General features: G+C 40.0%; 2 protein-coding genes across 13 annotated transcripts; one reads left to right on the forward strand and one right to left on the reverse strand.

The window, feature by feature from the left end:
* The first annotated feature begins 744 nt into the window (after positions 1-744).
* On the forward strand, positions 745-31,429 carry LOC115502661 (zinc finger protein 850-like). Of its 12 annotated transcripts, XM_032591520.1 has the most exons (4): positions 745-890; positions 3,634-3,760; positions 4,262-4,364; positions 29,320-31,429. In XM_032591520.1, the coding sequence occupies exons 1-4, from the start codon at positions 876-878 to the stop codon at positions 31,184-31,186; spliced, it is 2,112 nt and encodes a 703-aa protein (XP_032447411.1). In that variant the 5' UTR covers positions 745-875; the 3' UTR covers positions 31,187-31,429. The 12 variants fall into 12 exon arrangements, with proteins under 12 accessions (XP_032447411.1, XP_030154127.1, XP_030154122.1 ...); XM_030298267.1 differs by lacking the exons at positions 745-890; positions 3,634-3,760; positions 4,262-4,364 and having other exon boundaries at positions 28,905-29,436; positions 29,521-30,719; positions 30,801-31,429; XM_030298262.1 differs by lacking the exons at positions 745-890; positions 3,634-3,760; positions 4,262-4,364 and having other exon boundaries at positions 28,905-30,719; positions 30,801-31,429.
* A 34,103-nt stretch (positions 31,430-65,532) lies between these two features.
* LOC115502687 (phospholipid scramblase 1-like) lies at positions 65,533-66,588 on the reverse strand. The gene has a single exon (XM_032591524.1). The coding sequence runs from the start codon at positions 66,544-66,546 to the stop codon at positions 65,581-65,583; it is 966 nt and encodes a 321-aa protein (XP_032447415.1). The 5' UTR covers positions 66,547-66,588; the 3' UTR covers positions 65,533-65,580.
* Between the last annotated feature and the right edge of the window lie 5,501 nt (positions 66,589-72,089).

A 72,089-nucleotide genomic window follows, 5' to 3' on the forward strand; every position in this document is an offset into this window, starting at 1 on the left:
GAGGCAGGGGCTGCTGGTAGCATTGGGTTGGAATACTAAGAGTGTAGCTCAGATGTCAATAAGGACAGAGACAAGTTTATTCCCAGGGAACAGAGTAGTTTCTCCAAGCCAATTGACAGGGAGGACTAGGAAGATGCCTGTGGTTTTTGGAGCCCTGTCATTGGGAATTAGGAAGACATGGAAAAGGTTGGCTAAAGAGCTCAAGGTGTGTTTGGCTCTTAAATTTGTCACTCTCATTTTTCCAATATCCAGAAACTCTGATCAGAGAAGAAGAAATGGGTTTAAATCTGAATAATAACCATAGCCTTCCTTACTTCCTAAAATGGTTCCCAAGGGATCCTGTGTGGATTTTCAAACCGACCATTGCTGTTGCCCCCCTCCTCAGATTCTGTCAATTGTTGTGGTTGGAAACAACAGTGTTGACTTAATTAAGTGCTCCAGGTGATTCTACCTGAGGCTAGAGTCAGTTGGCAAGGCTTCCCATTAATTTATGAGATTTGAGTGCAGGCTTTTGCTCAAGGAGAGGTAATCGGGTCTCGTCTACATGAGTGTCAGAGCATTAGGTCTGCGCAGCACACTCTTCCTATGCTGTAGCAGAATTTGTGGGTGTCTGAGGGAGTGGAAGCCACTGGAACTATAGAAGGAAAACTCAGAGATTGCGCACCAAATACGTAGTCTCCGTTTCTGAAAAGCTCCTGACACAAAAAACTAGGAAGTTTTGTCCTTCTGCATTTCACAGTCCCGCCTGCCAGTGAGCACTTTTCTTTTGAAGACGTTCTGTTGGTGCCTTTAAGGGCATTTTCTCCTGATGCATGTGTGATTTCTCCACCAATACCTTCTGAGAAAGAAATCTAGAGGACGAGGGGAAAGAAGAAATGGCCAGCTCTCAGGTAAGCCTGGTGTTCCAGGTCAGAGGCCGTGTCATCTTTTCCCCTTAAAATTCCATGCATTTAGAAATCGCATATGTTGGTTTCTCTGTGTTTGGTGTTTCTGCCTTATGTTTTCACCAAAGCTTTACAACCTTCTCAGGAACGATACTCAAGGTTAGGTCTTTAGAACTCTTCCCCCCTATAAGCAGGAATCTTCTCTGTATTCTCAAACAAGGCTTTAACTAGGATGTCAACCCTTGTCACTTTGAGGTAAAGTCCTGCAAATATTGCAAATAATCCCTTTAGGACAGACCCAAAGGGGAAGGTGTTGAGTCCAAGATTCCTGTTGCTGATGGGGTCTGGTGGTGGGATTTCAGTCGAGGAGAACTGTTCCCCTTTAGTTCCCCATTTAGTACCTCTCTGTAGAGCAGGATTAAGAAAATGGAAAATACAAGGCCCCCAGTATCTTAGGAGTCCTCTTAAGCATATGGGAATCCTTCTGGAGACCTCCCTTTTACCTTTCCCTCCCCCGGCTGCATAATCACTCTTCACAACCCCACTGTGGATCTTGGTGCCCACAGGTCCTCTCTTTGTGTTATAATAAAACGACCTTTTTGTACCAAATAATAAATGCAAAAAAACACAGGATGGATATGAGGCCTGAATAACTTGAAAGTTAAAAAATTGGGGGGGGGGACAGTCTTGGTGTAAAATGTGGAAAAGATAATCTGTTTAAAATATACTAGACATTACAGGACAGGGAAACAGCCATCTAAAAGTGGTGTTTCTCCTATTCAGATGGGGCTCCCAAATACGGGTCGATGATCCTGTGGAAGCTGAGGGCATCAGTGGTGAAAATAATTCACGTGTGGCAGAATAAGACATTAGATTTATGAACACACCTCAAGGGAGTGGTGGGAAGGACAGCAGAGGAGAGGCTCCTGCCTTGAGGCAGTGACTTGGGGCTAATTTTGCAGGGGGAAGATGTGTATGTATGGTAACTTATGGAATTTGCCCTCATGTGGTAATTCTGCCTGGGTTGTAATGGATTACAAATGGGTTGTAAGTACCCATTTGTTACTTCGTTAGGGTCTATAGATATTTTAAGGCAGGTCACCTGTTGGGCCTGCCTCTCTTCAGCCAGGTGGGCCCTGTGGACTCCTCTACAATCTGGTGCTCAAGCCTGTTTGCCTCAAAGCAGCCTCTACTGAAAGTATATGTGATTGAAGTTTGTATAAAGCCACTGTATTCTCTCATAATTAGACTGACAATCAGATTTACTGTTTGGGGGCCAACAGAACACACCAGGGATCATGTGTCCTTTGGTATGTCTTAGGCACTGATAGCAATTTGTTTCCTTACACTTCGTGTTCACTTCTTTAACTGGCCTGTTTCACTCTGCCAGATTTCTCCCCTATAACGTTGATCTTTCCCCCCTGTCTTTGCTAAGGATCTTAGATTTACTGAGTGATGTGCAGAAGCATCACATTTCAGCTGGAAACTTCTTTCTTCTGGGTTTCTCTTTGCTTGTAGTTTCTGGTGAGGAGAACCAAGCCAAAACAAATGTAGCTTCAATTACATTTCCTTACACTTACCTTGAAGCCCATTAATAAAGGAATGTCATACTCTGCCTGTTTCAAGTATTTAATAAAAATTAAACATTGAGGCGTGATAGCAGCTATGATTCCTTGAGGAAGGGCATATCCTGCATGTCTCAGGTGCCTATCATTGGCTCCAAGGTGTAAGGAAATTTAATTGAAGCTACATTTCCCCACGTGAACGAATTACACCCTTACATCTTTAAGGTTGTTAAAGATGGAAGGTCTCCTCTTCAGGAGCTTCTTCCTGCTGAATCAGTTCCTACCGATGAGTGGAGGTTGGCCAGTTGAGAATTTAGTAGGAGTTGGAAAGGCAAGGCAGCTGTCTTTAGAGTTGATGACATGTGGGAGTTTCTATGAGTAGAAAGAGTCATCTGTCCCCTTGATGTTCTGCCACCAAAAGGGTCTCATCACCAGGTGGTTATGCTTTATATTTTCAGAAAATGAAAACAAGATTCACATACTTGACATGTTTGTGTGTTAACGTCCTCAAATATAATAGAGTCGTAGATAGAAAGTGCAGCACGTGAGGTCGTCACACACAGGAACCTTGATTTGCAGCCAATAAGCAGATCAGAGGGAATAACTTCCAAAGGAGAGTTGCACAGAGCAAGAGGGAGGGACGTGATTATTTCCTTTTATTTAAGATTTGGGTGGACACTTAGGAAGTGGAGCTATGTCATTTTCTCCGAACTGGGCATAAGGTGGCACACATGCCTTAGGAAAACACTTCCGTACATACGCTATGTGTTATGTAAATGAGGTTTGTGCTCCCCCTTGGGTGGAGATTTTGGTATTACACGGGGGTCAAGGTAACTGTCCTCACTCCATGAGTTAATCCAGTCGTCCATCTGCATTGGTATGAGTCAGGGGTTAAGCGCAAAGTTGGCCTGCCCAAGCTCTTCCTTAGGGCGGTTGTTACATTTTGCTGTATGTTTTCTGTTTCCATGACAGGAGACTCTGCCCATAGGAGGTTTTGCCAGAAGTAAAAGACAAGGTAGAAAAGAGGTGAAGTAAAATGATGGAGTATGGTCCGTGGGTACAAGTAGGTAAGCGGTGAAGAACAACTCTTGGAGTCTAGCTGGTGACATTAACTCCCTCTTGCATCTTAGGTACCATTATGAACTCTGCCAATGGCCACTTCATAACTGTGGTTTTTATTGCAGACGCTGCTGACCTTCAGCGATGTGGCCATCGAATTCTCTCAGGAGGAGTGGGGATGCCTGAATCACAGTCAGAGGGAACTGTACAGAGATGTGATGTTAGAGACCTGTGGACACCTCCTCTTCTTGGGTGAGGATATCTCCTTCTAGATTTCCCAAACCCCACTCGGGTTTTGTTCCTTCCCTTGAAGAGTCTCTCTTGGAAGCTCCCCCTTTATATGACTGGGATTCAGATCCCTGCAGCAAGGGATAGAAATGGGGATTTGTAGACATAGAGAAATATCTTCATGATATTTCCCTTTCAGCTTTAGCCTCCTATCTTTTAAAGGTACCATCATCATTTTTGTAGATAAATGGCAATTCTAAACATTGAGTGGCATAAGACGGTATGGCCCACATCTTAAACTCCAACTTTTACTCCTTATTGTATTGGTAGCACTTGGAAGGCAGGTCATGATGTGAATGTTTGAAAGTCCTCCTGCATGTTGTAAAGGGGCTTTTTCTTGTGCAACGGTGTTTGGGAAATCATTTTTTAGAATTCTCCCATGTCCCTTGTTGTCTGCTGAGTACATTACCAGGTCGAAAGGTAGAAACTCCAGCAATAATTATATTCCTTCGTTCTGATAAACAGGTCTTGTGTCAAAACCAGACCTGGTCATCGTTCTGGAGCAAAAGAAGGAGCTGTGGGGTGTGAAGAGAAAAGAGATAGTAGCCTCACACCCAGGTAGGTGGGAGTGAAGCACACGACACAGGTGAGGTCCAAATGTGAAGGAGGAAGATGGATCTTACAATGTTGTTCAGGTAGCTCTCCTTGAATGGAAATTCATTTGCAAAGCCAAGTTTTATGTCTTTCCCTCTCACAGAGGGACATCTGCTCTCTAACGCATCATGTCTTTGATTCTCCGAAGAGTCTCCTTCAGCTCCAGGGAAGGTCCACCATATCCATGGTGAGGACCTCCATAATCTGAGAGCTTCTCCATTGCTGTGAGAGCCCTAGAAGATCTCTCTGTATTTCTGAGGAACTCTATGCTAAGTCATTTCTAAATTCTGTTTTGCTGCTTGCAATAAGTGTGTGAGGGTAGTGGTGGGCCCACTGGGTTTGAGGCAGAAGTCTTGAGAACAATGGAGACAGAGATCTCATGTTTTCTGGTTTAGGATTTCCAAAGTTACAGAGGATTTAATCTTAAGTGTGGAAAATTGAGGCTCAGCAGTTTCATAAGATCACAGAACACGTCCCTCAAATGAGAAAATCTAATCCTTTATTTCACATCAAAAGTTTATGTGTCTTTGTAGTAATTAAAATTTGAAAAATGCACTCTGTGTTCCACTGCTCAATGGTGAAATAATTTAATGTATCTATGTGTTTCATAATTACCTATATATTAATGCCATAAGGGAGCTAGAACATTTACAAGTTAGAACCCACAGCCTATAATAAAGTTTCCATCATTACCTTTATTTCCTAGTAATTGCATTATTTTTATAATTTTGTATACTTGGAAGTTCCTGTGCTTTTTCATATGTGTCTTCACTTTCTAAAAACTTGTATATGAGATGCATCTCTGATTTTTTAAATCAAAAGTTCTCTATGACCTGGGTATGTGCCTTATAGGAAATGAGGTAGAGGGTGCCTGAGTGGCTCAGTCAATTGAACATTGGACTTGGGCTCAGTTCATGATCTCACAGTTGGGGAATTGGAGCCTAGCATGGGGCTGTCTGCTGTCCATGTGGAGCCTGCTTAGATTATCTGTCCCCTCTCCCTTTGCCCCTTCACTGTTTGCATGATCTCTCTCTCAGTAATACATAAACTTTAAAAACAAAAGGAATTGATGTAAATAAATACTTAAGTCCATATTAAAGAAATAAAAAAGGATTGTTCATAAATGTAATCTTACCTCAGGAAAAGTTAATCATGAGATTATTCTCCCACTTTCCTCAGCATGTATCTGAAGTTCATCCCAAATATTTATTTGATTATGAAGTGATTGTCACTATATATTCCAACTTTGGCAGTGTTTGTTGATTTAGAAAGGTTTTTTTTAGTCAGCTTAGTTCTAAAGAATGGATTATACCCTACACTCTGTGTAAGAAGAGGAATATCTTAAGAAAATAATTCCTTTTTAATGTCTTTTACGTGCTTATTTGTAAAATTTTTCAGTAGTTGATTTTAATGGATATCATTCCTGTGAACTGCCAATGAAGACATGACAATTCAAAAGCTTCTTTTTCATGGGTCCGTAGTTGCAGTTTAAAATTATAGTTACATAGTACATTTCCTTTAAAAGGATTAATCTATTTCTTTTATGTAGGCTGGTTGGAGTTAAATTTTGTCTGATTCTGGCTTTGCATTCTATAAATATGTGCTTTCTTTTGTATGCAACATTCCACACATGAGTTCGTTGTAGTTTCATTTACTTGTATATCTTGTTACAGGATGTCAGTGTTCATCGAGTACATTTTAAGACCATGTGAGTTGAAGTCAAGTATGAATCAGCCATGCTCTTACCAGTAAAATTATGTATGTACTTCTTTGTATAAATATGACCCATACATGATTTGGGACTCATCTTATTTCTCTCTTTCCTTGGTTAGTGGTCAGTGAATGTTTTATCATGTCTCGGTGAATTGTCATAATAACAGACAACTAATGTCTTGGTCAGTTGTCATAATAGATCATTAATTTCATCTTATATTTATTGGTGACTTTATATTCTCCTTGCATGAGAGAATCTCTTTTATGAATTGAAAGTAATTGTCCAACATTCTATATCTCCAGAGTACCTGGGTGACTGAGTCTGTTAAATGTCTGAGTCTTGAATTGGGTTCAGGTCATGAACTCAGGGTCATGAGATTGAGTCCCATGACAGGCTATGAGCTGAGAATGGAACCTGCTGGGATTCTCTCTCCCTCTCCTCCTGCCCTTCCCCTGCTCTCTCTCTCTCTCAAAAAATTAATTAATTAACAAGTAATAATAATAATAGTAATTCTCTACCACTGTATCAAGTTTAGTTTTTTTTTTATTATATCTTTTCCGTAAATTTTATTATGAGGATTTTTTCTTATAGTTTATTTGAATTTTATTTTTTTTTTACTTACATCCAAATTAGTTAGTGTATATTGCAACAATGATTTCACGAGTAGATTCCTTAATGCCCCTTACCCATTTAGCCCACCCCCCTCAACACTCCCTCCAGTAACCCTCTGTCTGTTCTCCATATTTATGAGTCTCTTATGCTTTGTCCCCCTCTCTGTTTTTATATTATTTTTGTTTCCCTTCCTTTATGTTCATCTGTTTTGTCTCTTAAAGTCCTTATATGAGTGACGTCATTTGATATTTGTCTTTCTCTGACTAATTTCGCTTAGTGTAATACCCTCCAGTTTATCCACGTAGTTGCAAATGGCAAGATTTCATTCTTTTTGATTGCCGAGTAATACTCCATTGTATAGATATACCACTTCTTCTTTATCCATTCATCCATCAATGGACATTGGGCTCTTTCCATACTTTGGCTATTGTTGATAGTGCTGCTGTAAACATTGGGGTGCATGTATCCCTTTGAAACAGCACACCTGTATCCTGTGGATAAATGCCTAGTAGCACGATTGCTGGGTCATAGGGTAGTTCTATTTTTAGTTTTTTGAGGAACCTCCATGCTATTTTCCAGAGTGGCTGCACCAGCTTGCATTCCCACCAACAGTGCAAAAGAGATCCTCTTTCTCTGCATCCTTGCCAACATCTGATGTTGCCTGAGTTGTTAATATTAGCCATTCTGACCAGTGTAAGGTGGTATCTCATGGTGGTTTTCATTCATATTTCCCTGATGATGAGTGATGTTGAGCATTTTTTCATGTGTCTGTGACATCTTGATGTCTTCTTTGGAGAAGTGTCTATTCATGTCTTTGCCCATTTCTTCACTGGGTTATTTGTTTTTTTCGGTGTTGAGTTTGATAAGTTCTTTGTAGATTTTGGATTCTAACCCTTTATCTGATATGTCGTTTGCAAATATCATCTCCCATTCTGTCGGTTGCCTTTTAGTTTTGCTGATTGTTTCTTTCGCTGTGCAGAAGGTTTTTATTTTCACGGGGTCCCAGTAGTTCATTTTTGCTTTTGTTTCCCTTACCTCTGGAGACTTGTTGAGTAAGAAGTTACTGCGGCCAAGATCAAAGAGGTTTTTGCCTTCTTTCTTCTCGAGGATTTTGATGGCTTCCTGTCTTACATTGAGGCCTTTCATCCGTTTGAGTTTATTTTTGTGTATGGTGTAAGAAAATGGTCCAGGTTCATTCTTCTGCACGTCGCTGTCCAGTTTTCCCAGCACCACTTGCTGAAGAGAAAGTCTTTATTCCATTGGATGTTCTTTCCTGCTTTGTCAAAGATTAGTTGGCCACACATTTCTGGGTCCATTTCTGGGTTCTCTATTCTGTTCCACTGACCTGCGTGTCTGTTCTTGTGCCAGTACCAAACTGTCTTCAGGATTACAGCTTTGTAGTATAGCTTGAAGCTCTGGGATTCTGATGCCTCCTGCTTTGGTTTACTTTTCAAGATTGCTTTAGCTCTTTGGGGTCTTTTCTGGTTCCATACAAATTTTAGGATTGTTTGTTCTCGCTCTGTGAAGAATGCTGGTGTTATTTTGATACAGATTGCATTGAATATGTAGGTTGCTTTGGGTACTATTGACATTTTAACAATATTTGTTCTTCCATCCAGGAGCATAAATCTTTTTCCATTTTTTTGTGTTGTCTTCAATTTTTTTCATAAGCTTTCTATAGTGATTTTCAGTGTACAACTTTTTCACCTCTTTGGTTAGATTTATTCCTAGGTATTTTATTTTTTTTGGTGCAAATGTAAATGAGATTAATTCCTTGATTACTCTTCCTGTTGCTTCATTGTTGGTGTATAAGAATGCAACCGATTTCTGTGCATTGATTTTATATCCTGCAACTTTGCTGAATTCATGAACCAGTACTAGCAATTTTTGGTGGAATCTTTAGGGTTTTCCATATAGAGTGTCATGTCATCTGCAAAGAGTGAAAGTTTGACCTCCTCCTGGTCGATTTGGATGCCTTTTATTTCTTTCTGTTGTCTGATTGCAGAGGCTAAGTCTTCCAATACTATGTTGAATAACAGTGCTGAGAGTGGACATCCCTGTCTCATTCCTGACCTTTGGGGGAAAGCTCTCAGTTTTTCCCCATTGAGGATAATATTAGCATTGGGTCATTCATACATGGTTTTTATGATCTCGAGGTGTGATCCTTCTATCCCTACTTTCCTGAGGGTTTTTTATCAAAAAAGTATGCTGTATTTTGTCAAATGCTTTCTCTGCATTTATTGAGAGGATCGCATGGTTCTTGTCCTTTCTTTTATTGATGTGATGAATCACGTGTTTGTTTTGCAGATATTGAACCAGCCCTGCATCCCAGGTGTAAATCCCAGTTGGTTGTGGTGAATAATTTTTCTAATGTATTGTTGGAGCTGGATGGCTAATAACTTCTTGAGGATTTTTGCATCCATGTTCATCAGGGAAATTGGTCTACAGTTCTCCTTTTTAGTAGGGTCTCTCTCTGATTTTGGAATCAAGGTAATGCTGGCTTCATAGAATGAGTTTGGAAGTTTTCCTTACATATCTATCTTTTGGAGCAGCTTCAAGAGAATAGGTGTTAACTCTTGCTTAAATGGTAGAATTCCCCTGGAAAGCCATCTGGCCATGGATTCTTGGTTTTGGGGAGATTTTTGATTACCAGTTTGATTCCCTTAGTAGTTATGTGTGTGGTTCAAATTTTCTATTTCTTCCTGTTTCAGTTTTGGTAGTGTATATGTTTCTAGGAATTTGTCCATTTCTTCCACATTGCCCATCTTATTGGCATATTGTTGCTCATAATATTCTCTTATGATTGTTCCTATTTGTGCTGTGTTGGTTGTGATCTTTCCTCTTCATTCTTGATTTTATTTATTGGGGTCCCTTCCTTTTTCTTTTTGATCAAACTGGCTGATTTATCAATTTTGTTAATTCTTTCCAAGAACCAGCTTCTGGTTTCATTGATCTGTTCTACTTGTTTTTTGGTTCTGGTAGCATTAATTTCTGCTCTAATCTTTATTATTTCCTGTCTTCTGCTGGTTTGGGGTTTTATTTGCTGTTCTTTTTCCAGCTCCTTAAGGCATAAGGCTACGTTGTGTATCTGAGATCTTTCTTCTTTCTTTAGGAGGACCTGGATTGCTATAAACTTTCCTCTTATGACCACCTTTGCTATGCCCCAGAGGTTTTGGGTTGTGGTGTTATCATTTTCTTGGCTTCTATATACTTTTTAATTTCCTCCTTAACTTTTTGGTTAGCCCATTCATTCTTTAGTAAGATGTTCTTCAGTCTCCAAGTATTTGTTACCTTTCCAAATGTTTTCTTGTGGTTGATTTGGATCAAATTTAGAATTTTTATCCTTAATTGTGGTGCTATTCCCATGACATGATTTGGTACCATTCTCATTAACTTGTGTGTCCTCTGTAGTATTTGTGGCTTAATAAAGATTACTTAAAACAACTTCAAGGTATAAAAACTCATTTTAAACTGATACTCTAATTGCATACACAGTCATTCTACTTTTCATCTCCACCCCTGTGCCCACCTTAACTTACTGATGCCACAAATTCTATCTTTTCATATGTACTTTATTACCTACATTTATGATGTTTTATACTCTTTTTTTAAAGTTTGTTTCTTTTTTTATTTATTTAGAGCAAAGGATCAGGGAAGGGTCAGAGAGAGAGTGGGACAGAGGATTGAAAGAAGGCTCTGATAGCACAGAGCCCGATATGGGGCTCAAACTCATGAGCGGCGAGATCATGATCTGAGCTGCAGTTTGATGCTTAACTGACTGAGCCACCCAGGCACCCCTGATTTTTTTATACTCTTACTGAAAAAAGTATTGTAGCAGAAATTAAAATGACTTGTTCTACCTCATTACAATGCAACAGGTTTCTATAATTGTGTAGTTTTTTTAGATTTTGTAATGTGTTTTTATTTTTGAGAGAGAGACAGAGACAGAGAGTGCAAATGGGGGAAAGGTAGAGAGAGACAGACACACAGAATCTGAAGAAGACTCCAGGTTCTGACTGCAGCACAGAGCCCGACATGGGGGTAGAACTCATGGACCTCGAGATCATGACCTGAGCAGAAGTCAGTCACTTAGTCAGCTGAGTCACCCAGGGACTCCAATTGTGTATTTTTTATATTTAGCAGAGAGCTTTATGTTCTCATGTGGTTTTAGTTACTGGTTACAATCCTCTTATTTCAACCAGAAGGATTTGCTTAATATTTCCTGTAAGACAGGTCTACTTGGAAACTTACACTGGTTTTTACTTGGGAAAGTCTCCATTTCTACATTCATGGAAAACAGTTTGGCCAGGCAGGGTATTCTTAGTGGACATGTTTTGAACTTTCAATACTTAAATACACTGGCACTTTTTCCTATAAGATCTACTAATCATCCCACTACTAATCGTATAGGAGCTCTCTTGGACGAAACAAGTTGCTTTTGTGATGCTGGTTCAACATTCTCTTCTTGCCTGTGAGTTTGATAGGGTTAAATATAAGGTGTCACTGTGTTCACGTCTTGATATTTATCCTACTGTGAATTGACTGAGCTTGTTGCAATTGTCTCTTCTTTCCACATACAAGACTTCAGCTCTTCATGTCAATGCTCTACCCCCTTTCCCTCCCCGCTCCTAAGGGGTTCCCATAATGTACATATTGGATCACTTGTTGGTGTTCCATGAGTCCATAGACCCTGCCCTTTGATTCTTAGCAGGTATTGAACACAAGAGTACTTTAGGTTGTCTGATTCTTTATTCTACTTGACCAAGTCTGGTGTTGGCCCCTTAGTGTATTTTTAAATTCAGCAATTGTACTCTTCATCTCCCAATTTCTTGTTCATTATTGGTGATATGTTCTGTTTCCTTGGCTTTACATTTTGGTCATGAAAAGTTTTCGTGCTATCATTTAGTTAGCTATCTATTTTTCTTCTTCCTGCATGAGCATCTTTATGGTGGTTATTTTGAATTCCTTGTCAGGCAATTAATACTACTTTATTAATTTAGGACCAGTTTTGGAGATATATTTTGTTCCTGTAATTGGAACGTGATTTCCTCTTTCTTTGCATCCCTTGATATCTTTGGGTGACGTTTGGTAATTAACAAACAAACAAAAACAACCCAAACAAACCATAAAAACATAACAAAACAAAACAAACGAAGCCTCTGGGCCCTGGATGATGGACTTGATTTGTAAAGAGGAACACAAAATGTAGTAATTCTTGGGGCAGTGACACACGTTCTGGGCATTTGTCATGTCTGACTTTCTGTAACTGCCAAGTTTAGAAATGCGGTTACTTTTTAGAGCCCGTGATACCTTCCTGTCTCGGTTTGTCTTCAGCTCTGTAGTCTCTCCCGTGTTTGAACAAATGCTCACCTTCTGTCTGAGCAGCCAACACAGAGTATCCAGAGGATGCTCTCATTCCTTCTGATTTCCATGTCATGAGTGACAGAAGGGAGCCCCTCAGGACAGCGAAGAAGCCAGATCGTCGAACATACATTTGTTTCTGTCCTCAACAGAGGGAACACTTTTCTCACTGTGTTGCCATGGAGTGTCAGGGAGGGTGAGCAGCTGTTGTAGGCAAGTGTCCATGTGACTCTTCTTCATTTGTACTTGACTGTGTGTGCTGTATTCTCCTAATGGGCTTCTGGAGCCCTCAGAAAGGTCCTTTGGTCTATTTTTGTCTCCATGGAGGAGCAAAGTCCTGGTCTTCCTATTTCTCCATGCTGGTCGTATCCTATCATGGGTATTTTGCACATTACCGTACTTACATATGTGCATGTCAGTGTAGTAAGTGTGATGACTGCTTTTGCATCTGTTAGTTGTATCTTTCCATAACACCCTAGGCTTGTTGGTAGACAAACCAACAAGAGTCCTTTGGTACAGTGATATGGGAAGAAGTGGACACTGTGGTCCTGACTATTTATACTTAAGGGATGATGGGCAAGGTGATGGGGTGCAGGGAAGTGCAGAGTGTTTACTATGATAGGTATAACCAAACAGGAACAATTATCTGTAATGAAATGCTACTGCTAGAAGAGATCAAGGATAGAAAACCTTCTGGGGAAAACCCCACCTTAAGTCAGTTATTTGCAGAACAGTGTCTTAGAAGCAGTAGTCAAAAATCCATTTTTAAACAAACATATTCTCTGGAAGGACGTTTCAAAATGCTGAAAATTCTTCTTGTCCATACTGAAAATAGTCACTGGAAGTATTTCAAATATAAAGTTGGATTAGCCATTCCCTGAAATATTCTGAGAGTTAGGCATTTGGAAAGGAAGATAAAAATTCTAAATGTGATTGATTTGAGAAGCCCTGTTTGGAGGGTTCATTATACTTCCACCAACACATAATCCCCCTGTTCCCAAGGCTCTGATTTTGATAAACACAGGAGGGTTTAATCCATACATCACTGTTCAATAGTTACAATATAAGACTTAATTTGGAGCAAGTATTTATGTGCTGTGATCTTAGGAAGGCCTTGAGTTGAGCCCTCTAGCTTCTGTAATTACTGTGTGTTTATAGTGGAGATAGAGGGTACCAAGGCACTGAGTGTGGGAGAAACATGAATCCAGGGTGAAGTGTTAATAGACATGAGAGAACTCCATTTCCAGAGAACAAGTATGAGGTTAAGAAATGTGGAAAAGTCTTCTCTGTAACCTCAAATCTGATTGTACATGATTGTATCCACACTGGGTAGAAGAGTTACAAATGTAATCACTCTGGACAGCTTTTAGCTAGTCTTCAAAACTCAGTCAACAGCAGAGATGTATTTCATAATGGGAAGAAATCTAACAAATTTATACAATGAGGCAAAGTCTTTACCACTCAATACGCTTCTACCTAAGGAGGTACATACTGGGGAGAATGTTAAATAAATGTATTTAAATATGTATAAACACACACACACACACCCGGCATAGTTGTTAAGCCCAACTACAAACTTTCTGAACATCAGCAAGAGTACACTGAATGAAACCCTACAAATGTAGAGAATGTGATGAAGCACTTAGTTTGTAAGCAAAACTGTTCAAAATGAGATAATACATCCTGGGGAGGTAATTTACAAATGTCAAGAATATTGGCAACCTCTTTCCCTGGAACTGAACCCTTCCTCAGCATCAGAGAAAACATACTGGATAGAAACCTTAGATATGTAGAGGCGCCTGGGTGGCGCAGTCGGTTAAGCGTCCGACTTCAGCCAGGTCACGATCTCGCGATACGTGAGTTCGAGCCCCGCGTCGGGCTCTGGGCTGATGGCTCAGAGCCTGGAGCCTGTTTCCAATTCTGTGTCTCCCTCTCTCTCTGCCCCTCCCCCGTTCATGCTCTGTCTCTCTCTGTCTCAAAAATAAATAAACGTTGAAAAAATTAAAAAAAAAAAAAAGAAATGTAATGAACGAGGAAGTATTTTGGGTTTTAATATACACTTCAGGAAAAACCAAAGCCTTTATAAAGGATAAAAACTTTACTAAGATGTAGACATTTGGCAAAGTATGGAATGAAAGGCAAATCTAAATAAAATGAGAGAATTCACCCCAGGAAGCAGTAAGTCAATACCACTTTTCAGACATGATTCTAAATCAGAGTGTTTGTGGAGAGGAAAATCCAAAGTTGAAACCTGGATATCACTTCCATCAGTGTAGGCATAAGGGGCACTAACCCCCCCCATCGTGGAAAATCTGAGTATCTCTTGAGTCCTTGGAACTTAAAACCATACCTACCATTCCATGGAAATAGCCTATTGTTGACCCCAAGGCTTACCTACAACATTACCAGTCAATCATCCCATTCTTAGTTGTCTGTGGTATAAATGGTATTGTTAGGATTAAGGAAGTTTGAGAAAACAAAAGATTAAGAAAACTATAATGAAAACACATTTACAGTAGTGAATGGGTTTATATTTTTTGAAAACCTGTGTATAAATGGACAGACACAGTTTAGATGCATGCTATCGAATGGTCAGGTGTAGTTTTAAGATGTCTGAAAGGATCAAGGCAGAATGGATGTCTGGAGAAGGACAATTATTCTCAGTCTGTCTCCTTTTTTCTATTGTCCATATTTGAGGGTTTATTTAACATGGCATATATTATTAATTTTACCCATAAATCATCTCATGCTATGGCTTTTTGCTTCTGTGCATGGAAAATCATTTGATTTTTGTTGTCTCACAGACATGAGGGACTCTTTTATGATAGGAAATTCATGTTTACCTATTTTTTCCTGGGAAGATTAAGGACTCTGGTATGTCCTACATAGGAAGGAATCTTACATGAGGATGCTGTTTGTGATGGATATATAAGAGTGACATCAGCCACCAAGAAGTGTTCAAGGCATCATGTTTTGCAAAAAAATGCTTGACAGAGAAACGTTCTGAATTTAAATGTTTTGCCAATTCGTGTGTAGAAAAAATACGGTGGTAGCTCATAAACACCTGAGTATATCGTCATAATAGCAATTGTTACAAGTCAAGAATATTAGTTATGTATCTGAAATCAAGAGATTTTCACGGATATCTGAGGAAAGTATAGCTAACTCTTTTCTAAAGGGGTGAAAGATGATTATCAATCTACTTATACTCAATAATTAGCCTTAGTTTGAACGACATGGAAAGTACAACTCACAAATCAATACATTAGAGGAAAAAGAGTGGTTCTTGAAAGATTTTAATGTGTATTTTGACCAAGGATCACACAGTGATTTTGGAGTGGTTTTTAAGAGTCTATTTGAAATTTATATATATTCATTAATCATCCTGAATGGATTTGAATATGTTAACACGGATTTATACTGAAAGAAGTGGTATCCTAATGCAACCTTAGCCTGCCCCATCTTCATCAAGGTTGCAGGTAAACAGGAACACAAAGTACGCTTGACTCTTGTACAAGATGAGTTTGAGCTGTGTGGGTCCAACTTATAGGCAGATTTATTTATAGTACAGTACTGTAAATATAATTTCTCTTCCTTTGCATTGTCTTAATATTTTCTTTTCTTGGGCTTCCTTGGTAGTAGGAATACCATAATAAACACCTATAAAATATCAAGTATATATTGATTGACTGCTTTTCTTGTCAGTAGTAGGCTATTAAAATGACATGTTGGGGAGTCAAACTTGTACACAGATTTTTCAACTGCATGGGTGGTGGTTACACCAAACCCCTGCCTTATTCAAGGGTCACTTGTACTTGTTTAAGCAGTGTGGTGCTATCACTAATAATTTTTTTTCCCCAGTGGCCTTAAACCTCAAATTATTTGAATTTAATTTTCCCTAAGTTTACATACTATATCTTTTCTTCCTTTTTTAAGTGCTGGGGCATTAGGTGCTTTTAATAAGGATGATATAGGAGTATTATTGAGAATGTACCTGAACAATTTCCTGATACTCCTGCCTTGGAATCCATTTTGTATAACCAGGCTGACTGCAGGGGGTTTGAACTGACTCCAGCTCCACCCAATAGCAAAGTCACTAGATAACAGCCCCACAGTCACAAACAAACAGAAGTTCCTGATAGGAGTTCCCAATCATCATTTGTGTAAGAGTGCCCACTCTCAGTATATTTACCTTGCACACCCTTTAGAGAAGACCCCTGCAGAGAGCGTCTGCCATTCTCCACTCATTTTGATGTGAATTGTGCATTCTAGACTTAGCCCAGGAGCTCCACAGCTGTCCAACCATGCACCCCAAAAAAGACATCTGTCCCAATTCCTGCCATTCCCTCTGCCTGTGCTCATCCTTGACCTCTACATCTTGTTCCCCATGACATATTATATACATACCCCATGGTCTATCAGTAGTCAATTATTTCTCTTTTGTTTATTGATACTTGGCTCACAAAATGATTCACAGTTTCTACTTAACAAGGGCTAATTGAACAAAGTTACTACAAATATAAGACCTCTCTACAGAACTCAATCACTATTTAAAGTCTTAACCTATATGTTTAGTTTAGTTTAGTTTAGTTTAGTTTTTTCCTTCTGTGGTTTCTGTGAGCATATGGAATGCAGATGTTTATGGTTTTGATATGCACAGAAGGCAATATTTTATATTAAGTTAAAGAATGATTTTGGAATAACAGTCCTAATTAGGAAGAATTAAGCGTGTGTATATGTGTGTATGCAAACCTAGATCTTCAGAAGGAATGGGAATATTTGTTCAAATGAGGATATTCCAAATCTCAAAATTGATGATTTCCTCACAACCAAAAATGTTACGGATTTTTAAAAATTGGGAATACTTCTCTACATTGTTTTTATTGACTGTATGTGTCCTATATCTCTGTGCATCTTGGTTTGAGAATTTCCCCATGCAAATCCTGTCTTGCCTACCTGGCTATTACTCATGTAGGATGTACTCTGTTTCCAAGTTCCAGAGTTTATAAACTATTGCTTCTATGACTTTTGCAGTGATTTTAAGATTAGTTTGCATGAAATGACATGGTGTTCAAATGTTATTTGAATATGGCAGTAATTCTACAGGGAGTATATTAAATTCCATGTAATTTATTTGATACATTTCCTTCCTTCTCAATTGGAGAAGAACACTGAGTAAAACTTCTTTAGATACTGTTGTTTTCCCTTCTCAGGAGTGACCTCATCCAAGTTACTCCCTTTAGGGGAACAATTTGATGAGGTGAAAACTTGGAGAACCGTGAGTCATGGGTCGTTTTCACATTTATTTTAAGGAAAGATGGACAGTGCTGAGAGTTTAGTAGATGTTCTAACTGTAGGAAGAAAACAGTATTCCATTAAGAGTGATGATGTCGCTCAAGATAAGAGATAAAAAAAAATCTAGGCTGAAGCATTGGCATGAATTCTTCATGTGGGGAAGGACATTTGTCCTAGGCTGCACGAGTGACTCTGAATTATAGAAGGGTAAATTTTACTCGTTTTCTTTCCAAATCCTCTCTAGTTCTTCTGTCTCCTCATCTCCATTCCAGTGATGTAGCCATCACAGTTGTTCTTTCCTGTGTTAGGGAGACTGCCCCCTCCCACAAAACCATGCTGCCACTTCTTTGTTCTTAATGGCTTACAATTTTTAAGTTTTTAAAAAGTATATTTAATTATCAGAGAGAGAGAATTGGGAAGGGACAGAGAGAGTGAAAGAGGGAGAACCTCAAGCAGGATCTGCACTGTCAGCACAGAGCCTGATGCACAGGGCTCAAGCTCATAAACCATGAGATCATGACCTGAGCTCAAGTCAGATGCTCAACAGACTGTGCCACCCAGGTGTCCCTAGAATTTTTTAATATAATGGAAAACGGTTGGTAATTGAATCAACTGAGCCATCTCTAGTATTGCAATACATTGTTGACACCACTTCAATGGAAGGAACAGGAAAATACCATCAATTGTACACAGGATTCCTTCAGGCACTTGGTATGGAGAGAATTATGAGGACAGATAAAACATGAGGATAGTATGCTTTGAGAGGAAGATAGGTCTTACTAAAAGCAAATATGAAAAACTTCTGAAATGTGATGAAATCTCTGACAAGAAGCTCCCTTTGGTCACTGCAAGGTCTTTGAAAACTTCTTGTGACGAACAAATGTGACAGAGATGGGGACTTGTGAATCAACGTGGTGTTTTTCTGGGATCGAGGGAAGCCTGATTTTTTCCTCATGATTTATTGAATTCTGTAGTGGTACTGTGGACCAAATGCTATGGAATGCCATAGACAACTGTATTTTCCCAGGCCAAGATTTGTGGATATTAATGGAGAGGAGAACATTGTGGGCATACCTTAAAGATGTCACATGCCAGAGTTGGTTCTGAAGAGGAAGATGGCTGCTGGACACTAATAATCAGAACCAGCAAGACCTGTGGGTAGTTCCTCAAAGCACTGGCATCGCAGGAATAAGCCCAACATAGGTCTGATCCAGTGTTGATGGGTGTTCTTCCAAGGATCCTGACCCACAGCTGGCAGAGACTTCCCTCCAATCCACTCAACCCTGTGTTGAGTCGAGTCTGTGCTCCGAACTGTGTGCAGAGCACTGATTCCTTGGGAAGCTGGTCAACAGTCACCAGCACTGAGCATATTTCTGCTCTAAACAGCCTACCCAGTTTTTGGTTAGATGTCCCTATGATGTTTCACAGCCTATGCTGTCCTTATACCCATTTGGGCCTGAGTGGGAAGAGGATTTCTATCAGTTGTAGAAACCAATAAAATAAAGTAGGGTAGCATGTTCTACCCACATTTCAACTGGTTCAATGGAAGGAGAAGAATTCATTTTTCAATACCTGTTATTTTGGGGTATTGAGATTTCCCCAGTGATGTCTAATGTGAATCGTTGCCAGCTGAGCCTTCTATGAGAATTACTGAGTGGGAACTACCTCTGTCACCATTTTTATGATGTCACTCCTTTGTGATGAATGTTCTTATCTCTCATGGGCTAAGAAAGGTTTCCCTATACACATGTATTTATATTTGTATACTTAATACAAATGTGTGTGTGTATAACTATGCACACACACACTAAGATTTTTCGTCATCCAAGGAGTATAATATTGAAATACTGTAACTTGATATTGAAAAATAACACTATTAATACAGTGACAAAGTCCTTTCTTTTTTTTTTCTTTAATTTTTTTTTACACTTATTTATTTTTGAGAGACAGTGAGAGATAGAGCACAAGTGGGGGAGGGGCAGAGAGAGAAGGAGACACAGAATCTGAAGCAGGCTCAAGGCTCCAAGCTGTCAGCACAGAGCCCAATGCGGGGCTCGAGGCCACGAACCACGAGATCATGACCTGAGACGAAGTCGGACGCTCAACTGACTGAGCCACCCAGGAGCCCCCAAAGCCCTTCTTTTTAAAGATTATTCCATATGATATATTGCGTTGTTGCTTGTTTGATTGGTTATGACTACATGGTTGTTGTCTTTTGCTTCTTTTCCTATTTTTATCGTCTTCTTGTAGGTATAGTTCTAGGAAAGTTCCAATGTACTATCTTTAAGCAAAGTTTTGTGCTACCAGGAACATATTGTTTACTTGGGTGACTTCTACATCATTCAGATTAGTCTCACGGACTCTGGTTTGAAGGAGCTTAAACTGAAAGCTTTCAAATAAATTCAGTTTTTAATTTTCCTCTGTATGTCACTGTCAAATGCACAACAAAACATCATGAAGGAAACATATTTTGGGTACTGTTGTGGATATCCAAACACAACCATACATTTGCTTTATTCAGAATTGTTCCTATTTCTTGAGATTGTGTTGTCAGCTTATGATGTGGGCCAACATTTCCATGATTTTCATCAAGTACAAGCCCAAGGAAAATGTCAAGTGCGTTCATAAGATCAATGTTTCCTCCATATCTTCACGAAAATTCAGAGCCATCTGAAGTATTTTTGTCCTGTGATCACTCCACTGTTTCATTTTATATACTCTCCTCCATCTATTATCTCCGAGTTGCTCTTCCAAATATGCCCTGTTGATGGTTTGTGAACACCTGCGAATTCCTACCCTTTTCTCAATTAGCAGCTCTTTCATTACAATGAGTTGTGATTTCATGGTATCCAGGACCTGCTTTGCCTGGGTAAGGAGAACAAAATCCTCTCATCTTCTCTGATACATGTATATCATATGCTTTTGCACAGTTCAGGTGTGTCTTCACCCATCTCCCTTAGAAAGTTCACTACAGAAATTTAAGGTAGATCATCATGGATATTAGGATTTCTTTACCTGGTTGAATATAAGGACACCCCCCTCCCCATCCCCCACCCCTGGCTGGGACAGGACAGAAATGAATGCTACAGGCCACCTAATTTTTCTTCATTGAATCATGTTAATCACAGTCTTGGAATATATTTCCTGACATGAATTGAATAGATTTTATCCCATTTCCTGTGTTCGATTCATCAGTGTTTGATGAGATGTTGGACACGAGGGAAAATTAGGCTGGAGCGAAATTTAGCCAAGGTCAAAGTGATTGGAAAATATTGTTAGGAGATGGTTCTCTATGGGTTTAAGCTTTTTCATGAGTCATGGATACAAGCATTGAAAGTTCTTATTCTATGCCATTCCACTTATGTTTGTGTATAAAAAAGCTTTGGAATATAATGATAGTATCTGGCTCTTAGCGGACAGGTTTGTTTCTTGGACACGAAAACACGTGTCTGCTTCATTGGCAAAGGTTTGAGCAGATATGCTAGATATTCTTTGAAGATACTGAGTTTCCTATGTCCAGGGTCTCACAAACCCACTGTATGTGGAGCATCTACCTGTAGGAGTTGGGGGTGGGGGCTGACAAGTGATATTAGAATGATCAAGAAGTTTGTGGTGTTAGGTGTGTCATGAGCCATAAGATCCTTGGGGGTTGATCTAGGCGTCTCCTATCTTCAGCCGGGATTGGAAAATTGTTACAGACTAGCTGGTTACATTATGGAATGTGTAGAATCATGGAATTTTATAGTTCTAGAGATTCTCCATGGATTTTATCAAACCAAAGTAGATATTCATGGGTCGGTTTCTCCTCTTGTTTGTGCATTTGTTTTGTTATTTATTTGTACATTATGTGAAACAACATAATATTCTTTCTTTGACTTATGTCACATAGCATAATACTTTCTAGGTCTATCCATGTTGTCACAAATGGCAATAAAGGACAGCAAACCAGAAATACCTGGTTACCAGAGTGGAACAGGGAGGGAGCTTGGGCAAAATGGATAAATGGGATAGTGAAGGACAGGCTTCCAGTTAGGGAATTAATAAGTCATGGTGATAAAAGACACAACATAGGGAATACATTCGATGTTATTATAACAGCACTGTATGGTGACAGATGGTAGCTCGCTTGTGGTGAGCATAACTAACCCTGTAGAGTTGTCAAGTGATGAAGCTGTACATCTGAACTGCTGTAACATTGTGTGTCAAGTATACTTGAAGGGAACAGAGAGAAAACAAAGTAGTTACCAATCCACCTGTACATGTATAGGTTAAACCATTTTGTTAAGAAGTTGTCTGTAATGAAAGCTAACCTACTCTCCAAATCATGCCCATCCTAGGTGTTCATAGTAAGATGCAGACTTAGGAAAGCTAATTTATCTTTATCAAAATGGAGATAAAGGTAAATTGCTGGAGGACAGGCAGGCCATGGGAGAGAGGAGAGTGTGTCCCGCTGAGTGGAAACGTGAATAGGAGCATCTAGAGGAGTCTGGAGTCCTCACTGGCTGAGCATCCCAGGAGATACATGAAGAACAGTCATTTCTGTGAGAGCTTCTCAAACTGCTTGCCCTGCCATGTGCTCTGTCTCATCTCTCCTCTCCTAAAGTGCCTGTCATAATGGGCACATGTCTTCTGAAGGCTTTTCTGTGTAAGTGAATTCTTTTGGGAAAACGCCAAATTGCAACTACACTTTATGTCCATGCTCATTTTAGTCAAAGTCAGATTTTGGGAAGAAACCTGAGTTGAAAACACAAGAGATCCTGTAGCATGAAGCTGTGGGAGTTACTAAAAGGACAGGGAAAACTTGATATTTTTAAAGGTTATGGCATTGATAGGCTCCAAGCTAAGAAATGTAACATTGCAATCAGAAGCAGTTGTACCTGCATCACTGGGTAAAAGAGGCAACTACTTCCAAGAATATGTTTGGTATGGTGATGAGAAGAAGGAGAAATAAAAGTGGTTGACCAAGTTCTCCACGCAAGGGTGGAGGCAGCTTGAATGAAAAGAGAAGAGAGAGAAGAGCCTTAGTTAGGCTCACCTATTTTGTCCTCTTCCCCATGTTTAAGAATCCTTTGAAACTGTTCATTTCCTGTGATGCAGGCCTGGAATTTTATCTGGGGCATATGTTCTACAGCCTAGAAGGGGCAGTGTGCTTCTGATTATAGAAGTATTGTGTGGTTTTGTTTCATTTTGTAAATACACGTAGTGCCCATGACTGAACTCAAGCTGATTTCCATGGAGACTTGATTCAACCTGTTGGTTCCACTTGAGGTGTGGGAACCAACACTTCCCTCTCTTCCCTCTCTTTTTCTACCACCTCAAAAGGATTCACATTTTTACCATTCTTTGGTTAAACCTGAGAGACAAATGAGGTAAAGTAGCCATAGATTCAGCTGGCATTAAATAAACTCTGCCTTTCCTCTTCTATGTGACAGGATGAATAACATTTGTATGGAGAGGTACCTGGCTTTGGGCACACTGAGGGTGGAATACAAGAACATCATCCTGAGAGAAAAACATTAGACATCAGTCAGCAGGAGAACTGGGGCTCCTATCAGTATGTTTTCATGTTTACTTTTACATTACGATTTACTTACTTGCTGCTCTGGGCATGTATTTCCCAGCAGTTATTATATGTCCTTTCAATAATGCTAGGTACCTGACACAACTGTGAACCATTACAGATCTCTGCACTTCATTTGCTCTCTGCTCTCAGCAAGATCCCTCCATGATGAGTTAATATTTTTTTCCCATGTAACGTTAAATTCCTTGGGAGGATTTATTGAAAGATGTGCATAAATCACGCCATTTAATCTGGACTGGCTTCTGTGTTTCATGTTGTTTTTAGTCTCTTTAGAAAATGAAGGCTCTTATGTTTGCTGGAGATACTAGTGTAGAGAGTGGAAATTGTAAATCAGTCAGGCCTTGCTGCTGAAAATTCCCATTGGATTCTAAACTCATGTCACAGATGGACTGTTCCTTATCACTTCTCTGTTGTTCTAGGAAAAAAAAAATAATTATGCATCACATATACTCAACTTCCTGAATATTTAAAATATAATTCAGCAGAAAAGATCAATGGGACAGAACTTTGAAAACCCTAGGGGATTCACAAACAATAGCTATGTCAGTTGTACCAATGTGAGTGTTGGACTCTGTGGTTTGTTTGGAGGACACAAAAAGCTTCCACCACAAATAGATCCATATGTTTTAAGCCCCTGAAAACATTTTTGGTTTCAATGATGAAAACAGTTTAATTCTATCTCATTTGTTTTTTTATTTGATTTGTAATTTTCGTATTTTGTGTTGTTTCTTTACTGCTCTCTTTGGGTTGATGAGTTCTGTGGTTCAGTCGTGTTTGTGTTACCTTTTTCACTTTGGAACCTACTCTGAACCTTCTTTTAGGGTTTCCTCTGTATAGTGGTCTGTGTGTTCCAATAGACAAATTAAAAGTCAGGCAATCTGGGCTAAAACTCAAGCTCCACTAGGACTACAGTTTTTCGAAGATATTCTTGCGAAAGATGAAAAACACATATAACGTTCACATCGGTCACCGTGGACTCATGGGGGAATTTATGAAAAAGTGTTAGAATGGTTTGTAGTGTGTAGTAAATGTTCAAGAACACTTGTTACTGTTCATGAGGTTATAAGTTGTAATTTTCCCAACAATCTTTACGTTCAAAGTCATCATGATTTCTTCTTTTTTCTTTTCTTTCTTTTGTTTGTTTTTGTGTTGTTGCTTGTTTGTTTCCCTTGTTTTGTTTTGGAATTTAAAAGCATGTCTTTGAACCGAATATGTTAGCATCACTTGCAACTTAAAGACATATGGAAACTCAGACATCAGCCTGAAATCCAAGTCAGAATATGAATTTAATGAGATCCTCATCTCATTGTCCTACACGTTAACATTGGTGAAGTACACATGTAGCTCAGCAGCACTTGTCCATTATTCTAGGCCTGTCTTGATGTCTCTAGGATGTTATTTTGATAACTATGGCTTTGTAGTATGCTTTAAATTAGGAAGTGTTTGCCACCAAGTTGCCCTTCATTTCTGGGATTATTCTGGGTATATGTTACCCTGTGTCATCCATATGAATGTGTGGGTGGATTTTGATATATCTGCCAAAAAATGATATTGGAATTTTGATTAAAAATGCATTAAGTGAGTAGAGCACTTTGAGTACTATTAACCGCTCAAGTATTAAGTACTCCAGTCCAAGAACTCGGATATGTTTCCATTTGTTTCTTCTTTCAATTCCTGCACAATATTTCGTAGTGTTAAGCTAGGTTTGACTTTTATTATTATGTTAAAGTATAAGCATTTTTTTGTATGGAAACACAACTAATTTTTTTTAACATTTATTTATTTTTGAGACAGAGAAAGACAGAGCATGAATGGGGGAGGGTCAGAGAGAGGGAGACACAGAATCTGAAACAGGTTCCAGGCTCCGAGCTGTCAGCACAGAGCCTGACGCGGGGCTTGAACTCACGAACCGCGAGATCATGACCTGATCCGAAGTCGGCCGCTTAACCGACTGAGCCACCCAGGCGCCCCACTAATTTTTATGCGTTGCATTTGTACTCTCCAAATTTGTAAAGTGTGTGTGAGTTTTATATATAGAGATTCTTCAGAGGGGAGGAAAATGGCAGTGGAGTAGCAGGACCCTAGGCTCCTCACATCTCATAAACATGACTGGATAACTGACAAATCATTCCAAAAATCTCAGATATGTGCCTGAACACTGACAGAACAAAGTCCCCATCTTAAGGGAGAGGAGAGGACACACACACTCAAGATGATAGAAAGCTTAAAGACATGGTTTAGGGAGAAAAGGATTGTAGTGCTGCAGAGGGCAGGGAGCCACAGTCAAGGAGAAGATCACCTGAGACAGGAGCACACACAGGAATGCATAAGGAGAACATTTCCCCAAAGCCATTGGCTGGGAAAATGAGAAGGACTGAATTTCATGAATTTTGGCAGCTAGGCTATCTTAAATGCTGAAGTTTTAAAGATCATTAGGCTTGGCTGGGATAGAGCCAAGAGAGCACTGTGCTGCCTCTGGAAAGAAGACAGACAAACAACTTGGGATCACTCAATGTGGCAAAGTCCTCTGAAGAATGCCTGGAGCATACAGGGTGGGAGATTATTCACTTCACTAGAAGCACCGCGCTGACAGGCAAAATTCTCTGAGATGCCTCTAGAGGAACTAAAGACCTAGCTGGAGCCCCTTCTCTCCCCTGCCCCTCAGCCTAAACACAAAGCCACCTGAGGGAAGTAGCTCAGTAGAAACCGTGGATGTCTGCCTTGCTTACTCCAAGCTCCCACCTCGCTATGTTCTGTTGGGACTGCCCTTCTCTGTCAAGCTTGCCTCATTCCCAGCAAGGTCTGTCCCTGCCCCAAAGGATCTACACAAGTTGCTGACCACTCTACATTTCCTGACCAAACAGTTCTGTAGGGCTTCAGTTCTGGTGGAGTTGATGTCAGGTCTAAATTCACAAGCAGACCGTGGTGCATCTAGCTATGACTTACCATGTTCAGGCCAGGGACCCTACACTGTCCATAGCAATCAAGGAGAACATCTGCAGGCCACTGAACTAAATGATCTATGGGAGACATAACTGTCTTTTCTAACATACGGAGGAAGGCAGGGCCTTAGACAAAATGCCAAGGTGGAAGAATTTATCCAAAGTCAAAGAACAAGATATGGTCATGAAGAGAGATTTAAGTGAAATGGTTGTAAGTAACATGCTTGATGGAGAATTGAAGGCAATATTCATAAGGATACTCTCTGGGTTGAGTAAAGAATAGTGAGAACCTTACCAGGGAGCTAAAACAGCTAAAAAGAATCAAACAGAGAAGAACAGTGCAATGAACAAGATTGAGGGACACTTGGGTGGGTCATTGAATTAAGCATCCAGCTCTTGATTTTGGCTTAGGTTATGATGTCACGGTTTGGGAGATAGAGCCCCAACTTCTCTGCAGTGACTGCCTCTGGAGTCTGATAGGGATTTTCTCTCCCTCTCTCTCTGCCTCTCTTCTTCTTTCACTCTCTGTATCTCTCTCAGAAAATAAACAGGTTTTTTTTTTTTTCAGATTGGAAACAGGCTTAGCAGTGAACAGCAGGCTGGAAGTACCAGAGGAATGACTTTGTCACCTAGAAGAAAAATAATAAAAATAATGAATCTAAGCAAAAGACAGGAAAAGAATCAGGCAACAGTATTGACTCAGGAAACTCAGAGACTCCATCAAATGTAATAATATTTGCATGATAGGAGTCTCAGAAGCAAAAGGGAGAGAAAAGGGGGAAGAACCTTTATTTCAAGAAATATTAGCAGAAAGCTTCCATAATCCTGGAAGGAAACAGACCTCCAGATCCAGGAGTATCAAAATAAATAAAAGCAAAAAACCAAAAAACTATATGCTGCCTCTAAGGACTCATTTAGACATAAAGCCACCTGCCGGTTAACAATGAAGAAATGAATAAACACATACCATACAACTAGATATCAAAAGAAAGTCAGAGTGGCAAAACTTGTATCAGACAAACCAGACATTTTTGTTCTTCTATTGTGTTTATCCTGCTTGGTGTCAGAGTAGTGCTGGCCTCACAGGATAGTTTTGAATGTGTTCCTGCTCTTCCACTACTTGTAGGATTTTGAAAAGATTATCTTTAATTATTATTTTTTAAATGTTAGTTAGAATTGACCAATGAACGCATGTGATTTTTGGCTTTTCTGTGCTGAGAGATTTTTTATTTTGATTTCAACATTTATTCTTCTTGTAGGTATAAGATTTTTGATTTCTTGGGTTTAAGGTTCATAATTCAATCATAGTAACTTGTGCATTTTTAGGAATTAAGTGGAAGTCTTTTTTTTTCATGTTTCTTTCTGAGAGAGACAGAGTGTAAGCTGGGGGCAGGGTGTGCAGAGACAGGAGACACAAAATTGGAAGCAGGCTCCAGGCTCTGAGCTGTCAGCACAGAGCCTGATGCAGGGCTCAGACTCCCTATCCCTGAGATTAAAACCTGAGCCAAAGGGGGACAATGAACTGACTGAGCCACCCATGGGCCCCAGTGGATTTCTTTTCTAAGTTATTTTATTTGTTAGGATATCGTTGTATATGTAGTTGAAGCATTACCAATTTTGTTATTTTTCTTGTTACATGGGCATTACTTTCAATGTTATGTTACCTTTTTATTCTGGTCTCTATTTCATTTATTTCTGATGTTTCCTTCTAAATAAAATAATTTCAGATTTTGCTTTGTAATTTCTTCCTCTACTAAATTTCAGCTAACAGTGTTCCTTTTCTAGTTCCTTTTGGTGTAATGTTGTTAATTTCAATGTTTTCCTTAACTGAAGCATTTATGGCATTAAAAAATAGAAAACTTGAAAGCAGTATAAAACCTAGCAGAAATAACTCAAGCAATGACCAAAATAATACAAAATAAAAATAAGGATCCTTTAAGGTTTTCTATAGATCGTGTCATCTGTGAGAAGAGATAACTTTTTTTAGGAGTTTGTAGCCTTCTTTACAGTAGTTATTCCTTTCATTTGGTAACCTGGTAATGCTGGTACCACAGAATATTTTCATATTTTCCCTTATCTTCACTCCTTGGAAATACTCGAGGAGATTTAAAATACTTTCTCATGAAATGCTTGTTTGAATGATCCACTGAATTTATCAGACATAGCACTTTTTCTTGTTTGGAGTTAGTTTTGGTCTTAGTTTTACTGTATGCTATTTTGTTGATTTCAGTTTTATGTTTAAGTTTCCTTCTGTGGTAATTTTGGCCTCATGTGGTACTTTTCCTGATCATTCGAGGTATAGGAAAATGATTTGTATGATAACATGACAATACTACAGAATTACCTATTAAGCTATATGGTCAGTGTATTGTGTGCAAGTTGATGTGTCCATGGAGGAATGAAGTCCTGATGATTCCTTCTCAAACATTTGACCAACATTTTCTGATTGATTCTAAGGTTGCACAATAGAAGTCTTCAGTATATTCATCTGAGAGTAGTAAGTGGGATGATTTTACTTTTCTGTTATTTGATATCTTTCAGCTGTATCTTCACAATGCACCCAGAATTTCCTGCCAAAGCCGTGCTTAGAACCTTCTCTCCAAAAAGTGTCAATAGGTGAATATAGTACCCTTGAGAATTTACACTTAATGATAGACTGGCACAACGATGGGGAGAGTGAAGGGCATCAAACATATCATGACGGACATTTCCAAATGGAGACATCTGCCCATGAGAAGAATCTCACTGCCCCATATGGTGAAGGATATAAAGCATTTTGCAAACCCTCCCCTTTTATGTTAGCTACTTCTACAAAGCAGTGTGTTTCTGTCACCAAAAACTCAATTCAAAGATTCAAACATAAATATTTGTCGATAGAAAATTTGGAAAATCTGGAAAGTTACCTCATTCAGATGGAAAATAAGTATTTGAACCAATTTGAAAATAGGATTGGATTGACCTTTCAGACAACTGTTTCTGGAAATAATAGATTTAAAAATGAAGATGAAAGTGTAACGAGGTGTCAATTTGAGGGGCATGTCAGAAAGGAGTCAACCCTACACAACTACGAGAATATTTTCAATGGGCATAGAATTGCTCCTTGCAGTGAATCTGAGAAAACATTTAACCAGGGCTCAAATGTTAACAAATATCTGAGTACTCATTTGCCAGACAACCATTTTGAATGTGATAAAGGTGAAGAAGTTTTGTCTCAAAGATCTAAACATATTATACAGAAGAGTATGCATATGAGAGAAAATCCTTATAATACCTGTGGGAAAGATCTGAAGGAGTCCTCCAGTGTTGGTGATCATCAAACAATTTGTGTGGGAAAAAACACATACACGTGTAATAAATCTGGAATTGTGTTGAGTCAGTCACGAAGACTAAATGCACATAAGACAATTGGTCCTGGAGAGAAAAGGTACACGTGTAAGGACTGTGGCATAGTCTTTCATTGGCACTCGGCACTATCTCAACATCAACAAATGCATGCTGGAAAGAAATTGTACAAATGCGAAGAATGTGGTGAAACCTTTAAGGACTGCTCATCACTAAATAGACACAGGCAAATCCATATCAGAGAGGGACTTGACAAATATCAGCAATGTGGCAAAGACTTTAGCAGGCACTCCTACCTTCTTAGACATCACAGCATCCATACTGGAGAGACCCCTTACCAATGTAAAGATTGTGGCAAGGCCTTTAGCCAGCGCTCAAACCTTACTCGACATCTCAGAATTCACACTGGGGAGAAACCTTACCAATGTAAAGAATGTGGCAAGGCCTTTAGCCAACACTCAAACCTTACTCGACATCTCAGAATTCACACTGGGGAGAAACCTTACCAATGTAAAGATTGTGATAAGGCCTTTAGCCGGCACTCACACCTTATTCAACATCATAGAATTCATACTGGAGAGAAACCTTACCAATGTAGTGAGTGTGGCAAGGCCTTTGGCCAGTACTCACACCTCACTCAACACCACAGAATTCATACTGGAGAGAAACCTTACCAATGTAAAGAATGTGGCAAAGCCTTTAGCTTTCATTCAAACCTTATTGAACATCTCAGAATTCATAGTGGAGAGAAACCTTACCAATGTAAAGAATGTGGCAAGGCCTTTAGCTACCACTCAGTCCTTATTCACCATCACAGAATTCACACTGGAGAGAAACCTCACCAATGTAAAGAATGTGGCAAGGCCTTTAGTCAGCATTCAAAACTTACTGGACATCTCAGAATTCATACTGGAGAGAAACCTTACAAATGTAAGGAATGTGGCAAGGCCTTTACCACGTACTCAAACCTTATTCGACATCTCAGAATTCACACTGGGGAGAAACCTTACCAATGTAAAGATTGTGATAAGGCCTTTAGCCGGCGCTCACACCTTATTCAACATCATAGAATTCATACTGGAGAGAAACCTTACCAATGTAGTGAATGTGGCAAGGCCTTTGGCCAGCACTCACACCTCACTCAACACCACAGAATTCATACTGGAGAGAAACCTTACCAATATAAAGAATGTGGCAAAGCCTTTAGCTTTCATTCAAACCTTATTGAACACCTCAGAATTCATAGTGGAGAGAAACCTTACCAATGTAAAGAATGTGGCAAGGCCTTTAGTCAGCATTCAAAACTTACTGGACATCTCAGAATTCATACTGGAGAGAAACCTTACAAATGTAAGGAATGTGGCAAGGCTTTTACCACGTACTCAAACCTTATTCGACATCTCAGAATTCATACTGGAGAGAAACCTTACAAATGTAAGGAATGTGGTAAAGCCTTTAAGGACTGCTCATCACTAAATAGACATGGGCAAATTCATATCAGACAAAGACTTGACATATGTCAATGTGGCAAGGTCTTTACCAGGCACTCAATCCTTACTCGACATCACAGAATTCATACTGCAGAGAAACCTTACAAATGTAAAAAATGTGGCAAGGCCTTTACCCAGCACTCAATCCTTACTCGACATCACAGAATTCATACTGGAGAGAAACCTTACAAATGTAAGGAATGTGGCAAGGCCTTTACCAGGTACTCAAACCTTATTCCACATCTCAGAATTCATACTGGAGACAAACCTTACAAATATAAGGAATGTGGCAAGGCCTTTAAAGGACCCTCAGACCTCACTCGACATAACAGAATTCATAGTGGAGAGAAACCTCACCAATGTAAGGAATGTGGCAAGGCCTTTACCCAGCCCTCTATCCTTACTCGACATCACAGAATTCACACTGGAGAGAAACCTGATAATGTAAAAAGAATGTAAGTCAGTGCCTATAAGTGGTGCCCAGCCCTTACGGGACATCAGAAAATTCCTATTGGAGAGTAACCGTACAAATGTAAAGAATGTGCAAGCTCTCCCTGCAAGTCACAACTTACTCCACATTCTAGTTATCACATAGGAGCCAAAGTGTGAAATGGAAAGTGGCCATGCCTTTACCTGGAATTCAACTTTTGCTCGATATCACAAAAGACACCCTAGACGCAAACCCTAGAAATGTAATGAGTGAACAAAGACCCTCATTTTAAACTTTTTTTTTTTTTCAACGTTTTTTATTTATTTTTGGGACAGAGAGAGACAGAGCATGAACGGGGGAGGGGCAGAGAGAGAGGGAGACACAGAATCGGAAACAGGCTCCAGGCTCTGAGCCATCAGCCCAGAGCCTGACGCGGGGCTCGAACTCACGGACCGCGAGATCGTGACCTGGCTGAAGTCGGACGCTTAACCGACTGCGCCACCCAGGCGCCCCCAAAGACCCTCATTTTAAATATACACTTTAGGAAACACAAGAGAGTGCATATAAGAAAGTAACTGGAAAGGTAGATTTACAAAAGTATTTCATTGAACATCAAATGTGAATCATGTTACAGAAATCAAATAGAAAGAAGTATATCTGTCATTTCATTCAGACATTGCTTCAAAATACTTATAACGAATAATACAGAGTTAGACACTTAGAAAACATATATGCTATTCTGGTCCTAAAGATCTAGTGGATCGGTTTTTGCATAGGTATAATTAATTTCAAATTGTGCCTTGGTTTTTTTTTTTTTTTTACTTACATTGACCCTCTTTGGGATTTGTGACTAGCAAATATTCATGTATTTCTACTCTCAAATCACTACAGATTATTCATTTATTCCTAGTGGGTGTGTGAAACCATGTGACTGACTGTTGTTGCATCAAAGGTATGAGATGCCCTTCTTCATTATGCAGGACTCAGGCATATCGAATTTTCCATGGAAGATAAAGGACAATATGATGTACAACATCTGAAACAAATCTAAATGGAGATGCTGTTTGTGGTTATACCACTGATGTAAGTTGTCCTGAGACAGGTGTTGAGAACACCATTGTCCATTTATTAACTCTAAAAACTTCCTGAATATTAGAAAGAAAATGTTTTACGTTAAGGTCTTAAAGGCAAAAGAGGTGGCAGTCCAGTGCACTGATAGATCTTTACAACAGCAATAGTCAGAGCACATGAGTTGATGTGGCTGCAATGAAGACATCTTCACAGATGGCAGCCAGAGCCTAGCTAACTCTTCCCCCAAATGGCATAAATTGTACATCCACATCTTTCAACAATTACCTCCGGCCTGATATTTATGGAAATCACTACTCCCCTGTCATTACATCAACACATGAATGCTTTTTTACCACTTGTATTCTATATTTTGAACGATTTGTTGAGTCGAGTGGATTTGAAATGCGTAAATTGGTCTGTGTGAACTTAATATATTTTAATTAATAAAACATAATTGTTTTTAATGTGTTAACATGGATGTGTAATGAATGAAGTGTGATCCAACCAGCAATGTTACCACATCCTCTTGTATTTAAGGTTGTAGGTAACTGACGGAATCTATAACTCTTTTCCTAACACAACGGCATAACATACCCAGTAATCCGTTTTCTCCGCGGCCTTAGGATTTACATAATGTGCCATTATTTTTCCTCTTGTTTATCCATTATACCATTTTCTCCTCTTTGTGAATACTGTGATATTCTTATGGATATATTATGGGGTCTAGAGGGGTACTGCTGACCTTTTACCTAAGGTCCCCCGTGAAACGCTATTTGGCATTCATTTTGCACAGCCAGTCCATTTGTTTTTAAGTTTATTTATTCTGAGACAGAGCATAAGCATGGGAGGGGTGAAGCAGCGGGGAGAGAATCCCAAGCAACTCTGCTGTCAGCACACAGCCAGACACAGGCTTCAGACCCATTAACTATGGGATCAAGAGCCACATGCTTAACCTACTGAGGCATCCAGGTGCCCCTAGCCAGGAGTTTTACAGGGTCTTGACTGACACCAGCCCCTCTCACTAGTACATTCCCTAGACAACACCCTACAGACTCACAAGATAATGTAACTTTTGATAAGACAGTTTTAATCTGCCCCTGTGACCAACTGGGTCTGCTTTCTCCCAGTGTTTTCCCCTCTGTGTCCCCTACAGAAGGCACAAAGCATGCTTAAACCTGCTTTAGTTTGGCAAAATCTGGACTTAGCCAGGGCTCTAAAGCATGCCATCATGGCAGCTAAGACAGCTAACTGCCAGTCATTGGGGGGTAGGTGTTGTTTTCATGTGCATATGAAGCAAACATGCACATATGCTAGTACTAGGTGTGTAATAGATACCCCATAAGTAGGAGAAACAAATTCCAATAGTAGTGATAATGTAGCCCCAGATGAGACATAGAAAATATACAAGGTAAAGAATTAGCATAGTGCATTCTGCATGTGGAGGAAACACCTGTCCCAGGTTGCACAACTGAGAATGCATATAGAAAGATAACTTCTACTTGCTTTATTTCCCAGTTGTCTCCATATCTCCACTGCTGTGTTTGTTCATTTTTGGTGCCAGATATGTAGACATCACAAACATTCTTTTCTGCCTGTGTTGTGGTGAGAGTGTCCTCACTAGCTGCTTAGTTGAGATGAGAGATGTAAGGCTGTAGGTATTCAGACCTGTAGCGCTGGGATGAGGGATGGGAATATAAGTAAAACATGATGAAGCCATTATCCTCAGAGAGTAAGATAAGACCTATGAAAATAAAATGTGAAGAACTCTTTCCAATGCAGGGAGGTACCTGGAGGTGGTTCCCTTGAGTCACCCAGGGTCCTAGGTAGTTCTTGGTGGTGTCATTGGATGAATAGGTGTCATGGAGATAAGGAATTGGCAAATATGGTGGGTTTCTGAAGACTGGGGATGCCCTCCTTTATCTCCATGATTGCACTGAATTCCTTTTTCTTACTGAGGTCCAGAAGCTGTCAGATGACAATGATTACTGGTTTGCCCAGGCCTAGATCAGAGGCAGTGGATGGAGGAGGGGTATTAGATGATGCAAACGTTTTGGGCATAGCTTTTAAATGTCACATGGCAGAGTAGGTTTTGGAGATGAAGAAGACTTCTGGACACTGTAATGGGATCAGCAGGATGTGTGCTGTGGTTGTTCAAGCACTAATATCTCAAGATATAACTCCAGTGAAAGTGAGATCCAGTGTAGATGGGTGACCTTTCAGGAAAGACAATTCATTGTTGTGAGGGATATTCCTGTCATCAGTCAGCCTCAAGATGAGTATAGTCCTGTACTCTTGCTCTGTCCAGGGCCCAGATTTGTTGGAACAGCAGTTCAACAGTGACAGGCAGTGAGCTTTTCTGATTCCAACAGTCCAGCACAAGTGTTCACTGACTCCTGAATGAATAAAGAAGATTTGGTGTGTATGTGAATGTTAGTAGGCATAAAAAGGTATGAAACCTTGCCATTTTTTAACATTTATTTGTGAGAGACAGAGAGAGACAGAGCATGAGTAGGGGAGGGGGGGAGAGAGGGATAGAGAATCTGAAGCCAGCTACAGGCTCTGAGGTGTTTGTTAGCACAGAGCCCAACGTGGGGCTTGAACTCATGAAGTGTGAAACCATGACCTGAGTTGGAGTCAGAAGCTCAACAAACTGAGCCACGTAGGCACCCCTGAAATCTTGGCATTTGTATGAATGGGTGGTGTTACAGAGTGTTAATGCTAAGTGAAAACAGTCAGAGAAAGACAAATCCTATATGATTTCACTCACATGTGGAAATCAAGAAACAAAACAAGTGAGCAAAGATAAAGAAAAATAGCAAAAGGGAGAGGCAAACCAAGAAAAAGATGCTTAACTATAGAGAGCAAACTGATGGTTACCAGAGTGGAGATGGGTAGGCAGATGGGTTAAATAAGTGATGGGGAATAATGAGGTCCCTTGTGAGTTGAGACCTGGGTGTTGTATGGAATTGTTGAGTCAGTATATTGTCCACATGAAACTAATGTTACGCAATATGTTAACTACCTGGAAGTTAAAGAAAAACCTCTGGGAAGTGTTTTGTTGTTTATTGATTGAGGAACCTTTTCCTCTTAGGTTAACTGACTTCAGCAAGTGCACAGAATATAACTTGGTGAACAAATGGAAACATTTATCTCTTCTTCCTACCTGGTTCTTCCAGATCTCAGAAACTCTCTATTCTTATATGTTTATTCTAATACATGTGTTTGCGTAATTTCCATAAGAATCGTTTCTCCGTGTGACAAGACGCAGTTGGAAACACTGTTAGGTAACCAAGACTTTGACTAGAATGTCATAGCTGAGAAAGACCGAAATCGATTCAGAAATGAGGAGACGGCTATAAGGATCTCTGATGGACTTCATGGACCCAATCAAGCCCCCTTGGAAGTATGAGCATGATTCCTTGCTTACAGAGTCCCTGGAAGCCTTCCCAGGTGAATCAAGAACTTTATTTCCTAATAGGTTCAATAATCTTGGCATGTTTTGGAGACCTCAAGAATATAGGAATTCACCCAAATCTATAAGTGTTGCAGGCAAAACCTGATGGCAAGTATTTGGCTTCATTTCTGCCCTTGAGAGGCTACTAAAAGTTTAATCTAGTGATGTCTTATGAAAAATTACAGCAAAGCTGGTTTTAAAGAGTCTATTGGTCAAACCTCTATTGTGGCTGCACTTATGTAAATAAGGAGGTCAATTTTTTTTCTCCAAATACACTGAATTTGAAATCCCATTACTGTTAATTTGGGTCTACTTGGTAAACTGAGGATGATTATAGACAAAAATGTTTCAATAACACATCTTTGTTGATTTAGACTTTAATAGTATTCATCATAAATTGTACCAGATCCTGATTTCTTCTTGTGTCCTCCAATGACTGCCTAGAAATCCTGAGAAGAAAATTTCTATTAAATCTGCATTAAATTTGAGAGAGAGAGAGAGAGAGAGCACAAGCGAGGTAGGGGCAGAGAGAGAGTGAGAGGGAGAATCCCAAGAAGTCTCCCTGCTGTCAGTCAGGGCAAAGCCCAAGGCTGGCTCAATCCCAGCAACTGTGCAGTGATGACCCAAGCCACAATCAAGATTCGGGCACTTAATGGACTTGGCCACCCATGGGCCCACCACCCCCATAAAGTAATATTTTGATTTTTCTCCTACCTTTCTGTCTTGGAATCATTTGAGAACTAAAACTGCCTTCTTTCCTGAATCTCTGGAAACTTTATATAAGTACTTGATGTAAAGAAATCGTCATAATAGCTCATGTACAGACAATTTCAGTTCTGTGGCTGTATAGGCCACTGAAAAGATTACCAGAGGCATTTGAACTATAAACCAGGAAGATCCTTCAGGTTGCTCCTACTTGCCCTCACTGTATCTGAAGATGATTCAAGTCTGACATCTAGACGTCTGTGCCTCTGGCTACCCTGAGAAGTCAGGAACTGGCTTAAGAGTTGATGTCATCATGAAGCATAGTTGTCTTCTTTGGTTTTCATAGAAATGCCTCATTGAATAACATTACATGAACCACAGGGCTAACTTTGAAAAGGCACCTGCATCAAGGCCTCCTAAAACGAGTTTGACTAAACAGATCTACCGTCAGAACTAAAATGCTGGATCCATGACATGAAACAATGTAGGTCAACTTTTAATATGTGCGGCTTCCAGGGAAGTTTCATATGGGGGAATGGAAGGGGTTTAGGACAGCCTTTCCAGTCCCCTCACCCCCAGGATGGCCACTTTGTCATGCAGATACTTTGACATGAAGGTACTTGAGAACCTGCTGGTTCAGAAGAAGCTTTTCCCCCTTAACCATGCAGAAGAGTCTAAATTGGGGAGTCTTCCCAGAAAAAGAGTAAATAACAGAGCCAAAGTTATCTCAGTGACCCATCTGTAAGGTAGAACAAACATCTAATTGCCAAGTATGTGCTCTTCTGATCGCCCTGTGAAGTGCATTGCTTTCCTCTGAAGCCTCAGGCCCCTACCCATTTTTCCTTAGTTCACCATGATATTTGGACCTGATGTTGCTAGACAGTCTTTGAAATTTCCATGTTTGTGTGGATTTCCTGTACATATGTGTATTAAATTTGATTTTCTCCTGTCAATCTGTCTCATGTCCATTTGATTTCTCATCCAGCTAGAAGGACCTTTGGGGAGACAAGAATTCTTGTTCTCTGACAGAGGGTTTGACTTTAATGCCTCATTTCCTGTCACTCCATTTCACGTATAAAAAGATGCTGGGGCAGTAGAAAGTACTTCCACAGGAGTTCATATTTTTGAGCACAGTTTTTGTCACTATTTCAGCAGATTCCTTATTTATTGTCAGTGTGGATACTAGCTTGTCAGTGTTTTCCTTAAAAGTTTCTTGGGGCGCCTGGGTGGCGCAGTCGGTTAAGCGTCCGACTTCAGCCAGGTCACGATCTCGCGGTCCGTGAGTTCGAGCCCCGCGTCGGGCTCTGGGCTGATGGCTCGGAGCTTGGAGCCTGTTTCCGATTCTGTGTCTCCCTCTCTCTCTGCCCCTCCCCCGTTCATGCTCTGTCTCTCTCTGTCCCAAAAATAAATAAACGTTGAAAAAAAAAATTAAAAAAAAAAAAAGTTTCTAAGGAGCACTCAAAATATGTATCCCGCTCAATTTGTCTAGCCGATTAGATGGCTCTCTGAAGGTGGGTGATTAAGTACACAGGTGAAATGTTTCAAGGGACCTCACTTAGGCCACTTGAGCATTGAAATCATCCTTAGGATCATTTTCTATTTATTTAGTTTTTTTCAAACATGTCCTCGGTGTGTGTTAAACACGAGTCCCACCAGATTATTGGAAGGTGGTTCTCCATCCTTTTTCCTAATTGTGATGGCTTATTCTGATTCCTAGTGGGATTAGATGCTCAGCACTACTTTAGGAGTTTCAGCTGTGAATGATCTTGCTTCCTCAGGCATCATTCTGGAGTTGGTTGATTGTATTTTGTGTCTTGGTTTTCTCTGGACTTAGCCTGCCTAAATTCACAGTGCCACAAATGTTACGGGGCTCATTTGTCTATTCTTGCTGTGAGAGTACAACTAAATTATTTGTGTTGTGAATGGGAATCCTTGTAGGATGGCTTTTGGGTGCTATTGACTCTGCCCCTGTCTAATGATGGAGCTAATACCCTTTGTCTTTGGATTCATTCAGAATCTCATCTACAGAATGTATCGAGCATTTACATTGGAAACACTGTGAAGAAGTTTAAGTTTCTAAGACAAAGAGTCATTTCTGCCACAGACCTGCAATCTGTGGTTTCCTGACCATAAAGTTTATTGTGGTCGTGCAGTATTACCAACAAATTTGTCTTTCTTTTAGTAGAGTCCCAAGGGAACACCAACTGATTGTGTAACATGCAGCCTCACAGGCTGCACGTGGGGAGCCAAATCAGCAACACTTGCCCATTGCTAGCCAAGAAGCAATTGAAACATCACACCCAGAAAACTAGAACCAGAGAGCATCTCAGATGCTGAAACCTGCTATAAACAGAAGAGGACCAGTCCTCAGGAAAATGAGTTGATGATGAAACACCAACCAAGTAATTAAGAAAGTTCTTTACCAAGACAGTCCTTTCAGCCAGATTCCTTATTTCTCTCACTGCAAAATGAAAGCACCATAGTCAAGAGACATTTCACATTTTCCTTCATAGTCTTCTCAAAGGTAACTTTTTTATTTGCTCATTTTAAACTAACCCTTTGTGGAGCAGCTGGGTAGCTCAGTCAGTTAAGAGTCTGAGTCTTGGTTTCATCTCTGGTCGTGATCTCACAGTTTCATGCATCTGAGCCCCAGCTGGGCTTGGCAGTGGCAGCACAGAGCCTGCTTAGGATCCTCTCTCTCCCTCTCAAACCCTCTCCAACTTGCACTGTCTCTATATCCCTCAAAGAAATAAACTTAAAAAAATGATAAAAATAAAAATAAACTACCCTTTGTGTGTGTGTGTGTGTGTGTGTGTGTGTGTGTTCATGACAACCTAATTCTAATTTTTTTTGTGTGCCTTTAATATAAAACAATTGTTTTGACGTGAATTTTCCTGATGTATATATTTTTAGGTTGAAAGCAGATGCATGAAGTTTGGGACAGGTGACATTTGTGGTGTGTCTATATCACAACAAATGTAAAAGTGTCACAAATATTAGCGTGCTAAAAACTCCTTGCATTATAAATGCATTATTTCTGGTTCTCGTTATAACGGGGTATACTTAAAAAACAATGTATATAGAGTGTGTCAGCATTTCGTAGTTAGTTTTCTTAAGTCCATTTTTAATACCAAATATTGTTTAGGTTGGTGACTTCTCTTCAGGCCAATACTGTCCAGATGGTATAAATTTGTAAAATAAATTTTCAAAACTGACCATTCTTCTGCATTCAAGAGCAAAGCACATACATGCTTGTGTAGAGCTCAGAGGTGCAATACATTTCTCTTGAATGTTTGGGAAAACATGAAGTCTTTTCAAGAACATCTAAGAAACAGAATAATCCTAGCCTGCTGACACTAAGGAAAAAAAACTTGCCTGAAATTCTGATTTTGTTTCTTAGCAATTTCTGTTGCTTAGAGAGCTCAAGGGCATGGTTTGGTTGAGGATCACTGAGAAACTGCATGTCCTTGATTCGAGACCCGTGAGGCCATGTTAGCAGATGTTACTTGATAACTTCTGCTGCCACTTTGCCTGATACCCCAGAGGTGTATTCCATCTCAAAAGACTTTGAGTTACAAAAATATCTTCTTCTTTTTCTTAAAGGATTTATTAGGTGCATTTGGTAGCTCAATCTGTAGGGTAGTGCTGATTAACTGCTTGTAAGCTAGTGGGGTTACATTACTATCTCTTGAGCTTCGGCTGCAATTTCTTTGGCTGGCACAGCTGGGACTGGGGCCAATATGGCCTGTAGTGTGCATCCTCTGCTCAGGTCCTGGTCTCTGGGTGGTGAGTTCAAGCCACACATTGGGCCTCCACTTAAACACCAAAAAAAAAAAAAAAAAAAAAAAAATTCTCTTGGGCCTACAGTGTATCAGTTGTCTTTGGCCCCAAAATCCTTTATGCCAAAGTTACTCATCTTGGGGCAACCTAACCTCGGCCCCTAGGGAACATTGCTTTAAGGTATTCTCTGCATACAGAGCTGTGTATCGTGTTAGATAAACTCTAGGTCAGATAATCTTGGTAAAAGCTTGTTTTCCATTTGTTGGTTGTTTGGCAAAATACTGTCATAAAAGCCAAAGGAATTATATATTTGGTCTCAAATTATTTTCATATTTATTGTTTTGCATTAACTTATAAAGAATTGTTACAAGGCTGTCTAGTGACTACTTAATGTTTAAAATGGATTGTTGTCATAATTCAGATACCAGTAGAACTTGTACTTGCCATAAGAGCATTCGATTCAAATTCTTCAAATAATAGCTTTTTAAGGAAATGATTTTCGAGAATTCTACATTGCCCTCTCTCCTCTATCTACCGAGGGCAATGTTGGGCTGGAAATTTGAGAATCTCCAACACAACTCATATTCCTATTTTTAAAATAAATGGATTTTGTTCTATGTAAACCATACCTGGTCACCATTTTGGAGCAAAGATGGAGCCCTGGGATGTAAAGACAAAGTGTTTTACATCCAGATTGGTGGGAATGAATCAGCAGATGACACAGGTTCGGTCCAAAGGCGAAGGAGACTGCACCTTGCCATGTGGTTTGAATGGAAATGATTTTCGAGAAGCTTCAGTTCATTGATCTTGCTGTCACCAATAGACAATCCTAACACTCACCAAGCTTTTACATCCTGTGAGATTCTCGTTCTTCTCCCCTGCTCGTCCATAATATTCAAAGTGAGGGGCAAAGAACTTTCCATAACCAGTGAGGGTCTGCAGGATCTGTCTATTTTTCTATGATTTTTGGGGGTCTGGGGAAATTTGTGCAATTTTCTGAGGAACTCTACACTAAGCCATTTTCTAAGTTCCAATTTGCCCTCATGACAGAAGTCACTTTTTACTGTATTTCTTAACAAGTAGGATATTCTAGTTTTATTTATGTGAAGTTCCTGTGACTGTCTTCTATATACATTACTCAGCATATTTAACAATCATAGTGTTTCTTTATGCAGAAATTTCTTACTCTTGTTGCTGTTGCTTGCAAAGGACGAATAACACCCTTGGCATTTTCTGTAACAGTGAGATTATCTCTTAATAAAAAATTCTCTAATGTCATTTAAAGGCTTATCATAAAATTTTTCTTACCACCCATTTCTTTACTTCCAATTTCGGTCTCAGTTATTACAACCCATTGCTCAGTAATAATGGATTGTCTGAGAAATTTATTTCTTTAATGTTTCTTTGTTTTAAGAGAGAGGGCAGGGAGGGGTAGACGGAGTGGTGGAGAGAGAATCCCAAGAAGACTCCTGGCTCTCAGTGAGGAGCCTTCTGTGGGGATTAATCCCCGGGACCATGCGATCATGTCCAGACAGAAATTAAGAGTTGGACACTTTATCTACTGAGCTACACAGACTGTCCCTTCTGAGCAATTCATGTCATATAACATATGCTAGTGCCTCAAATGCATGGGGTTTTTGAGTGTACAGTCTCAGTTTATACTTACATGAAAGGATCCTTTTAAAATAATAAATGTTTTATTCAGATTTTTTTGTTACAACTACTCTTATTGTTTTGTATTTCAATAAAAAAGCTTCCTTTTTTGTGAATAGAAAATAGCTTTATTTTAAAATATCTTTTTTTTCCCTCCAAGTTTTTATTTAAATTCAATTACTTAACGTATAGTATAGTATTGGTTTCAGGCATTGAATTCAGTGGTTCCTCACTTACATACAACACCCAGTGTTCATTACAGGTCCTCTCCTTAATGCCTGTCATCCATATGGCCCAGCCCACTACCACCTCCCTTCCAGCACCCCTCAGTTTGTTCTCTATACTCAAGAGTCTTTTAAGGTTTGCCTCTTTCTCTGTTCTTATTGTATTTTACTTTTCTTTTCCTTCCCCTATGTTCATCTGTTTTGTTTCCTAAATTCCACATATGGGGGAATTCAATTGTCTTTCTCTGGCTGACTGAATTCACTTATCCTAATACACTCTAGTTCCATCCACATTGTTGCAAATGGCAAGATGTCCTTCTTTTGGATGGCTATATAATATTCCATTGTGTATATATGCCACATCTTCTTTATCCATTTAACCCTCCATGGACATCTGGGCTCTTTCCATAATTTGACTATTGTTTATAGGGCTGCTATAATTATGGGGGTGCATGTGCCCCTCGAATCTGTATTTTTGTATTCTTGGGGTAAATCCTAGCAGTGTAATGGCTGGGTCGTAGGGGGGTTCTCTTTTTTCCCTTTTTGAGGAAACTCCATATTGTCTTCCAAAGTGGCTGCACCAGAATGCATTCATACCAACAGTGAAACAGTGTTCCCCTTTCTTGGCATCTTCACCAACATCTGTTGTTTCCTGAATTGTTAACTTTAGCCATTCTGACAGGTGTGAGGTGGCAACTCACTGTGGGTTTGACTTGTATTTCCTTGATGATGAGTAATGTTGAACATCTTTTCATATGTCTATTGGCTATCTGGATGCGTTCTTTGGAAAAATGTCTACTCGTGTCTTCTCATTTCTTATCTGGGTTATTTATTTTTGGAGTGTTGGTTTTGATAACCTGTGTATAGGCTTGGTTTACTAGCCCACTAATTGAGCTGTCATTTCCAAGTATCTTTTTCTAATCTCTAGGTTGTCTTTCAGTTTTGCCAATTGTTTCCTTTGCTGTGCAGAAGCTTTTTATCTTAATACTTCATTTTTGCTTTTGTTTTCCTTGCCTTTGCCAGCATGTCTAGTAAGAAGTTTTTGTGGCTGAGGTCAAAGAGGTTGTTCCCTGTGTTCTCCTGTAAGATTTTGATGGTTTCCTGTGTCACATTTAGGTCTTTGTTCTGTATTGAATTTATTTTTGTGTATGGTATAAGAAAGGGGTCCAATTTCTTTGTTTTTTAAGTTTAATTATTTATTTTGAGAGAGAGGGAGCATAAGCAGGGGAGCGGTGAGAGGGAAAGAAAGTGAGAAGGAGAGAGAGAGGATTCCAAAAGGGATCATCCACGCCAACAGCACAGAGCCTGACACAGGGCTACAACCCATGAACGATGAGATCATGACCTGAGCTGAAATCCAGACTCAGATGCCCAACCAACAGAGCCACCCAGGTACCCCAGAAGATGGTCTACTTTCATTTCTCTGCATGTCACTCTCCAGTTTTCCCAACACCATTTATTGAAGAGACTGTCTTCTTTCCTTGAATATTCTTTCCTGCATTGTCAAAGATTTGTTGACCATATAGCTGTGGGTCCCCTTCTGCGTTTTCTATTCTGTTCCACTGATCTACTTGTCTGTTTCTGTGCCAATACCATACTGTCTTGCTGATTACAGCTTTATAACATAGCTTGAAGTCCAGAATTGTGGCGCTTCCTGCTTTCCTTTACTTTTTCAACAACACTTGGCTATTTGTGTTTTCTTGTGGTTCCATACACATTTAGAATGGTTTATTCCAGCTCTGAAAAAAATATCAGTGTTGTTATGTTTGGGATTGCATTGAATACATAGATTGCTTTGCAGAGTATAGACATTTGAAGAATATTTGTTCTTCCAAGCCATGAGTATGGAATGCTTTTCCATTTCTTTGTGTCATTTTCAGCTTCATTCAGAAGTTTTCTATAGTTTTTAGAGTACAAATATTCTACCTCTTTGGTTAAGTGTATTCCTAGGTTTTTTGCGGGTTTTGGTGCAATTGTAAATATCTTGCGGTTTTTGGTGCTATTATAAATAGAATTGATCTCTTTCTTTATTTTTAACTTCTTTTTTTAATTTACATCCAGGTTAGTTAGCATATAGTGCTTTAATGATTTGAGGAGTAGATTCTAGTGATTCATCCCCTATGATAAACCCAGTTCTCCTCCCAGCAAGTGTCCTCCATAATGCTCATTACCCATTTTGCCCATGCCCACACTCCAACCCCTCCAGCAATCCTCAATTTGTTCTCTGCACTTAAGAGTCTCTTATGTTTTCCCCCTCCTTGTTTTGATATTATTTTTGCTTCCCTTCCCTTAAGCTCATATGTTTCGTATCTTAAATGCCTCCTATGAGTGAAGTCATATGATATTTGCCTTTCTCTGACTAGCAAATTTCGCTGGGCATAATACCCTCTAGTTCCATCCATGTAGTTGCAGATGGCAAGATTTCATTCTTTTTGACTGCTGAGTAATACTCCACTGTGTGTGTGTGTGTGTGTGTGTGTGTGTGTGTGTGTGTGTGTTTACACACCCCACAACTTCTTTATCCATTCATCCGTCAATGGACATTTGGGCTCTGGAATCGATGTCTTGGTTTCTCCTGCTGCTGCTTCATTACTGGTGTATACTCATGCAAATGATTTCTCTGTTTTGACTTTATATCTTACAACTTTGATGAATTCATGTATCTGTTCCAGCAGTTTTTTGGTGGAGTCTTTGGGGTTTCTACATAGAATATCATGTCTTCTGTGAAGAGTGATAGTTATACATCTTTCACGCCAATTTGGATGGCTTGTATTTCTCTTTGTGGTCTGATTTCTGAGACTAGGGCTTCCAGTACTATGTTGAACAAGTGGTGAGAGTGGACATCCCTGTTGTGTTCCTGACCTTAGGGGAAAATCTCTCATATTTTCCACAGTAAGGATGATATTAGCTGTGGGTCTTTCATATATGGCCTTTCTGGTTGTGAAGTATGTTCCTTTTACCCTTACTTTTTGAGGGTTTTTATCAAGAAAGGATGCTATATTTTGTCAACTGCTCTCTATAAACCTTCTTTGTAAAGATAGTAGCCACTACATTAATTAATTGTCTTTTTGGATTTTCACCTATTTTTTATACTTTTGGATAACAATTTTCACCTGAGTACTTTCGAAGAGACTGTAGGGTTTTTTTAAATTTTTGTTTATTTACTTTTGGGAGAGAGAGGGAGACACAGAATCCAAAACAGGATCCAGGCTCTGAGCTCTCAGCACAGATCCAGGTGTGGATCTTAAACTCACACACCCAAACATCATGACCTGAGCTGACTTTGGACGCTTAACCAACTGAGCCACCCAGGCACCCAGAAGACTGTATCAGTTTTAATCCAAATAGGAATCAGTCAGATGTCAATTGTCAATAACATTATATGTGTATTTGTTGTGTCAATATTATCCATACATTTTTGGTATGACTTACCTTGTTTGTTTCTTTTCATGGTAATTTGTCAAAGGTTGTTTCACCCTGGGTAGGCTGTCATATGGTATTCTTGTCATCACCTATTTGTGGGTGAATTTATATTCTCTTTGAGAAGCAAACATGTTTGGAATTGAAAGTAATTTTTTTTACCTTGGGTTGGTAATCTTATTTTATGTGAATTCGTCCTTCTAAAACCATGGGAAATGAGTATGATATGTTCATTTATTGAGGAGGGTTTGGTTGCTGGGTGAGCCTTCCTGGGAGTAGAGATTGTTTCTGTTCTTTTGCATTATCTTAAAAATAATATTAAGAATAATATTGGAGGTGAGGGCACAAGTATACACAGCAGAGTGGGAGATAGTAAAGAAGGCTGAAATAGAGGCTCTGAGGAAAATTTGATGAGTCAATCATTTGCATTTGTGTATTTGGTCAATTTGAATGTGTCACTGTCAATGGACATCCCAGAACCAGAAGATAGATGCAACGTACTACCTTGGGAGCACAGTTTGAACCAGAAAAGTGAAACTGACTCCCCAAACTGTAAGTCCTTTCTCTCCTCTATGTGAGTCTGAATGTCAGAAAAGTATGAATGCCAACTTGGGCCGCCCAGCAGGTATAGTAGTCAGGAACTCTGTTCTCAGAGCTGTTTTGAGAGGGGAGGATCAGAGACTAGCAGTGGAGCTGTGGAGAACAATTTCTGGTGTAAGAGGTAATTTTTGACAGAATCTGAAGGGAGAAGTCTCTGTTAGGGTCTGCAAGCCCCATGTAGGCAGAGGTACTATTCCTGACTCATATTCTGGGGCAGCTGAGCTGTGTACCCACAACATTAAGCCTGGAGTATGAAACTGGCAACTGGGGACGTGAGAAGTTCCACTGGAGAGGTGGGACTGATGGTTGGCTTATGAGTTTCTACTACACAGGGTGGTCCTGGGTAGCCAGACCCCACTCCCCATCCTTCTCTGTGGTCCTGTGCATTGCAGGAAGGTCCTCATCTAGGTCCTGGAGGGCTTCACTTGCATTCACCTTGTGCACATGTGGGAAGTTTTGGCAACAGGAAAGACAGAATTGGGAGAAGACATCAAAAACTCTTGGTGTGATAAGGGTGTCTAGGTGACTCAGTCAGTTGAGTGTCCATCTTCGACTCAAGTCATGATTTAGCAGTTTGTGGTTTTGGGTGCTGCTTGGGGCTCTGTGCTGTCAGCCCAGAGTCTGGAGCCTGCTTCAGATTCTGTGTCTCCTTGTCTCTCTGTCCCTAACCCATTCGCACTCTGTCTTTGTCTCTCTCAAAAATAAATAAACATTAAAAAGAAGAAGAAGAAAAACTCTGGGTGTAGTTACAACATTGTTCAGAGGGAGGACTGCTCTGGACATAGACTCTGGTGTCAGTTTATCAAAAATGTGAACTCAGGTGTGTGGGCTTGGTTGAAATGGGATTCAAGACTTGTGCCCTGGAGACCTGGGATGGTGGGAAAAGGAGCACATGAATGCAAGTTTTGGCCCTGGAGGAGCTGTTGGTGCCACCCATCCTCTGTGCGCATGTACATTTGTTGGGGAAACTCTACCTGTGTAGGAGCTGTGGAGAGCCTTTGCCAAAAGTGAGGTCTAGGCGAGGGACGGCAGAATCACACTGGTGTCCTAGGTGTCTGTGCAAAGGGAATGGCGAGATGCTGGTAATGGTGTCATACTGAGTCTTCTGTCCAAGGTGCAAGTGGGCAAGGTGTTCAGGCCATTTGGGAAAAGAGATCAAAATAAAAAGGGATACTGTGCAGGGTTAAAAGATGAACTGATGTACATTCCAATTTTCAAGACTTCATTTGGCTCTTTGATTTCTCTATTCAAATAGGCATGGTCTATCTGTAGGAAGTTGTGGTAAGGTTTTTATAGAGACGATGTGGAAACAAAGCAAATGCAGGGTTTGATTGGATATATCTTAAGCATTTCCCTTATTTTTGGGAGTCCTAATTGACTGCAATTATTTGCTCATATTTTTTTTCCATTCAAGTGCAATACTGAGAATTAAGTTATGGTTTCCTTATAAAGGCTACCAAGGCTTTAGAGCCTCCTCAGGTTTTGGCTTCACTATTTATTTAACACTGGAAACACATTTCGTAGGACATTACCGGATTCATATATTTTATTGTCTGTTGTTTTTGTTGTTTTTCGTTTGTTTTCCTTCTTTTCCTTTTTTCTTTCATTCCTTTTTTTTTCTATTTTGAGAGAGAGAGTTCAAGCAGGGGGAGAGGGGCAGAGGACAGAGAGAGAGTCTTAAGCAGGCACCATGCTCAGAGTGGGGCCCAACTCAGGGCTGGATCCCACAACACTGGGAATATGAGCTGGGCTCTAATCACTAATTGGTTTCTCAGCTGACTGAACCACTAGGGCACCCTTTTGGTTGGTTGGTTTGTTTATCCATTTGCCAGTGTGATTTAGCAATTGTCCACCCATTGTAAGAATGGTTCTTATGGTACAAAAATCCCTGTCCCAGAACCACCCAATTAAGTCACATGTATACAAAGCAAAGATCCACATTTCAATGTGTGTGTGATAACAGAAGACAGATACATTCAACCATGCAGTTGTATAAAAAAGAGTGTTTCCACATGGAGGTTTTCCTTACAATTACCTTGGGATATGAGGTGTTTCTGTGTTGCAGTAGATCCGTTTCTACCTGTGTGAAAATATCACCTTCATGTAGCATGGTTAAGGAAAACATTTGATAAGTTCGATGTGACAATACTTATGTAAACATTGAACCAAGTGCAAACTATTTTAGTGTCTTTGTGTTATACAATTGCAAATGCAATTTACATACACTGTGAAACTGCATAGTAGGCAGGATCCACCTCAACCTGACAGACTGTTATGTTTGAAGATCGATGTATTATTGATGTAGGTAATTAATGGAGATTTTTACTTGATTTAAATATTTTATGAGTTTATCGATTTCATTTTACTTTTAATGACATGCCAATGTGTAGTTGTTTTCTACCACTACCACAATCAATTGCATGCATTTAGGAGCTATAAAAACATAATTCTGTTTAATAAGTCTGAAATTCAGTGGACTTGGCTGAGCTTTCTGTGGAGGGCACTCTAATGTTAAAATCAAGGCTCCTGAGGCATTGGATCTACTTGGGAACCTCTACAAGAGCAGTCACTTCCAGGACCATTCAGGTTGTTGGCAGAACCCATTTTGTTACCATGGCTTCCACATGATCTCCATGGGCACACCTTGTGCATGGTATGTCCAAAGAAGAGAAAAAGTGTTGAGTCTCACTGTTTACTCAAGATTTCAACTGTGGTCCTTCATTGTCTATTCAGTTGAAAGGATTACTGGGTGTTTTATAGAAGTAAGGTTTTTGCCTCATGGACTGAAATTCGAAACCATTCACAATTGTGAAATCAGAGAATTAATGGGTAGAATGAATTCATGACAGACAAATGGACCCTGCAATTGTCATCTCCCCCAGCTGCACCCCTCTCCTCCTCTGTGTCCCACATTGTGACCTCAATGTCTCCACTCCTGGAGCCTCTAGATATCCATGAAACCTGACTCTTTCCCTGGAAATGACACTTCTAGTCTTCTTCATTGCTGTTCTCAGACATTAAGGTGCACCTTTTTTTTATTTGTATATGTTTATTTAATTTTGAGAGAGTTTGAGCAGGGGATGGGCACAGAGCAAAGGGAACAGAGGCTCTGAAGTGGGCTAAGCATGACAGCAGCAAGCCTGATGTGGGGTTCAAACCCATGAACCGTTAGATCAAACCTGAGCCAATGTTGGACACTCCACCTACTGAGGCACCGGCATCTATGTTTCTTTCTCATTTAAAAAAATAAAATAACATGTTCATTTGCTTTTGAGAAAGCATGAGCAAGGGACAGGTGAAAGGAGAGAGTGGCAGGGGATCTGAAGCTGGCTCTGCATGACAGCAGTGAGCCCTATGCCATCAGGTGTATTTAGACCTCTATACCAACAAAGCACGTTTCACGTGATCCCAGAGCCCTCATCCCAAATTTCCTCCCCTTCCACTGCCCCTAAATACTCCATTCTCCATTCTTTCCTCCTTCCCCTTCTAATACGTCAGCCCACTTCCTGTGTCTTTTTATGTCCACTGCTCTGGTGTGCCAGCCAACATTTATCAGGAGTCTTTACTTCCTCATGACCCAGCACTTATTACCCCCACCCCTTCACTTCCTGACTGTTTCTCATGGGCCCTGTAGCTTACTGATGCCCGCTGTTCTCCCAGCTGTCAATGTCCCCGAACACCCATGCTAATCATCTTTTCTTTCCACGCTTTCTCTCTGGTTGGAGCACTGAATTCTCTCTGGACTCCATTCACAGGCAACTATCTCCTTTCCATCCCTATGTTCTTTAACCGTTCATAGGCAGAAACGTTTGTATGCTCTCAACCCAACCTTGCCACTTCACTCCCTCTTGCGAATTAATTTGTCATCCATTATCCCCCTCCTTCCTAGGATTTTTTTTACCCTCTTATTCTCTCCACACATACAGCCCAGCCTTACTGTCCCTGCCTACACTCCACTCCCAACCTCAAACCGGTAGTGTACCTTAACCCCTCAGTCACATTTCACAACCTAGTGTCTTTTAGCCTTAGTGTGGGTTACATAGTGTGCATCAAATAAATATGCCTGAGTGCTAACCCTCATTACCTGTAATTGTACCCTTTGGGCAGTAAGCTCTTGGCAGATGTCTTTACATTAAAATGAGGTCATGCTAGATTTGGGTCAATTTTACTCCAATGACTGGTATCCTTATAAGAAAAGAAAAATGAAGACACACACAGAACAAGATGTGATGATGAAGGCAATGATGGAGTGAGACACACCGACAAGCCAAGCCAGGCCAGGGACAGCTGACAGTCCCAGGAGTTAGAAAGAGCAAAGTCTCAATTCTTGAGGTACAGTGTGGCCCTGCCAACTGCTCGCTTCAGACTTCAAGAACCTCCAGAACTGTGAGACAGTAATTCCTCAGTGTGCTTAGACTAAGAGACCAATGCGGCATTGCTCATTTTAGCCAGCCTATATTGTATATATGCAGCATATTATCTACGCAACTGAATATGGACACAAGTTATTTTCATGTCTTGATTATTATGAATAATGGGGCATGTTGCTTAGTTTTGACATACTTGTGAGTTTTCTAGTTTTGTCGTTTTACCTGACTCTAGTTTCATGCCATTATGGTTGAAAAGCTGCTTGATGGTATTTCACTCATAAATTTATTAAGATTTGCTTTGTGTGCCAACATATAATCTATACTGGAGAATGTTCTGTGTCCGTGTGAGAAGAATGTGTTTTCTGTTGCTGTTGGATGCAATGTTGTAAATCCGTCTGCTGAATGTCCTTGAAGTCCGATGTTTCCATATTGATGTTGTGTCTGAATACTCAATCCATTATGGAAAACACAGTGCTGAAGTCCTGCTGTATACTTATATAGGTGCTTTTATGTGGGGGGGGGGGGCGGTAAATATTTATACAAGTTCTATCCTTTGGTGGAGTTTACTCCTTTATTTTTGCAGTTTTCTTCTTAGCAAAAGCAGCTTATATTTATTTCAAAAAACTGTAAACGTTTACTATATATCTATAAAAGAAAATGATTTTAAAAATAAGTGATGCATATGTATCCAAATATGACCAAATCAACACAACAATTCAATGCACAATAAGAGTATTGTGTAACTCATGGAACAAAAAGCAAGACACAACTAAATGTTTTGTCAATACTAATGCTACACACATTTACAAACCTACAGCTGTAATGCAACACAAACAAATCCTAAGTACATGGGATAGCTACCTTTCTCCTACATTAAAGGAGTGAATGTCTTCTATGTAGTAAATAGACATATAATGTATAAAAACTTTAGTCACATGTAATGTAATCTAAAATGTGGGACCCAAGTGGAATGTAAGGTTAGCTTATGGAAAGATACACATTTCAGAAATAACTCAACTTGAAATAAATCTGCTATATTGACACAGTGATCCATAAAAAATCCATCATTGCAAATGTATACAAAGAACTGCCCAGAAATATCAGAAATCTTACTGAGAGGTATTATGGTACCCTGCCTGAAATAAAAAATAACTTGCTTGATGTGTTTATAAGCGTAGATAACAATGAAAAGTAAATAACATGTGAGTGAAAAAAATTGCAAGGTATAATAGCATGATGTTTCAAAAGTGAATAATCTGGGAAAGATATATTAGCCTGTACAGGTTGGTTTTGATGAACTCTTGGCTGCTTTTGCAGTAAATTACCAAGATTTTCATTGCAACAGTATTTTCCCCACACTTCAAAATCTGGAAGCATTAGTCTTTCCAACATTGTCATTTAGCGTTCTTTTTTTTTTTTCCCCAACCCTCTAAACAGAGCAATCGGTTTTTGAATATCAAGTTGCCATTCGAGGAGTCATAAGATACAGATGTTCAGAAACATTACACAAACTACAACTCAGGCACCTGCACAAAAACCACCAACACTTATGGAAAAGGTGTTTCGTTTCAATGTGGTCAGTACGTGAGTTAAAGAACCACACTATTACTGTCCACCAAAAACAAAATGGGGGCAAACTTTATTGTCATTCTGCCAAACAGCACATTAACTAAAAACCCTGCACAAACTGACCTGTTTGTTTAATACTGACCTTTGCCGTGTCTTATTATAGTCCTTGCACTCAATTCTATTTTGTCTGAAGCATAGCTACCCCATTTCTTTTGGTTTCTGATTGCATGCAATATTGTTTTGAATATCTGCACTTTCAGGCTGAGTGTGTTGTGAGTCTTGTGAAGGCAGCATAGCATTGGGTCTTGGATTTCTTTCCATTCAGCCAATCTCTATCTTTTGATTGGGGAATTTAGCCCCATTATATTTAAAGGAAGTATTGATCTAGGCATGGACTTACTGTTGTCATTCTTTTCATGGTTTTCTGGCTACTTTAGAATTCTTGCTCCCTTTCTTATCCATTTACTTTTTACTTTGTGGTTTGATGATTTTCAAGAATAGTAAACCTTTATTCTTCTCCCTTTATCTTTTGGGTATCGATTGCCAGTTGGGCTCGGTGGTTACCATGAGGATTCAGAAGACATGACAGTCTATTTTAAGTTATATACACCTTAGATTTGCCTACTGAAATTCCTTCAGGCCTGAGGTGATTCTTCAAAAATGTGAATGTAGAATCCTAGCCATTTTAGGAAGGTTTTGCTATTCTCTTTCTGATATCTGTGAATGTTTTTTTTTCCTTTCAATCACATCAGTTGATATTCTGTACTTGTAACTATTGCTATGATAAGCCGCATTACGTTTTTGAGTGGACTGACCCTCTTTTCCTTAAAGACCATTTACTACAACATTTTATTTGTAATACACACGTTTAGTTGAAATAAATGGACAATGGTGTCCTGAACACCTCTTTCATGATAATTATAGCAAGGTTAGAAGCACAGAAAGTATCTCCATTTAGATTGTATTCAACTCTTCTTCACATTCCATGGAAAATTACATACATATGAGTCCAACCTAAAGAAGAAGGGAACTCATATCATCGATGTAGCAACACTCAGGCACATACTTTCACACACCCAGTAGGAATAAATGAATTTTCTGAAGTGATTTGAGAATAAGAAGTATATTAAGGTTTACTAGTCACAAATCTTAAATGAGGTTAATGTAAAAACATTGAGATTATACCTATGCAAAACCCCATCCCTTTTATCATTTAAAGCATAATAGCGTATACATTATCTAAATGTTTAACTTTGTATTATTCCTTCTAATGAGTGTTTTGATGTAATGTCTGAATACACTGACTTATTGCTTTCTGCTGTGAATCCTGTAACACTTGTTGACATGTTATGTTCAGTTAAATATATTTTTAAATACTTCTTTCAACTTACATTCTTTTTTTTTAACTGGATAGAAAAAATTTTATTTATTTTTTTCAATATATGAAATTTATTGTCAAGTTGGTTTCCATACAACACCCAGTGCTCATCCCAAAAGGTGCCCTCCTCACTATCCATCAGCCACCCTCTCCTCCCTCCCACCCCCCATCAACCCTCAGTTTGTTCTCAGTTTTTACGAGTCTCTTATGCTTTGGCTCTCTCCCACTCTAACCTCTTTTTTTTTTCCTTCCCCTCCCCCATGGGTTTCTGTTAAGTTTCTCAGGATCCACCTAAGAGTGAAAACATATGGTATCTGTCTTTCTCTGTATGGCTTATTTCACTTAGCATCACATTCTCCAGTTCCATCCACGTTGCTACAAAGGGCCATATGTCATTCTTTCTCATTGCCATGTAGTACTCCATTGTGTATATAAACCACAGTTTCTTTATCCATTCATCAGTTGATGGACATTTAGGCTCTTTCCATAATTTGGCTATTGTTGAGAGTGCTGCTATAAACATTGGGGCACAAGTGCCCCTATGCATTAGTACTCCTGTATCCCTTGGATAAATTCCTAGCAGTGCTATTGCTGGGTCATAGGGTAGGTCTATTTTTAATTTTCTGAGGAACCTCCACACTGCTTTCCAGAGCGGCTGCACCAATTTGCATTCCCACCAACAGTGCAAGAGGGTTCCCATTTCTCCGCATCCTCGCCAGCATCTATAGTCTCCTGATTTGTTCATTTTGGCCACTCTGACTGGCGTGAGGTGATATCTGAGTGTAGTTTTGATTTGTATTTCCCTGATGAGGAGCGACGTTGAGCATCTTTTCATGTGCCTGTTGGCCATCCGGATGTCTTCTTTAGAGAAGTGTCTATTCATGTTTTCTGCCCATTTCTTCACCGGGTTCTTTGTTTTTCGGGTGTGGAGTTTGGGGAGTTCTTTATAGATTTTGGATACTAGCCCTTTGTCCGATATGTCATTTGCAAATATCTTTTACCATTCTGTTGGTTGCCTTTTAGTTTTGTTGGTTGTTTCCTTTGCTGTGCAGAAGCTTTTTATCTTCATAAGGTCCCAGTAGTTCATTTTTGCTTTTAATTCCCTTGTCTTTGGGGATGTGTCGAGTAAGAAATTGCTACGACTGAGGTCAGAGAGGTCTTTTCCTGCTTTCTCCTCTAGGGTGTTGATAGTTTCCTGTCTCACATTCAGGTCCTTTATCCATTTTGAGTATTTTTGTGAATGGTGTGGGAAAGTTGTCTAGTTTCAATCTTCTGCATGTTGCTGTCCAGTTCTCCCAGCACCATTTGTTAAAGAGACTGTCTTTTTTCCATTGGATGTTCTTTCCTGCTTTGTCAAAGATGAGTTGGCCATACGTTTGTGGGTCTAGTTCTGGGGTTTCCATTCTATTCCATTGGTCTATGTGTCTGTTTTTGTGCCAATACCATGCTGTCTTGATGATGACAGCTTTGTAGTAGAGGCTAAAGTCTGGGATTGTGATGCCTCCTGCTTTGGTCTTCTTCTTCAAAATTCCTTTGGCTATTCGGGGCCTTTTGTGGTTCCATATGAATTTTAGGATTGCTTGTTCTAGTTTCGAGAAGAATGCTGGTGCAATTTTGATTGGGATTGCATTGAATGTGTAGATAGCTTTGGGTAGTATTGACATTTTGACAATATATATTCTTCCAATCCATGAGCACAGAATGTTTTTCCATTTCTTTATATCTTCTTCAATGCAAATTACGTTAGTTTTGGTACTCTCTGCTGTTTTCCAAATGGTATATTTATGAAGAAGGGTTTTCTTCATTCATTGGGTTTGTATGGTTTGAACTCACATTCATTTGAAGGTATTGAATAAGGATTGAATTCCAGATGAAAGCTTTCTCATTCTCTTTACATTTTAGAGATTTCCTCTGATATGAGAGCTATGATTTTGAATAAGGTAGGACTTCCACCTAGGGGTTTGCCACATTCATCACATTTGCAATGTTCTTCCTATGTATGAACCATGTGATAGTGACTAAGGCTTGAGCCATGTGAAACGTTTCACCACATTCTCTACAACTATAAGGGTTCTCTCAAGTATGAATTTGGTGGTGTGGAATGAAGATTGAGCACCATTAAAGGGCTTCCAAGATTCTTTCTATGTGGAAAATCATTTCTATAACACATTCTTTGACAAGAAATCAGGGATCAGCATTGGTTAAAGTCTTGCCACATTGTTTACTTGTGTATCGTTAATCTTCCATGTGGAGTCTGTGATGTGGAGTAGCATTGAACAGTCCTTAAAAGTTCTCTTAGAGTCTTTGGGCGCCTGGGTGGCTCAGTCAGTGAGGCATCCAACTTTACCTCAGGTCATGATATCGCGACTTGTGGGTTGGAACTCTGCTTCAGGCTCAGAACTATCTGGTCCAACAGCTCAGACCCTGGAACCTACTTTTGATACTGTGTGTCTCTTTCTCTGCACCCTCCTACTCATTCTGTCTAAGAAAAAAAAAATTTAATAAAATAAGTTCTCTCACAGTCTTAAACTCTGTCTTAAACGTTTGCTCCAAGATGGTTTGTGTGGTATTGAATAAAGGGTGAATGGTGATTAAAGCCTTTTGCACACTCGTTACATTGGTAAGGTTCTCAAGTGTGAATTTTGTCATGTCGAGTAAGTTTTGAGTGTTTGGCAAAGGCCTTGCCACATGTCTTACATTGTTAAGGTTTCTGTCCAGTATGAATTCTGTGATGATCAGTAAGGTTTGACTGCAACCTAAAGGCCTTGCCACATTCTTGACATTGGTAAGGTTTCTCTCCAATATGGATTCCGTGATGCTGAATAATGCTAGAACAGAAATTAAGAGTTTTGCTGCATTTGTTACATTGGTAAGGTTTCTGTCTGGTATGAATTCTGTGATGTCGAGTAAGGATTGAGTACTCACTAAAGGCCTTGCCACATTCTTGACATTTGTATGGTTTCTCTCTGGCATGAATTCTCTCATGTCGAGTAAGCTATGAATACACCTTAAAGGCCTTGCCACATTTGACATGTGTAAGGTTTCTCTCCAGTATGAGTTCTGTGATGTTTACTAAGGTGTGAGTGCTGGATAAAGTCTTTGTCACATTCTTGATATTGGTAAGGTTTCTCACCAGTGTGGATTCTGTGATGCCGAGTCAGGGTTGAGTATTCACTAAAGGCCTTGCCACAGTCTTGACATTTGTGAGATTTCTCTCCAGTGTCGATTCTGTGATGTTGACTAAGGGATGATTGCTAGCTAAAGGCCTTGCCACATTCTTGACATTTGTGAGGTTTCTCTCCAGTGTGGATTCTGTGATGTTGACTAAGGGATGTTTGCTGGCTAAAGGCCTTGCTGCATTCTTGACATTTGTAAGGTTTCTGTGCAGTATGGATTTGCCTGTGTGCATGGAGTGATGACCCATCCTTAATGGTTTGACCACCTTCTTCACATTTGTCAATTTTTTTGCAGTATGCATTTGCTGATGTTGAGATAGTGTCGAGTGCCTGTCAAAGGTTTTGCCACATTCCTTGCAAATGTACCTTTTCTCTCCAGTACCACTTGTCTTATAGGTATTTAGGCTTAATGATTGTTAAACATGTTCCCAGATTCAGTATATGTGTATGGGTTTCCACCCCCATGAATCCTCTGATGATCAGCAATACTGGAGGACTGCTTCAGAGCTTTCCCACATTCATCATATTTAGAAATATTTTCTCCCCTCTGCGTACTCTTACTCTTGGTACATTTGGAGTTTGGATAAAAGACTTGCTCATCTTTATTAGATTCAAAATGGTTTTCTTGCAGAGGAGTCCTCAGACGTTTGCTAACATGGGAGCCCTGTTTAGACTGTGTCTCAGATTCACTGTATTGAGCCAGTGTATCTCCACTGAAAATGCTCTGGTAATGTTGCAGGGTCACCTCCTCTGTGAAGCACCTCCCAAATTGAGACGTCCTAGGCCTTTTATCTTCATTTTTGAATCTCTGAGTTTTAGAACTATTTGACTGAAAGGCCAATCCAATCCCACTTTCACAACGGTTCAAAGCATTGTTTTCAGCGTGGATGAGGTAACTTTCCAAATGTTCCAATTTTTCATTGTACAAATATGTATGTTTGCATATTTGAATGGAACTTCTGCTTACAGGTGCACAGTGCTTTGCACAAATAGTGGATGTAAAAAGGGCGGTTTTCCAAGAAGTTTTATGTCCTTGGCCACCTGCGGCTGTGAAGTTCTTGTTATGGGCGGTCGTCTCAATTGGACCACGTCCTTCATGAAACTTCTGATGTGCTTCATTCTTTCTACCACTGTCCCAGTTTATCATTAAGTGTAAATTCTCAAGGGCATGATGTTTCCATGTACCCAGTGACACATTTTGGGAAGAGGCTTCTATGCATGGCTTTGGCAGGAAGCTCTGGCTGCCATGTGAAGATATAGCTGAAAGATAGCAAATAACAAAAAAAGGAACATCATTCCAATTACCACTCTCACATGAATGTACTGACAACTTCTAATATACAACCTTCAAATCAGTCAGAGAATGTCAGGAAGATGGTTGAGAAGGATTCATCGGGAATTCACTCTTCCTTGACACAGAAACTTACACACAACGTGAAAACGTAGCCTAATAGATCATTCTGTAGTTGTTTAATGGTGTAGCACAAATCATATTCCTGTGTCACAAAGAATCAGGAAATTACCCTATGAGCCAAAATTTAGAAGGACATTTAACTCAAAAGTCAAACAGAAATTATGCAAATACGATATAGCCAAAGTAGGAATAAAACAACAGGACGAGTTTGTTTTCAGAAATAACCCAAAAATTTCACAGATCTATAACGCCATCAAGTAAGGATGAAAAATTGAAGTTCACCTAAAATCTGAAGTGAAGAAATAAAACAAGACACAGTGCAAGTGATATCATAGAAATAAAAGTAATTATAATTGGGAAAAAGGATAATAACATGCTAACAAATATGTATCCAAAAAAAAAAAAAAACAAAACTACCTATTTCAAAAAAAGGTATAACCTACCTGACATCATCATGGAGAAAAGAACATAATGAAAGGGGAGCCTGGGTGGCTTAGTCGGTTGAGTGTCCAACTGTTGATTTTGACTCAGGTCATGATCTTAGGGTCATGTGATGGACCCCAATATCAGGCTCCGCCCTAAGCATGAAGCCTGCTTAAGATTCTCTCTCTCTCTCCCACTACCTTCTCCCCCACTCACTGACTCTCTCACATTCAAAAAAAAAAGAAAAAGAAAAAGAATAAAGTCAACTGATTTACAACCACTAAGTATATTAAAACTGTAATAAATAAACCGCCAACAAGGAAGTCCTGTGCCACATGAATTCACAGGATCATTTATAGACACACATGACAAAGTACTAGAAATCTCCCCAAACATTTCCAGGGAGGGAAGAGAAGGGAGATTATGAAACCACTTGATCATATGAGCATTAACAGGCTATCAAAGCCAAAGGAAGATGCGACAAGTATACAAGAATATGAATTACTACCTGTGGGGAATATTCATGCAAAGTCCACCATAAAACTAAGCAAATAGGGGAGCCTGGGTACCTAAGTCAGTTAAGCACCCAACTCTTGACTTCAGCTCATGTCATGATCTCAGTCGGGAGATCAGACCCCATGTCTAGCTCATTGCAGACTGTGAAACCTGCTTGGGATCCTCTTTCCTCCTCACTCTCTACCCCTCCCATTCTCCTCTTCCTCTTTCTCCTTCTCAAAAAAACAAAAACCAAACTGAATCAAAAGCACATTTTACCATTTTACAACATAATCCACTGGGAATTCTTCCTGAAATTCAAGGGTGTTTCACCATATGGCAAACTATCGAGTTGGGACTGCACATTAGAGACTAAAGATCACAAAGAGAGGATAATCTCAATTGATACAGAACAGGAAGTGAGCATATTGGACACCATTTCACGATTAAAGATACTCAATAAAGGAGAAATCAAAGGAAACTTACTCAACCTAATAAAGATCATGTATGTGTGAAAAGCTGAAATCTAACAAAATCAATGAGAAGACCAAAAGCTCCTCCTATAGGATCAGAAACAAGGTAAGGAAGCGACTCTCCCACTTTCATTCCACACAGTACTGGGACTCTTCACAACAATTAGGCAAGAAAAAATACATAAAAGGGGACCAAATTGGGGGCGCTTGGTTGGCTCAGTCGGTTAATTGTCTGACTCTTGGCTTTCAAGTGGCTCCTGATCTGACACTTTGTGAGTCTGAGCCCCTTGGACTTCTCTGCATTCAAAGACTATCCTTGAGGGGCGCCTGGGTGGCGCAGTCGGTTAAGCATCCGACTTCAGCCAGGTCACGATCTCGCGGTCCGTGAGTTCGAGCCCCGCATCAGGCTCTGGGCTGATGGCTCAGAGCCTGGAGCCTGTTTCCGATTCTGTGTCTCCCTCTCTCTCTGCCCCTCCCCCGTTCATGCTCTGTCTCTCTCTGTCCCAAAAATAAATAAACGTTGAAAAAAAAAAAAAGACTATCCTTGAACATGCCTTGGAGTGCTGTTCCAGTGGTCACAAACTCCTTTAGTTTCTGTTTGACTGGAAATCGCTTTTCTCCCCTTTAGTCTGGATGATAGTCTTCCTGGATACAGTATTCCTAGCTTCATATTTTCCCCATTCAGCATTTTGAATCTACCTTGTCCCCCCATCAGGCTTGCCAAGTTTCTGTTGAGAAATCTTGAGCTGCTCTTATGGTTTGTTCATGTAGGTGAAATACTTCTTCCACGTTGCTGCTTTTAAGATTTTGTCATTCTCATGATCGTTTGCAAACTTGATTCCAAGATGTCTTGGTGCTGGCCTCCTTTTGGTGATTTCAATGGAGTTCTGTGCCTCCTGAGTCTGTAGGTCTGTTTCCTTCAACTGATTAGGGATGCCTTCTGCTATTATTCCCTGAAATAACTTCTCTAACCCCCTTTCTCGTCGTCTTCTGTGACCCCTGTGATATAAATGTTATCACTTTTGATGGAGCCCCTGATTTCCTAAGTCTGTTACATGTTGCCTAAGTCTCCTCTCTCTGTCTGTCTGTCTGTCTCACTCTCTCCACCTTAAGCTTCACTATTTTCCATTATTTTGTTTTCAAGGTCACTAATTTGCTGCTCTAATTCCCCCAACCTGCTGTTCATTGAATCAATGTGTTTCTCATCTCATTTATTGCATTCTGCATCTCTCATCCTTTGTTGAGCTTCTTGTCTCTGTGTTAAGAGTCTCACTGCTGTTGTCTTTTCACAAGCCCAGTGAGTATCCATAATGTAGTTCCTTCAGTTTACTATTGAGAATGTTACTGACAAAGGTTTCACTTAGAACTCTGGCTGTGGCCATAACTTGTTCTTTCATTATGGATAAAATCTTCCATCTTGGCATTTTGTCTAAGTCTCTGGCACCCTCTGTATGTTAAAACATCCAGTTATGTCTCCTGCTCTATCGTTCTGGCCAGTGGTCTGCTGAGGCTCTCCTTCCAGGGTTTGGACCCTGTCCTCAATGGATTGAGTTTTAACTAGTTATGCTGTGGGCTGCTTGTGAGATGAGACCTGACATCACCTCCACCAGAACTGAGGCCCTACAGAACTGCGTGGTCACATGAGGTGTGGGGAACAGCTTAAGCAAATCTCTTGGGGAGGGGACAGCCTTGCTGGGATTGAGTCAGGCTTGACTGAGAAGGGAAGTCCCACCAGAGAATAGGGGCTTGGGGCTTGTTGTAAGCAAGGCAGACAGCCAGCGTCCCCGCTGTGCCCTTTCTCTCAGGGTGCTCTGTGTTCCTGCTGAGGAGAATGGGAAGAAAATGGAACAAGCCAGCTCATTTGTTCCCATCATGCACCTCATTGAAGGGCCACTAGGATATCAAATAATCTCACTCATGTGTGCCCCAGGTGCTCTTCACATTGCTGTTTCCATGCTGTCTACCCTCAGGTTGTGGGCCTACCTTCTGTTCAGGAGCAGTGCAGAGCCCTCTAGGATCTTTCCCAGCCAAGCTTGCTGATCTTGAAAACTCGAGGCTTGAAGCCACACTGCTTGCAAGAACACAAAAAATGCAGGCCTTCTCATTTTCCAAGACAATGACACTAGGGAAATATTCTCCTTGTGCATTCTTCTTTGGGCTCCACTCTCCTACCCTTCTCCACAACCACTGCTCCCTGCTTTCAGCAGCACTATAATCTGTTGCTCCCCCAGCCAAATCTCTGTACTTCCTACAATCTTCGATGTGCCTCTTCTCTCTCATTAGCTGAGTAGTTCCTCTGTCAGTCTTAAGGTTGCTTTTTGGGATACTTAGGATAGCTTGGTGGTTATCTACATGTGTGTGGGTGGGATGTGATGAGGGTAGGCTACTCCTAGTCTGTGACGATACTATTTTCTTTTTCTCTGAAGAATCCCTATTTTTTTTTATTTTAAATTATTTTATTGGAGAAAGAGAGTTTGTGCAACTAGGGAGAGGGGCACAAGGAGGCAGAGACTCTCAGGCAAGCTCCATGTGGTGTGGAGTCTGAGGCAGGGCTTGATCCCATGATCTTGGGATCATGACCTGAGCCAAAATCAACAGTCAGACACTTCACCAACGGAGTCACCCAGGTGCCCCTGAAGAATCCTCATTTTGAAAAACTTATTAAAACTCACACAAATTATACAAAATTGGAGATTACAAACCCAACACACAAAAATTCATGCTTTATACACAACAAAGAACAATTCCCCCAAAGATATAATTACAGTTACATTATCGTCACAAAGAATAAACTGCTTAAGACTTAAAATAATGCTAGAGGTCAAAACTAGTGAAATGAAAACTATAAAATATTGTGAAGAATTGAAAGAAGTAAGTGAAAACACATCCATGTTCTTACATTGGAATACATCAAATTATCCAACTGTCAGTATACTCTAAATGATCTACTGATTTCTTCCGACCTCCATCAAATTCCCAATGACATTTTTGGCAGAAAGATCACAACCAAATGGAACATTCACATGGATACTGCAGGATAATATATAACCACAATAATCTTGAAACATAAAGAGTACTCTGGTGGCACCACACTTCCTGATTTGCAGCATACTAGAAAATCATTTATCAAAATAATATACTACAGAAGAAAACAGAGGCATACAATAATGAAAAAGTGATGGTGACCTACACTTGCACCTCAATGTCAATGTGTATGAAAACAAACAGAGCATCTTCTTAAAACTCACATTTTGATTTGGATTTTTAGGTGGGGCCTGAGCTTCTACATTTCTCACAAGCCTGAAACTCATGCCAACATCTTCACTTCAAGAGCCACATTTCTATATTCCAAGAAAAAAAAAAAAAGAAGAAATCACAGAGGACTTTGAACTTGAAGAATAATGAGGAAATTACTACTCCTCATATCATGAACAGAAACAACCATTCTCCTTGAACACTTACTACACAGTACAGACCATTCTAACAGTTTTGCATAAATTCACCCACCAATCCCAGTAACTTATAAGAAAAATAGTATTGTTTTTCATCTTTCAAAAGAATATGTGGCACAATTGCAGTAATAGTATAGTATGTGTTTTTATCCAGATTATCTGACTTAATTCACCTAAGAGAAACACACCAACCATTATACAGAGATCATCCTATAAGAAGGTTCACAGAAAGTTTCAATATGACAATGGTAATGCAAATATGATAAAACCACAAAACTGAGTAACATAAAGCAAAAAGTGAGGATACCACATAAAATACGAATATTACAAATTGAATACAAAAGAATAAAAGTGATAGAATAAAATGTTTACTCTCCTTAAAACTAAGAAATGTTTTCAATGACATAAAGCTTATATATCTATTGGTGGAGAAGGGTTTGGTGACTTGCTAACACCAAAACATACACACTCACAAATAGAAATAGGTATTGTTTTTGAGTCTTTTATAGCATTGAAAGTCTAGGTCTCAATTCTCTTTTCTGCTGGATTACATTTTACAATTTGAAGGCATTTGAACATATATGATGCATATTTTCTTTTTCTGGAGCAACAGAAAAGAGATAGGGAAGAGTATATATGGAACACAAGGGCAGAATAAAATGGAAATTTACAGGACTGAGCCGATTCACAATCTCTACTTCAAACAGCAATTCCTACAGCACACATAGGAGAAATCCTTCATTCCAAAGCAGACAACAAACAAAGTGAAATGAAGGAGGAAGCTTCCAGAATAAATGAGATGATTATGCACATCTTCCTGTAAAGATACTTAATGATAACAGAGAAAATATATCCACCTTCTAGTGGAGGGATCCAGCATAGAGCACACAGGAAATAAGGAACCTGTAATGGGTCACATTGGGATCAAGTGCCTAACATTCTTCAAAGGACACATATGACAGCTGTGAAATAAACGTCCAGAACAAATATGTAATCAGTGTCTACATGCCAACATGAAAATATCCATTTTATTCAAATATCAAGCCAATAAAGCTTGGCAAACAATTCAAATGATCATCTTAGAGAGACTCCTGGAGGAAGAAGAGGGAACACGTAACTAAATGATATCAGGAAAACTGCAGGACCAACAGGTCAACCCAAATGATCTACCTCATACCTCACGAGGTGCATGCCATGTCAGAATTTCGATCTAATGAATCAGAAATGAATCTCATGAAGAACCCTCAGAAACTGAAAACGTTTATGACAAAGACACAGGAATTTGCTATTATACAAGAAAAAAAGTTGAAAATGATGAAGTTACTAAGAAATAATGTAACCATTGAGACTTCATTACAGGCTGTGAGTTCTAAGTTCTCAATGTTCTAGTTCCCCGGTGGCATTAATGTTGGTAGGAATGTGAGAATACACATAGACTAGTTCACCATTGAGGAATGGAACACATAGAGTGGAAATTTCTTATCGTTCATAAGAAAAATGAACTTCTGAAGTGAAACAGAGGATGAGATTTTCTCATTTTAGAAAGTGCTTTTTTATCTGATGAAAGTACTCAATCTCAGTGTTGTACGATGAAGATGAAAGCCTCAGTGGGGCGCCTGGCTGGCTCAGTTGGTTGAGCATCCGACTTCAGCTCAGGTCATGATCTCATGATCTGTGAGTTTGAACCCCACGTCAGGCTCTGTGGTGACAGCTCAGAGCCTGGAGCCTGCTTCTGATTCTGTGCCCCTCTCTCTCTGTCCCTCCCCCATAATGGCTCTGTCTCCCTCTCTCTCTCACTCAAAAATAAATTAACATAAAAATTTTTTATATCCATAATTTTTAATTCAGTTGTTTGTTCATGTAAATAACAGACAGTTACTGCAGTTTCTATCTACTCAGATGGAATATATATGTTCTATTTAACACCTGAGTGCTCTCCTAACTATTATGCTCTGTGAAAGACAGAATGAATACTGGAGCTAAACATTCCACGTGTAAATAATTACTTCAAAAATTATAACAATCCTCCAGTTCTATAATGAATTTTTAAATGCATCCTTCTTTAGGATGTCTTTTTCATGACATGTCTTTTTCAGAAACTCATAAAAAAAATCAGTAATTTATTTTCTTATCAATAATGAAAATTGTTTTATAGTAGCAGATTAGCTTACAAAAGAAGTTTAATATACTGTGACTTGCTGAACAAAAGACACACACGTTTTATTTTTCTTTGGTAATATGAGTATTAAGTATTAGTTTAACATAATTGCAAAGGAAACAAATTATATTCATTTTTAACTTTTTTGAACATACATTATTTGGAAAATAACAATTGTTACGTGTGAAATAAATTGGAACAATATTTAATAAAATGCACATTTATATTTTAAAATTAATAAGGACTTAATTTGGTGTAAAATTTGAAAATAAAACAGATTGTAGTTCAGAACAATTTGCCACAGGAAGTTTCATGATTAAATGTAAAAAAATTAACATGTCCTTTGTCTAAAACACACAATGAAAGAGAAAATGTATAAAACAAAACAAATGCATAAAAACATTTATAGGTAAGTGATATAGAAAATAAACTCTATAATTTGAAAAGTCATCGCATATACCAGGCATCACAGTAGAATTCACAAATGCTAGAAGTCGTTTCAATAAAGGAAAGAAAACCAATTAGTTTTTCCTTGACAAAGTCCCAGTAAGTATACGGACTTCACACTTTCTGAGGCTTTCGTTGATCCCCTACCACACTCCTTCTTTTTATTCTGTGTTTCCACTCCTTTCAAAAAACAAGAAATCAATGAGGAAACATGCACCAAGCATTACAGCTTTCATTTTCACATCAAGGTCTAAAGGGAACTGGATACCAAAGTAATCAGCATCTGTAAATGCCTCTCTCACAAAACCAGTCCACTGCTTGGAAATCTTGCCGACTATAGTTTCTTCATCAAGAGATTTAATCTCAAAATCAACATCTGCACAAGAGCTGCACACAACACATGGACCAATAATTTTTAGTACATCCTCTCTCCTCTCATTTTGAATTGTAAACCTTGGCAGGCATGGATGCCAGGTCTGAGTAACATAACCTAAAGGTACACCAGGAGGAGCATGGACTTCAATCTTCTGAAGGCAGCAAGGGCAACAACAGCTGTCACACCTTAGTGGTATCTCCAGAGTTATAACTTCTTGGCCCATATTATCAATAATCCTTATGGTAAAAGGCCGAGAAGCCCCACAGCAATTCCAGGTACAGCAGTCTGTATCCTCTACTGCAAAGTAAATCTTCTGTCCAAAGCTGTTCTTAATTTCATATTTGTTATTAGTTTCAAAACCTGTTATGACTTCCAGAAGCTCAATTTGCTGATGAACCAGTATCTGATCTATCTGACTTAAATATTCCAATCTGGGTGGACAGCCTGATGGAGGTGGTGGTGCTGGCATCCAGGGTACCCCTGCAGGTCCACCTGGCTGATTATACACAGGCTGGTGTTGGACAGGAAACCTTACTGGGCCAGCACCTGAATAACCAGCTGGTGGAATTGAGTAGCCAGCCTGGGGGCCAGGATAGTCAGCCTGGGGGGCAGGGTAGCCAACCTGGGGGCCAGGGTAGCCAGTATGTCCTGGAAGTCCTTGGAGTGTTGCTGAAGGATATTGAGGGGGATAGTCAGATGGTAAATTCATTCCTGGGTGAGGAGCATTCCGTTGTCTGTTTTGCTTTTCCATGATTTATAGAGTTCTGGGGTTACAGGTGCTCCACGCTGCCGAGAACCCTAACATAAAAATTTAAAAAAAGAATTAAAGCCTCAGTAGCATTGGAAAGCATAAACCAGAAATCACATGATCCCTGTCCCCAGTGTTCCTGCGATTTGGGCACCAAACACAGTATGTCCACCACTACCCTGACACCCGTCTCACAGGAGGCAAAACAGAAATTGGCAATGGCTTAGGATAGAATATCTCAGAAATATGGAGAATTCCCCAGGCCCCTCAATGCAATGGAGAAGCTCTAAGACTTTGGAGACCCTCAAGCTCCAAGGGGGGTCTCTAGGCACTCACTGTGGAGATGATGGGCCATCACTGGAACTGAAGAAAGAATCCTTAGACAATGTAAGAGCATGATGTGTTGGATAGCTGATGTCCTGCCATGAGAGGGACAGACATAATACTAGGCTTCTTAAACTAATTCCCATTCAAGGAGAGCTACTCCAACCACATTTTAAGGTCTAGCTTCACCCTGTTTACATTTCACTTTTGTCATCCTTTTCATTCATGCCCAGCAACCTAGGGGTGAGGCTAGTCTTTCTCTTCACATCCCAGAGGTCGCTCTTTTGTTCTAAAAAAAAAATGACCAGGTCTGGATTTGACAGAATAAGACTTGGTTATCAGAAAAAAAAGGAATGTAACTATTTCTCAGATTCTATCTTTCAACCCAATATTGTGCTCAGTACACAAGAGAGGACATTGCAGAATTCTAGAAAATGATTTCCCAAATGCTGTGGCCCAACAGCCCCTTTAGTACACTCAAGAGGAATTTCCAGTGTTCACATCATGACCTCACTTCCAAGTATTACCACTACAGGAAGGAGTAGCAGTTGGGAGCATACGTGGGCAGTACCAATTTATGCCACTCAATGTTTACAATTACCACTCATCTATAGATGATGATGCTCTTACCTAACCTTAAAGAAGGGAATCTACAGCTGAAAAGGACACCTCATGAAGATATTTCTCTGTATCTACAAACCCCTACTTCTTTCCCTGACTGCCGGGATCTGAATCCCAGTCATGCAAAAAGGAAGTTTCCAAGAGACAGTCTTCAAAGGAAGGAACAAACCGAGTGTGGTTTGGGAAGTCTGGAAGGAGTTATCCTCACCCAAGAAGAAGAGGTGTCCATAGGTCCCTAACATCACATCCCTGTACAGTTCTCACTGACTCTGGTTCAGGCATCCCCACTCATCCTGGGAGAATTCTATGGCCACATCCCTGAAGGTCAGCAGTCCCTGCAACAAATGCCACAGTTACCAAGTAGCCATAGGCAGCATTCATAATGGTACCTAAGATGCAAGAGGGAGTTAATGTCACCAGCTGGACCCCTTCTCTGCTTATGTGTTAGTACCACTGCCCTTAGGCCCTCATTTTATTTCACTTCTTCTTTCAACCTTATCTGTTACTTCAGGCAACAACACCCCAGGGCCATCGTCTCTTGTGATGGAAACAGAAAGTATACAACAAAAGGTATGTCATCTGAGAAAGAGCTTATACCCACCCTGTCTGAGCTCATCCCCTGACTCACACCTAAGCACGTGGACAGTGGTGCCAACCAAGGGAATAAGATTGTTACCATGACCTCATTATAATACTAAACTCTCCAGCCAAGGGCAAGCACAAACCTCATTTACTATGTAACATCCAGAGTATGTATAGAAGTGTTTGCTTTAAAAAAGAAAAAATTCGAATGTGTATTTATTTTTGAGAGAGAGACAGACAGAGCATGAGCAGGGGAAGGACAGAGAGGGAGACACAGAATCAGAAGCAGGCTCAAGTCTTTTGAGTTGTCAGCACAAGCCCAATGCAGGGATCGAACTCACAAACCACAAGATTTCGAGCATACAGCCTGCAAGATCATGACCTGAGCTGAAGTCGGATGCTCAGCCAACTGAGCCACCCAGGCACCCCTGTGTACAACTGTTTTCTTCAGGCCAAAATGGTGGCATGAAACCAACAGCAAGTCTTGCTATTAAACTAAGTAAGCTTTTTTTTCTATTGGGGAAACCTCTCCTTATCCCTTCTTACCCCCCTCCTTTTTTTTTTTTTTTTTTTTTTTTTTGTCTTTAAGGAACCAAGTCCCACACTGGAAATATGACGACAAAGGCTGGCAACACAAACACAATTCCTGTTGAAACCTGTGGATCGTGTATTTCCCTATAACCTCCCCCGCCCAACCCCCAGCCCCTTCTTCTGGGTGGGCTTGCAAGGTTGAAGGCTTTAACCTGCTTCAGCCTCTTCTGCCTGGGAAAACAATAAAGCTCTTATTCCTCTTTTGCCCAAACTCTGTCTTCACATTATATTTTAGCTCTGAAGAACAGAAATCAGTTTTTAACAGCAGAAAGAATGTGTACGAGAAGACAATATTTTTCTTCATCTGTTCTCTATTCTTTGGCCAGCCTATCAATTAAACTGACACAAGGCATGGTCACAAGGGGAAAAAAATAATTTCTTAGTTATGAGAAACTGAAAAATGATGAGACTCAAAGTCAGGCAGTTGATACTTATATACCATTTCAACTAAGGAGAAGGGGATAGGGATTTACATCTCAAAAAGTAGGAAGTACGTTCAAAGAGAAAGGAAAGAGCAAATGTTTATCCAACATATGTTTGCCCTGCCAGGCAGGTAACTCTTTATAAAATGTTCATCGTGGGTGCACCTGAATGGCTCAGTCAGTTAAGTGTCCCTCTTTGGCTTAGGTCATGAACTAAGTTGGTTAGTTTGAGCCCCACATGGGGCTCTCTGCTGTCAGCAAAGGGCCCACTTCAGATCCTCTGTCTCCCTATCTGCTCCAACCCTGCTCGTTCTCTCTCTGTCTCTCTCTCAAAATCAATAAACTTTACAATAAATAAAAATTAAAGTTTCATCTTTGCTATTAGCTCCTTCCTGGTAGAGGTCCTTCATCTAATTTATTCTTGGTATATATATCAGCCTCAGGAAAGAAGGACATTTTTCCATTGCCAGCAACTTAGAGGTTGCTAGAGGATATTTTGTTAAGTTAAATAAGCCACATACAGAAAAATATATATACTGTATGAAATCACATACATGCAAATCTTTAAAAAGGCAAAATTATTAAAGATTAGCATGTTTGTTGCCAGGGGCTGAGGATGGGGGAAATGTTTAGATGTTGGACAACTGGCAAAAGGCACTACTAATGCAGGATGTGTAAGCAGTGGATGTTTACACCTCGGTGAGTATGGTTAATACTAGTGTATTGTACCGTTGAGATTTGCTAAGAGAGGCTATCGGAAGTGTTCTCAACACACACGTATACACACACACATATTAACAATGGGAGATGAGGGATATGTTTATTGGATAGATTGTGGTAATGACTTTGTAAGTAGGACCCAAGGGTACAGGAGCACCTGGTTCCAGTGGCCCCAGACAGACCCAGTTCTGCCACTCATGGCTGACCAAATCCAAGGGCAAGACAGAGGACTTTTGCTGCCTCAATTTTGACCTCAAGCTTGCTCACTGGGTTCCTTCCAGCTTGTCTCCTGGCTCAGGAGGAAGGCCCTGAAGACAAAGTATCCCTCAGGGGAACTGGAACTACCCCTCATGCCTCAAAGACTGCCCTGAGCCAGAGAGACCCCACCCTAGACTGACTCCTAGACCGTGACAGACTTCACTGTCTACCTGCAGGTCCTGACTCCTTTTGCCCCTCCACCCACCTCTCCCCTTTTCCCTTCCATAAACCTGGAAGCGTATCTAGCACTTTGGAGACAGTCCTTGAGACAATATTCAGCCATCTTTCCAGTGTCAGCCTCCCTGAAATAACTTCCTGTCTTGTTTCACCACCTCTCATCTCTCTGCCTTTGGATTTTGTCAGTGGTAAGTGGCCAAACCTGGTCTGTGTGGGTCCCCCAGAGAAGGCAAGAACAGCAGTGGGATGAGTGGTGATAAAACAAGAAGGAGTTTTTTTCACGGAGGCCAACACTGAGAAGAGAGGTGACCAACATCTCAAACACTGTCCCCAACCTGCTGAAAACCCTTCCAGTTTATATAAAGAAATGTAGGACGAAGGGTGGTGGTACATGCAGGTGGTGAAGGCCAGGCCAATCATTGCATTGCTGTCAGGCAGGTAGGGTCCTGCTGGCTCAGGGCAGTCCCTATTGCTGGAGGGGCTAGTTTCCTTCCCCTCCTGGGATGCTTTGCCTGCTGGGGTTTCTTCCTGAGCTAAATGCTGACCTGGAAAGAAGAATGGAATCAGTTAGAAAGTACAGGGGCGCCTGGGTGGCGCAGTCGGTTAAGCGTCCGACTTCAGCCAGGTCACGATCTCGCACTCCGTGAGTTCGAGCCCCGCGTCAGGCTCTGGGCTGATGGCTCAGAGCCTGGAGCCTGTTTCCGATTCTGTGTCTCCCTCTCTCTCTGCCCCTCCCCCGTTCATGCTCTGTCTCTCTCTGTCCCAAAAATAAATAAACGTTGAAAAAAAAATTAAAAAAAAAAAAAAAAAAGAAAGTACAGACAAGGTCAAAAGAGAGACAGTTGAAGGCACTGCTGGGTCCTCTTTCCATTTCACAAAGTCTATGTATATATTTACTTTTTAAAACTTGACTGACCTCTAAATGTTCAGAAATGAAAAACAGGGTGATGAATGGGTTGGCTCCTGAAACTCCCATGGAGCAAGAATGTCCTATCCCCTTTTGGGGGTGTCTGAATTCCTGTCCCTTTCCGGTTGTTCAGGCTGAACTAAGAAATTGACATGAGACTGGGTGGCTCAGTTGGTTGAGCATCTCTTGATTTTGTTTGTGAGATCAGGGATTGTGAGATCAAGCCCCACATCAGGCTCTGCTCTGACAGCACAGAGCCTGTTTGGGATTCCCTTTGTCCCTCTCTCTCTGCCCCTCCCTGGTTCTCACTTCCTCTCTCTCTGTCTCCCATTCTCTCTCTCTCTCAAAATCAATACACTAACGTTTTTAAGAAAATTGAGACAGGCAAAGACTATCCTTGTAACCTGTTTCTTTTCAAAAGAGTCAATTGACATCAAAGCTCAATATAGACCAAGTGAACTTCAGCACATCTATCCATTTCAATTCCTCAGGCTGGAAATGTCTATTCATTATTGACTACCACGAGCTTTCTTTTTATATGTATCAGCTGACACATCCACCTGCATTTTCTTCTGTCCTAGGCAGTTCACTATTACACTTATGACTGAAAATACTTAAACATGCTAGCGGATTTCCTTGAGTATTTCATCTGTCAAGACATCAACATTTCTCCTAGGATACAAGACACAATGTTCACCACTTGGTCTCTAATGCCTGCATTCCCTAAATCCTAGCTTTTCCTACAGCTTCACCTGTGGTCAGTTGCATTACAATTCAGAAACAATTTCCCTTACCCCTGTTTCTTGAAGGACCTTCTAACCTTTAAACTGTCTTTGTGCAACAATCTTCAAACTCTGCACCCAGATAAATTGGGAAACTATAATGTCTCATATTGAAAGATACACATTCAAAGATAATTTCAAGTGTTTCTTCATTATTACAGG

The sequence above is a fragment of the Lynx canadensis genome, chromosome E2 (assembly GCF_007474595.2).
Source record: "Lynx canadensis isolate LIC74 chromosome E2, mLynCan4.pri.v2, whole genome shotgun sequence".
NCBI lineage: Eukaryota > Metazoa > Chordata > Mammalia > Carnivora > Felidae > Lynx > Lynx canadensis.

What these genes read in the sequence shown, in the direction of transcription:
- LOC115502661 (XM_032591520.1), top strand. An exon ending in TGGACACCTCCTCTTCTTGG is followed by an intron (nt 3,761 to 4,261) that starts GTGAGGATATCT and finishes TCTGATAAACAG; the next exon opens with GTCTTGTGTCAAAACCAGAC. An exon ending in TCACACCCAGGTAGGTGGGA is followed by an intron (nt 4,365 to 29,319) that starts GTGAAGCACACG and finishes TGGAGAGAAAAG; the next exon opens with GTACACGTGTAAGGACTGTG.
- LOC115502687 (XM_032591524.1), bottom strand. Translation starts at nt 66,546, where the DNA reads ATGGAAAAGCAAAACAGACAACGGAATGCTCCTCACCCAGGAATGAAT.